The sequence below is a fragment of the Canis lupus genome, chromosome 11 (genome assembly GCF_048164855.1).
Source record: "Canis lupus baileyi chromosome 11, mCanLup2.hap1, whole genome shotgun sequence".
NCBI lineage: Eukaryota > Metazoa > Chordata > Mammalia > Carnivora > Canidae > Canis > Canis lupus.
This window is the reverse complement of record NC_132848.1, coordinates 21,086,833-21,158,016: the sequence shown is the minus strand read 5'-3', so window position 1 is coordinate 21,158,016 and position 71,184 is coordinate 21,086,833. Positions and strand designations below refer to the sequence as shown.

General features: G+C 53.9%; 1 long non-coding RNA gene and 1 pseudogene across 1 annotated transcript; both read right to left on the bottom strand.

Annotated features, from left to right (window-relative positions):
• Nucleotides 1-21,860: 21,860 nt before the first annotated feature.
• Nucleotides 21,861-23,344, bottom strand: LOC140642178 (5'-AMP-activated protein kinase subunit gamma-1-like; annotated as a pseudogene).
• Nucleotides 23,345-35,239: 11,895 nt separating this feature from the next.
• On the bottom strand, nt 35,240-39,041 carry LOC140642639 (uncharacterized). Its single transcript, XR_012039060.1, has 3 exons — nt 38,926-39,041; nt 38,305-38,550; nt 35,240-35,756 (listed from the first exon to the last, which is right to left on the bottom strand). It is a non-coding gene; the product is annotated as an uncharacterized lncRNA (long non-coding RNA).
• Nucleotides 39,042-71,184: the final 32,143 nt, after the last annotated feature.

Sequence of the window (71,184 nt, the reverse complement as noted above, 5' to 3'; positions counted from 1 at the left end):
GAGAGAGAGAGAGAGGGGGAGAGAGAGAGAATGGGTGGGGGAGGAGCGGAAAGAGGGAGAGGCAGGCTCCCTGCTGAGCAAGGAGCCTGATGCAAGACTGGATCTCAGGACCCTGAGGTCATGCCCTGAGCCGAAGCCAGATGCTCAACCACTGGGCCACCCAGGCATCCCAGCTTCCTGCCTTTTAAGTAATATAGAAAATGACTCCCTAATTCAACCTCAAAATGAACAAATCCATGCAAGCTAAAACAAAAGATGTTTTAATATATTGCAAGCCCAGAACAACTGCACCACTGTTAACACTAAAAAGGAAGGTGGGGAATTGGCTACTCTTCATTTTTTGGTGGAAACATAAACTGGGAAATGTTTTTGAAAAGGCGTTTTTTTCATGACCACAGGCTAACACATAAGCGACGGGAGCCCAGCTGGGCCAAGTCCATCCTACAGAAACATGGTGCTCCGAGGTGAGCGTGTCTGCACACTCATGGCAACACTGGTTTTTTGTTTTGTTTTTTTATTTTTTTTAACACTAGTTTTAATACAAACAATTAAAAATGGGGGGCAGCCCTGGTGGCTCAGCGGTTTAGCGCTGCCTTCGGCCCAGGGTGTGATCCTGGGGTCCCGGGATCGAGTGCCGCATCGGGCACCCTGCATGGAGCCTGCTTCTCCCTCTGCCCATCTCTTTGTCTCTCTCTCTCTCTCTCTCTCTCTGTGTGTCTCTCATGAACAAATAAATAACATCTTTAAAAAAAAATGAAAACGCAAGGGTCGCAGCCAGAGGCAGGTGCATCTGCACCCGTGACCCATGGGCGTGTCTGCCTTCTGCACACAACGGAGCCAGAAAGCACAACAGGTTTGTTTTGATGCCACTTTGCTTAAAAAAAAAGAAAAAAAGAAAGAAAAAAGGTGTGTGTGTTAATATGTGACTAGGAAAAAGAATCCACACCTCCTTGTTAACAATGATCACTTGCAGGAATATGTTTAGGGCGGGGTGTGAAGTTCTGTGTTTTCTGGATGTTTTTAAATCAACTGTTACTACGTTAAACATTCAAAAAAAGAAAAAACAACAACAGTAGGAAAAAAAACCCTTCCCTGCTGAGGTAAACCCGCCTGCCGGTTCTCTGACAGAGAAGCCTCACTTGCTTTGGGGCCCAGCCGGCACTGCCCACGGAGTCTGCACCCACCGCGTCCCCGGGGAAGCTCTGCGGGGCGGGCGCTGTCCCGATCCCTGCCCCCCGAGTGGGATAACCGTGGGGCAGGTGACAGAGAAGCTCGCAGGTCCCCGGGGTGGCAAGAGGCACGGCCGAGATCTGAACCCCCAGCTCCGATGCCCTGCCCCTGGGGGCATTCCAGGCCCCAGCGTCCCCCGGCCGGGGCGCCCCTCCTCCAGGACCTTGTCCCTGCCTGTCCTCGGCCAGTCTGCAGGGACGTCTCAACGAGCTCTCCCTCCTCGGAGCTGCAAGACTCCCTCCAACATTCCCAGAGAAAAATTAAAATCCACATTGAAGTTTTCTTTCCCTTGTGAATAAAACCGAAAGAAAGGAAAACCCGCGGCTCTCTCCTCCCAGGGTCCGACTCCGCCGGCCGCACCTGAGCGCGCTCGCTGGGACAGAGGCCTGCACAGCTGCAGCCGCGGCCCACACTCCCGTGGCACCGAGGCGTCAGTCCGCCCCCGTCGTGGGGTGGGGACACGGCGGCGAGCGTGCCCAGCCCCTGGACACCCAGGCCCGCACCCACCCTGCCATCTGCCGCCCAGACCTCCTCCAGGGGCAGCGTCACTCAGGGGCACAGGGGCTCTGCTGCAGGTGCTCTGTCCCTCACCTGCGCTCCCTGCCCCCAGCAGCCGAGTGTCCCCCTGCAGTCACCGTCCCTCCCCATCACCTCCTCCCTCAGCTGACCCATCACGGGCTTGAAGATAACTACTCCTCCTTAGGTTGGGCTCCACCTGCCTTGACTACAAATGCTGACTCTCCGTCCTCCTCCTCTTCCTCCCCCTCCTCCTCCAATCCTGGCGTGTCCTGGGCCCCCCCCCCCCAGTCTGCACACACACGCACGGTGGAGCCCCTGAGGACACGCCTGTGTGGGACCAGTGGAGAGACTTGGGTCCATCCCTACGTATAGAGCTGGGACGCTCATCCCCCAGAGACACAGGCAGGAGCCCTCCCGCCCTCCTCCCTCCTCCCCCCGCTCCTCAGAAAGCCAGACTTGGCCAAGCCACAGCGGGGATGCCCAGGGCCCGGGCCTTCAGCTCTCCCCACTGGCCGTATGGCGGGTGGACACGGGTGACCCTCCGTGCCAAGCCCAGCGCAGCTCGCCCCTGGAGAGGACGCCCGTTTTCCAGGTGTCCCTGTCACTTGAGGAAAAGTAGCGCCTGGCCCCCGACGTCCTTCCAAACCTCACGCTCTAGACCTGACCTGGGGAGGAGGCTGGCGCTGTCATCCGACGACATGCATCTCCCGTTTGGACCCCGGCTCAGAGAGAGGACAGACGTGCTCAGTCCATCTTTCACACCCCAAACCCCGAGACGCGCCGCACTCATTCCCCTTTTACACGTCCTAAGTAAGCCTCATCTCGGCCCCAAGGGAAGACTTCCAGGAGCTGATCCCCAAGTTCTCAGAGAACCTGGATCCAGGGCACAGGTGTGCCATTCCTGCCTCTGCCATCCCGTCTGTGAAATGGGGGTGGACGAGCCCTCCCTGCTAGTCCGTCTGCTAAGAGGAAGCGCTCTGGGGCACCCGACAGATGGCCGGCCAGCCTCGGCCCCCCCACTGCAGCTCGGCTGCCACCCCGGGAGGCAGCCTGCGCCACGGTTACCAGCTCTTGTCAGAACGCCTGTCCTTACATTCAGCCAAGAATCTGCCTCCCTGTCACCTCCGCCAAGCAGTTCTCCTGCCGCCTGCCGGGTGCTGGGGCCCTGGGGAGCCCTTCCTCAACAGGCTGACCTCTTCCATCCGACTTGCAGGCTGCCCTTCCCACACGCACAGGGCCCCGGCCGCTATGCCCCGCACACCCCCCTCCGGCCAGCACCCCCTGGAAAGAGGTGTGACACCCGGATGCTGCTGGACCCTGTGGGCAGTGCACGTCCCCCCCTTGCCCGGCGCGGCCCTGCCATGGGGCTGGGGTCCCAGCCCGGGGAACAAGCCGCAGGCTGCATCTTCAGCCCGGCCTGCCCTCCCCTCCTGTGTCTGCTCCCACATGTGGGGCCGTGGTTGCTTTTTTTTTTTTTAACGGCGAGGAGGACTTTGCGCTGAACTTTGCTGACTTCCCTTCCGTCCACCTCAGTCTGTGTTCATCGTTGCAGCTTGTCAAGGAGCGTTTTGTACCCGGAGTATTTCTTGCATCACATTAGCCGGCCCTCCGAGCTTTGATCTGCAGATTTGACCAGCAGGCCTGTTACGCCTCCATCCGAGCCACTGATGGACACGGGCCAGGGCTGGGCGAGCGCGGGCGCCCCGGACGCCTCCCTCTCACTTCACATTGATCTACTCATCATGCGCGGGCACCGCCTTCTGGCAACTCCGCCGCTACCTGACCGCGAGGCCCCTCCGCCGGCCCGGGCGACAGGGCAGGGACGGCGCCAAGCGTCCCCTGCGGCCCGTGTGGCCCGGCGCCCGGCACTGAGTGGAGCCTCACAGCCTAGCAGATGGACGCGTCTTCCTACGACAACCCACGCTCCCTGACACCCCCGCGGGCCGCCGTCCCTGCAGCCTCTCCTCCAGGCTTTGTCCCCGTTGCTCCCTCAGCGGGTGATCGTCCCCATCCCCGTGTCTGTTCAGAGCCTCCAGGTGGTGGCTGGCCTGCTGCCCTCCGAGGAGCTGCCCTCGTGCGTCCAGCCTCCCAGGAGCCCCTTGCTGCAGGCGGGCTGCACGGGGTGCAGCGTGGACAGCCCATGGGGGGCTTCCGTGCTTGTCCCGGGCTCACCCCCGGGGTCCGGAGGGGGACATGCGAGTCATGCAGCCAGTACCAAGGGAGCGGCCGACCAAAGTGGTTGTTTTCACGTGGGGCACGGCCCGCGGACTGTGGCTCCAGCGGCCAAAGCAGGTCTGTGCCTGTTTTTGTGTGGTCTGTGAGTTAAGAATTCTGCTTCTTTTTTTTAATGTCTTTAAATGGTTGCAAAAAAACACTGACAATGATACGAAACTCAAGTTTTAGCATCCCCCCGTGAAGTTTCACTGGAGCGGTGCGGCCACGTCTCCTCTGCGCTTCCCTCCCACGGGGGCAGCGGCGGCAGTGGAGGTAGACGCCCCGCGGCCTGGGAGTAGAAACCGGGCTGTCGCCCAGCGGCCCCGGGAAAGGCTTGCGGCCGCCCCTGCGGGGAGGGGCCCAGAGCAGCAGGACGAATCCACAGGCCAAATCCACCCACGTCTGCAGAGAACAGGCCCCTAGAGCCGGTCAGGCTGTGCAGGGTGCGACGGTCGGCAGCCCGGGCAATCCCGTCTAGCTGGGGAGACGCAGACACACAGGGACGCAGGCAGCAAGGCCATCTTGTGAAAAAGTGGCATAAAATCAAAGGGAGGCGAGTACCACGGAGCACAGGGCCGGGGCGGCGTGTGAGGCATGGCCAGAGGGGCAGCTGAAAGGGGAGCCAGCCGTGCAGCAGCAGACGGAGGCCTGGAGGAGGCAAGTGGACAGAGGGGGCTGGTGGCTGGAGGTCCTCCAGGGGCCAAGGCAGTGGCAGGTGCAGCAGGAGCTGCTCCAGATGCTGGAGATAGGGCAGGGCGGCCTGGGGGGTAGCGCGCTGGACTCTGCTCCAGCGTACTAAGTCGTGGGGAAGCTGCATGACCCGTGTGTATTCTGGGAAGGGGGGAGACATGCAGGAAAGGGTGAGCATGAGACAGAGGAGAGGCCGGTTCCGTGTGAGATGAATGCTGGGGGCTTGGACCCCAGGACTTGGACCCATCGTCTCCCACAGGGACAGCAGCGCCAGCTCCTGGATCCCTCAGGCCCCCCCCCTACACACACACACACACACACACACACACTGGTCCTGCTCCTGCCTCTCTCCCTTGCGGTCAGGCTGCCGGGTGCCCACCCGTGCCAGGGCCTCCGGGCTGCACAGGGGGACCTGGGGCCCGTCTACGGAGGAGGGAGCTCACCGCAGGGCCGGGTCACCTGTGCCCACACACACACCTGTGGGGTCAAGGGGGTTCCCCGCCAAGCCCGCAGCTCCTAGGAGGCCTGGGTGACCTCCTGACCCCACACCACGTGCAGCTCCACCAGCAACAGAAGCCGCCGTCCTGGCTGCTCCCAGACTTGGTGGCACTGAGGGCAGCAGGAAGCCTCAGGGGAACCGAGGTGGCGGGCATCGCACTCTGGTCCCTCAGACAGGCAGTGGCCCCCTTGCTGGATCCTGGCAGGTCCGTTGCCCACTGCCAGCGCCCCCCCCCTCCAAGGGCTCAGCTCGGCTGGGAAGCTGAGGTGACACCTGTACCCTCAGTGTGACCACGGGGGTTAGTGCTGGTCACCCCACTAGCTGAATGCTGGGGTGGGGCCAGAGCCAGGTGCCTCCTCTCCCCGAGCACCCTGAGAAACAGGCATGGGTCCGTCATGTGGTCGAGTCCCATCTCCCACTGTGAAGGAGGTGGAGGGACAAAGCAAGAATGTAGGTTCCTAGGGGGCAGGAAGGACCCTCCGCAAAGTGACCCATGGCCCCTGAGGGGTTGAGGTCGGCTCTTCAGCTGCCACAGGCAGCCTGACAACCAGCTTCATCTCCCTGCAAGGCCCTGGCGACCCGCTTGCTCCTGCCATCCCCTCTCCACGTCCCGCCATGTCCCGTCGCATCCTGCCACCAGCTCCGACAGCTCCCGCTCGGCTCTGCTAACGGAACGGATGCTCACAGCCCCTACACTGCAATACCAGACCCTCAGCTTAGAAAAAATGCACCTGTTGTCCCGCTGTCCACCTCTCCCGTCCGTTCACACAGCAGCCACACTGAGCCCCGTGAAGTGCAGAGCCCATCACGTCCCCGCTCGGCTCCAGAGGCCACTGCAGGTAGAAGCCAGAGTCATCCTGCATTCCCATGCCCACCTCCGCTCTGGCCCTGGTGCCTGCCTCTGCCGCCCCCCGCACCTGCCCACACTGGACGCTGCGGGCTCCGGGGCCCGTGCTCACCCCCGCACTTGCCTTTGCTCTGGTGCTTTCTGCTCCGGTGCTTTCTGCTCCGGCTGCCCTGCTCCCCAGCACTGCCCCAGGCCTCTGCTCTCTGGTCTCTGAACAAAGTGTCACCCAGCACAGGCTTCCCCCGCCCCCCTCAACGCTCGTTGCCACGCAATTTACCGACTGCTCTGTGTTTTCCCGTCTGTCCGTCCCCACAGTCCCCACATTTCAGCCTTCCTCGGGGCTCTGTCTCCAGCACCAAGGGTGCAGGCAGGCCCTCTGGAAAGGCTACGGGAAGACGAGCTTGATCTCACCCTTGAGAACAGGAATAACTGTAAGGAACTCAGAGTCACGCCTGCAGTGTCTGCTGAAACGGCAAACACCATGTGTCCGTTTACGATCTGACCTACTTCGGGAGACTCACAACGGACACTACACATCCTGCTTTCAAATCACATCATCGGAGATTCTGGCACTTGAGGCCTGTGTCCTCCGTGCGTCTCATGGTCTGTTGTGCCTCTCTCTCCACCGTGTCTTTGCTTGTCAAGAGGCTGCTTGATGTCTAGTTCATCGCTGTGAACACAGCACCTCGTCCAGTTCTAGAACTCTCTGCCTTGCCAGACCCGTCTCGGAGGGTGACTGCGTCCCCACGGGGTCAGCTTTCAGTGCGGCTCCCAGACCTGACCAGTGACCTGCCCCGCCCCCACGGAGCTCAGGTCCTACACCACCAGCTGCATTAGCTCACCCCCCTCGAACAGCCCTCGTCGCTCCAGGGTATTCAGTACACCATGACCGTGCAGCTTCCCTTTCCAACAGTAGGGAATTGTTCCCCGATGTAGCATTCAAAACTGTAGGCATCGGTGGCCTTATTCTCCTAACCGGGGATGCAAAACCGTTCACTGATTGGTCTTCCTGTTTTTCCACACACTCACCCAGCCCGGGGCTAATCATATCATTGCCAGATCATCCAAGTCCCTTGGATCTATTTTCCATCTATTTTCCATCTATTTTCCATCTTGCATATGGGTTCTGTGTTAATCCACTCAAGGCAACACTTGCACTCTTCACTCCCACTGAGGAGAAGTAGGACAATAACAGGAAAGGTAGCACAGAAGCTCTTCTGGGGTGAGGAGGGACCGATCTCTGAAAATCTACTCCCTCACGAAAGCACTAAGACCACAGGAAAAATTAGTCAAAATCAACCTTTCCAGACTGTGTCTTGAACAAAGCCTTGCAACAGCTCATGAAGCACCTGCTCAGGAAAAATGGCTGAGTCTCAGTTATAATAAGTGAACCTCGTGGCCTATTGACTTATACTCATGCTGCCTCCCCCTCTCCACCTCCGTGGAAGCTTTAAAACCGACAGCGCAGCAATCATGTTATATTAGTCAGAGTTCTCCAGAGAAGCAGCACCAACAGTGCCAATGGGACATGCACATACACACCCTATTATAGATGTTTCTATATATAAAATATACAGAAATATATTTACTATAAGAAATTGGCTCTCCTGATTATGAAGGCTGAGAAGTCCCAGGATCTGCTGTCTACAAACTGGGGCCCAGGAGTGCTGGTGGTGGTGCCTAAGAACAAGGAGAGCTAATGCTGTACATTCTAGTCTGCAGACCGGCGTGCTTGTGACCCAAAAATAGCTAATGTTTCAGTTCAAGTCTGAAAGCAGGAAATGCCTGGTGTCTAACTCAAGCTGTTAAGCAGGAGTTCCTCTTACTCAGTCTTTTTTGTTCTATCCAGGTCTTCAACTGACTGGATGGGGCTCACTCACATAAGAGAGAGAAGTATGCTTGACTCAGTCTACCCATTCACCCCCGCACTTGCCTTTGGTTCTTGTCTCACCCAGAAACACTCTTACAGATACACCAGAACAGTGTCTGACCAAATGCTTAGGTACCCCATGGCCCAGTCAAGTTGACACATAGAATTAATCATCACACATGGTAAAAGTCAGTAGCTGCAGATCCATGGTGGATGTGAAAACTAGCCTGGCAGCCATTCGGGGACCAAATGAGTTTGGAGTTTCCCATAAGGCTCCAAAGCTATAGGATGATCACTATTTGAACTGTCTGACAGTTAACTGGAAACTATCAACCTAAAGGGCTTGTCTTTATTTGACCTGACTCAGAACTCATTCTGTGCAAACAAGCTATATACCCAGGGTGTTTGTCAAAAACAATCAGCAGCAATTGCTTAACATTGAGCTGCCTGAGGCAGTGATACCAGTTGGCGAAAACAGAAACTGGCTAAGAATCTTAAAAGGAAAACTGGAGGAATGAGATGTCCAAAGTAGTGGTTTGGAAAACTTTGAAACATTCCCAGGGATCCAGACGACCATTGACACGTGCAGGGCTGTGCACATGCCCGGAAAAGATCCAAGGAGGTCCCATCTCTCACCTTAATTGACCTTTGGGAGACAAAGGCTGAGGCAGGATTGTCAGCTGCCTGCAGTCATCTGGTGACAACTGAACTAATCAGTGGCCGCACACAACAGAAAGAGTTCAGGAAAGCCACTAAACAAGCAGCAGAAACAATGACAAATATGGCAGGTGAAGAGCAATCTGATTTCCAGAATTGTTACATTATATTATTTAAAATGTACAGTTTTCACCAAAAAGAGAGAGAGACAGAGAGAGAGACATAAAGAAACAGAAACATATGGCTGATCCATGGGGCAGGGGGGTAGGAAGCATGTAGCACTTGACAGGAAGTCTCCCTAGGGAGCCCAGAAGCTGCGTTTCATAGGCAGAGACTTTAAACCAGCTGTCATAAATAAAACAGATGTGGACATTGTAAGAAAAGAAAAGCTACAGATCAATATCCCTTATGAATATAACAGCAAACACCCTGAATAAAATCCTCACAAACTGAATCCAGTGACATATAAAAAGGATTATATGCCGTGACCATTTGGGATTTCAATGTTAGTTAAACATCACCAAATCAATCAATGTAATACATCATATCAATAAAATAAAGGACAAAACAACATGACATTTCAGTACATGAGGAAAAAGCATTTGACAAATTCCAACACACTTACATGATAAAATACAAGTGAGAAACGAAGGATAAAAAGAAACTTCCTCATCTTGATAAAGGACATATACAAAAATTTCACTGCTAACATCATATTTAAGGGCAACATATGGCTTTCTCCTTAAGATCAGGAGCAAGACACGGATGTCCGCTCTTACCACTCCTCTTCAACATTTTACTGGAGGTAGTCTAGTCAGGGCAGTTAAGAAAAAGCAACAAAAAGCACTCAAATTGGAATGGAAGAAGTAAAACTATCTCTATTCACAGATAACATGATAGTGCCTATAGAAAATCCTAAGAAACTCACACACACACACACACACACACACACACACCTACTAAAACCAATGAACAGAGGCACCTGGCTGGCTCAGTATGTAGAGCATGTGACTTTTGATCTTGGGACCGTGAGTTTGACCCCCATGTTGGGTGTAGAGATCACTAAAAATAATAATAATAATAATAATAAACTTAAACCAATAGACAAAAATGAATAAACAAGCTCAGCAAAGTTACAGGGTACCTGATAAACATATAAGAATAAATTGTGTTTCTATACACTTGCAACAAACAATCCAAGACAGAATTTAAAAAGCGCATCCATTTCCAGTAGCAAATGTATGATGTATTCTACAAAGAAAGTTCAAGTTTTGTGCATAGAAAGTCACAAAACATAAAAGGAATGAAGAAAGCCCCAAATAAGTGGGAAAATAGTTCATATTCATGGATCAGAGGCCTAATATGGTGAAGATGGCAACATTCTCCAAATCGATCTAGAGATTTTTTTTTACATTTTTTAATTTAAATTCAATTTGCCGACATATAGTATAACAACCCAGTGCTCATCACAACAAGTGCCTTCCTCATTTCCTGTCCTGAGATTTAACATAAACTCTATCAAAATCCCAAATGTCTTTTTCTTTTTCTTTTTTTTCCCCAGAAACTTACAAGCCAATCCTAAAATTCATAAGGACATGCAAGGAAGCTAGAATATCCAATACAATCTTGAAAAGAAGAACCAAGTTGATAGAGTTACATACATTTCTCCAATTCAAAATTTACCACGAAGCCACAGTACTCAGAATGGTGCGGTATGAGCATGAAGATAGAAATATAGATCGATGTAACAGGATTAAGAGTCCAGACACAAACTACTGAAATTATGGGCAGCTGATTTTTGACAAAGATGTCAAGATCATTCACTAGGGAGAAAATGGTCCTTTTGATAAGTAGCGTAATAATAAGTAGCATCCACATGCAAAGGAATGATGTTGGGCTCCTCACTTCACACAGTGTACCCCAAATAACCCCATGCAGACCCAGGGTTATGACTTTCCAAGACTTTCAAAGATGGCAAGCCCTTCCTGAGCTAGAGCGATAATTCTCTTAGAAGAAAGCAAGAGAAAACGTTTGTGTTCTTGGTGTAAGCAATTGCATCTTAGATACTGTCCCAGATGGGCTTCATCAAAACTCAAAACTTCTGTGGTTCAAAAGAATACCATCAATCTAAGGAACGGGGGGTAGGGTGGGAAATGTTTGCAAATCACATATCTGATAAGATACTTGCATTCAGAACATGCAAACAGCTCTTACAACTGAACAATAAAGAAATAAATAGATGAGTTTAAAAGTAGGCAAGGGATTTGAACAGATACTTCCACCCAGAAGAGACACCAATGGCGGATGAGCACGAGAAGAGATGCTCCATGTTGCTGGCCATGAGGGAAATGCAAATGCAAGCTACTGCACACCTCCTAGGTTGGCCAAAATGACAACAGGTGGACGACAGCAAGTGCTAATGAGCATGTAGGGAAATCCGAATCCTCCTACATTGCTGGTGGGATTTCAAAATGGTAGCATCCCCCTCGGAAAAGGGTTTAGCTAGTGCAAACTGTTAAGCATATGGTTACCATACAACTTAGCAATTCCACTCCTTGGTAAATACCCCACTACCCAAAATGAAAATGTGTTCACACAAAAACGTGTGTATGAACGTTCACGGCAGCATGATTCCCAACAGCCAAAAAGTGGAAACAACCAAACGTCCATTAGCTGGATTCTGGATAAATACAACAAGGAATATATAGATTTTTCAGCCCTATTTTTCACCCATAAGAAAGGAATGAAGTACTGACAAGTTTCCACGTGCTATGCTAATTGAATAAAACCATTCACCAAAGATCACGTGGTACAATGTCCAGAGTATGGCAAATCCATAGGGATAGAACATGGAAGAGTGGTCTCCGGGAGCTGAGAGAAGGCAGGCAACTGCTAACGGGAACAGCCTTTCTTTTCAGGGTGATGAAAATGTTCTCTAATTGCATAATGGCGATTGTACACAGCCTTGTGAATCTACTAAAACCCACTGAACTGTACACATCAGAAGAGTGATTTTTATGATATGTGAATTATAACTAAATTACATTATAAAAATGAAATTAGATCTTCAGCATGCTATAAACTATGCAAATAAAGTTTGCGTGTATGGATGATGGGAAACGTGAAAGAAAATGTCACTTTATCATCGAGGTGGTCCAAGATCATCCCACCTTCTTTGTCTTGGTAGAGCCCACCCTGTGTGACATACCGCACAGAGCACAAATGAATCGCGTGTGAGACCCCAAAACCCAGTGTGAATTGCAGGATCGCGGTTCTGTGAAGCTGATTGCAGGTGCGTCTACGCAGTCTACAATTGTGGTGCCTGGGAGTCCAACCGTACAACTTGCATCCCAAGCAGACCCTGCCAGTCTGGCATCAACTGAGGGAACCTGTCCATGGTGGTGTAGACATCAGTGGGGATGATTCTGGACCTTATGATGTGTCAGTCAGGGTTCCCCAGAGAAAAGGAACCAGCAGGAGGATGTGTATATTACGAAGAGATTTTTATAAGGAATCGGATCCCATGAGTATGGAGGTAGGAGACCCTAAGACCTGCAGTCATTTAGTAAAGTGAAGAGTCGGGACTGCAGATGGTGTGTTTCCAGTTTGAGTACGAATTCCTGAGAACCAGGAGAGCTGATGGTGTAGTCTCCATCTTAAATTAGGAAAAAAATGAAAAGTCAATGTCCATGTTCAAAGGCAGGCAGGCAGGCAGAAGAATTCTGACCCCGGGGAGAGGGTCAGCCTTTTTGTTCTATTTGGGCCTTCAATGGATTGGATGAGGCCCACCCGCAAGGATTGCAATGCTAATCTTGTCCAAAACACCTCACGGAAACCTCCAGAATAATGTTTGACTAAATATCTGGGCACGCCATGCTTCAGTCAAGTTGACGCAGAAAATCAACCATCATCATACGGGTCCCTGGCAGCAGCGGCAGCAGCAGCAGCAGGGATCTGTGGATGTGCTGGTTACTTGGCGTGTGTTCCAGTAGCTCAAACCAGGGAGATCAGACCCAGAGGATCCCCCCTCCGCCCCACTGCTGGATGGGGTTCCCACCTGGCTTGTCCATTTCTCCCAGTGGAGAAGCTCAGCCCATTTCCACCTTAGAGTGGAAGCTGGGTAGGACATGGGAGCCATCCCAATCCCATGACATTGGTCCTGTGCCATTATTGGATTTGCTATTGTGGGGTTTTACATATTTGCTTGCACATTTGTCAACATCATTCCTCCCAGCAGCTAAGTTCTATGAGTGACGTGCTTTTCGTTTTTCATTCTTGTGTTTCATCTCCCAGCAGTAGTGCATGACCTAAGTTGGTGTTTAAAAAATATTTCGGAGTAAATACAATAAACCAAATTATATATGGCTAATTTAACTATAAATAAAATAAACCAATTAGTTATGGTTGAGTTTATGTTCTCCGCTGTGATCCATGTATTAGCTATATACCCTCCCAGCTACTCTCCGTCAAAGCCCGAGTCCACGAGCTCCAAGAAACTCAAGGCTTCCCGCATCATCTGTCAACCCCAGGGCTCGTTCACTCGTGAATCCCAGAGCGTGACCTGCGTGGGCCCTTCCAACACTGTTTTCAATGAGCCCCAATCACCCAGCACATCAAGAACCTGGCAGCCGCGGAGAGAAACTGAGGACCCACAGCAGGTCAGACCGGGTCTCGCAGTGCTGCTCCCCCTGCGGGTTCATGCACTCCTTGGCCGTCCTCCTTCTGCTGTGAACCCCCTGGAATGTTCTGACCCTCCTCGTGCTGCGCCCAGCACCACACAGCCCTGCCACCAGCCACCAGCCACCCCCACCCCGACCTGGCTCCGTCTTGGCAGAGAAAGACCCCTTCCTGTGACATCATGCACCTTCTGTGGGTGGTATCCCATTATGATGAGTACTTTTTCCCCCTGTCCACCTCCTTTTGGTCCATTTCCATATTTCCTAATGGGTTCACAATGGACGCACGTGACTTTGCATTTAGCAAATGGTAAGTGCTATTTTCAAAATCCGGAAAAAGCTGCACAAGTAATTCCTCCACTTGTGGCAACACTGTGGAGCAGGGGGTGGGCTCCCCAGCCTGTGGCCTTGGCCTCGACGGGGCTGACCGCCTCCAGTGCTGAGCTCCTCTCCCGCCTGACCTTTCCCACCTGGCACCTGGCTCCTTCATGGGGTCCCTGCCCTCCGGGCCGGCCCAGTTCTGGGGCACACAGCATGCTGCTCCCCTCCCGCCTGCCTCCACCACCACTGTCACCCGAGCCTGTGTCCCAGCTCTCTCACTTCCCATCCAGGTGACGCCTCCTAGCTTGGAGCTTTCTTCTCCCGTCGACCCTGCCCATTGCTGCCCTACCTTCCTTCAAAGCCTGGGACCTGTCCTTCTGGTCCTTATACCCTTGAGATGACCCCGACAGCCCCACCCAGCCCCTCTGCCTTCCCATCTCCCTCTCCCGATGCTTCCCCCCAAATCCATGGACTGTCCGTCAAAGTCTGTCAAGCTCTCGTGCCCAGAAGCACCTCCGCATGGTGGTGTCTCCACCGGCAATGCTCCTATTGTATTTTTCCTCCTTCGAAAACATTAAAGGCTTTTAAGACCAAGCTGATACGTCAGATCTTCCACGAGTGCTGTTCAGCCCTCACACCAGAAGGAACCCACTCTCCCTCTGTGATTTCTGTCCAGCCCTGGCGTAGCTGTACCCGGGCCCGTCACGCTGGCTGTCCTGAGAGCGCCGTCCCCTCCCTCCCAGCCTGGTCCAGGGCCTGGCACGCACACCAGTGCGGGTGGCTCAGGGTAGGGTTGTTGGGGCTGCCCGCTGGGTAGGTTCGCAGACGTTCTGGCCCCACCGCCCTGCATTTCTCCCTCCCTCCCTCGGACCGAAGAGCAGGACACGGTGCCGTGGCTTCCACGCACGCAGCCCGCGGCCCATGTTCCCGCCAAGGCCTGCCCTCCTGCTGAGGCACGTCCGTGTCTGTGACTTCACCCGGCATCCCGACCCTACCCGTCCCTCATCTCTGGCTCTCAGCACACTGCTGAGAACTGCGCAGGCGTCTCGTAAATGCTTCCACATAAGAAGGATTCCATAATTTATGACCAAAGATAAGAATAATTGCCAATGAGAATTACATCCTAATAACGCAAATAGCTCTGACTTCGTCGTGAAGTGTCCCCCTTGACCTGATTCTCAACAAGGGAGACACAAAACCAAAGGTCGGCCCGAGTTAGCGGGATGGCGGCGAGGTGTGAAACCTCAACTGGCAGCCAGGGAAGGCTGATTATACAGATTAGAAATGCGTTTCCAGAGGGTTCTTTCTTCGGTTGAGTGAGAAAGTAGAAAACGGAGCCTGTGAGTCCTTTGCCATTTTCCGTCTTTCCCTCCGGGTCTCCCGGGTGTCCCCACGCTCCTGTGGCGTGGCTGGAGTCGTGCACTGGCTTCCCTCCTGTTCAGTGTCGGTATCCGGATGTGAGGCCTTCCCCCTTCGGGTGGAGAAGCCAGACCCTCCTGTTGACCGGTGGTCCTGGGACCCTCCGGGTGAGGGGCCTGATGGCTGGTGTCGCGTCCTACATGGAGAATAATTGCACCCCCACCCCCATCCCTGCCTGCTGAGCTCCTCAAAGCCGCCAGCCTGGCGTAGAGGCCACCACCTCCTGGGACTCGCTCCCCCCAGTAGGTGACGGCTGGCCACATGCACCTGCAGTGCCTGCAACTCACGAGCTCACGACCCAACACCGGTGTGCTGGGGGTCCATCACCATCCCCTGCGGACGGGGAGCAGGGCCGCTGGGGTCCATGCCAGCATCCTGAGTGCTTTGTGTGGTGCCTGGCTTGCTCCGTCACCAGGGGAAGTGTGCTTGCAGGGGGAGAAGGAGAGGAGAGAGGAGGGAAGAAGACAAGGGTGAGGAAGGGAGGGTGAGAAACCCGAGAGAGGGGAAGGAAGGCGGCGCTTTCTTAGGTGTCTCTCCCTGTAACTGGAAACTGGATGATGCTCCAGGCTGCCGAGAAGGGGCCGGACCTTGGCTTCCCGAAACACATGGCGATTAATGAGGATCGTGCAGGTGCAACTGCATAAAAATGATGGAAAATAATTACATGTTCTTAGTAATATGTATATAATGTACCAGTTATACGTGCCCTCAGCCCTCAAACACATACACACACGTGTCTGCACTGCGGGCACACAGCTGTCATCACTTACAGGTGCGCAGGTACATAATTTCTCTAAAATCACAGCGACTCCTTTAAAAACTAACTCCACCCCTTCATGAGGGAAGAGTCATAAGAGGTCTGCGCTATTTTGACTGAGACGAGCAGAAACGAGCCCAGTGTTTGCCTTCAGATGTCGTTCGGAGCATGGAGCCCTCCCCTGAACCCCGGAGCATCTTGGGGTGCATGTCACCAACACCTGGATCTCAGAATGGCCCGGGAAGTTCTGGTTCTTGGATTCGCGTCTGCAGGTGCGTGTGCACGTCCTCCTGGGCCTCCTGGGAAGGCTCTGCCCCTTCACACCTGAAGCTTCATTCCGTCTGCAGGGACGTGCCCAGGACGCACACCCGCCTGGGTGGAAGATGGGAAACCATTCCAGGATGAACAAGCAGCTCTGCCTCAGAGACTCCGCTGTCTTGGAAACCAGGTGCAGAACCTTCCGTGCGGGAGGCGTGGTCCTACGCAGCACACACACTAACCCACGCATCGAGCAAACCAGACCGTGAGGTCATCACCCCCCAGCCTACAGGGAGGCTCCCCGTGGCCAGGCTCACTGAGTTCCAGATCCCGGTACTCGGGCCCCTGATCCTGCTCCTACTTGGGCTGCTCGCCCCTTCTGAGCCTCGGTGGCCCCACCTGTATGGCGGGCCTGTGTCTAAGGACTGCTTCTCAACACTGGGGGAGGGAAGACGAACTGAAGCAACACATCCAAGATGCCTCGCGGATGGACCCAGGCAGCATCCGAGGCGGCGTGCCGTCGAGACACACGGCAGCAGCTCAAGGTTGCTTTTTTTACCCTGCCTTTCCACACACGGACCGTGAGCCCCAAGGTCACTGTGGAGGGCTCTGACGCATGGTAGGTGCTCTGTGAAAGCTGGCTGCCTGAACGTGCTCACTCGCCCCAGACCTGCAGGCCCTTGCTCTTCGACGGCACACCAGCCCCTGAACATCCAGGCCCTTGTCTGGTGTGCCTGCCACCAGCGGCCAGATTGTGACTCGCTGTATTATTATTTTTTATGGTGCATTGGATCTCCAAATAAGATGTGCTTTTTGTGGGGCGCCTGGGTAGCTTGGCGGTTGATCATCTGCCTTCAGCTCAGGGCATGACCTCGGGGCTCCTGGGATCGAGTCCCGCATCAGGATCCTCTCAAGGAGCCTGCTTCTCCCTCTGCCTGTGTCTCTGCCTCTGTCTCTCTGTGTCTCTCACGAATAAATAAAATCTTTTTTAAAAATGTGCATTTTGTGACAACTGAACCTATTCCGTTTACTACCGTGCCCCTGACGCTGCCTGCCACATAGTAGGAGCACAACAAATATTTGTGAAGTGACTATACGCATGAATAAAAGGTGAGAATGCCAGAAGTCAGATCCACGCAGGCAGAGGCTACATCCTCACGGTCGAGAGCCTGGTACACAGAAGGCGCTCAACTTTGTTGAACAAACCAACACCGAAGGGATGAACCAACTCTCTCCGTGGACGTTTCTTTAACTGCCATAATTTCTAGATATTTCTTGGCTTTTCTACCTTCCAAGTGTCTTGGGCTTAGTGGCCTCACCTGACTGTTCTGTGATTTACCCCATTTGCTCACGTGGTTCCCCCAGCCCCCGCACCCTCGGGGAGGGGCACGTGCCAGAGAGCAGCCCCCAGGGAGCCTCGCGGGGGCAGGGGGAGATTAACCGGCTCCCCCTTTCACTTGGGAGCAAAGACCTGGCCCTTTATTACAGAGAATCAATATTTGTACAGTTGGTACATTGTAAAATTTTATAGTTGAGAAGTGACACATTTTCCTAACCGGTCCCCAAAGGGACATAAAACACCACGGCAAAAGTTACACGATGATTCGAGGCAATAGAAACAATTATCGGGTGCTGAGGACATGCACGGTGTGACACCGTCAGCCCAGCCGTCCCACACGGCCACCACCCCTTTCCCAGGGAGGAGACTGAGGCTGGGGCGTGAGACTTCTCCCCGGATCCACTGCTGGTACGGAAGCAGAGACGGCCCGGATGGCCCAGGTGGCCTGGGCCTGAGCTCTTGGGTGCCACGCACCCAGCAGCTGCAACTGTGCTTATGGGGTCTAAGTATATCCCAGACAGGTGTGTTCCAGAAGCCAAAGCCTTCTTCCTTTCTTCCACCCACCCCATGTTTGTGTGTACAGTGGGCAAAATACAGAATGTCACCTTTTCCTGTTTTTTAAATTCTTACAATATTTTTAAAATTTATTTTTATTGATGTTCGATTTGCCAACATACAGTACAACACCCAGTGCTCATCCCGTCAAGTGCCCTCCTCAGTGCCCATCACCCAGTCACCCCACCCCCCTGCCCACCTCTCCTTCTGCAGCCCTTTGTTCGTTTCCTGGAGTTAGGGGTCTCATGGTTTGTCTCCCTCTCTAATTTTTCCCACTCAATTTCCCTCCTCTCCCTTATATGTCACCTTTTCTTTTTTTTCTTTTTTTTTTAAGATTGTATTTATTTATTCATGAGAGACACAGAGAGAGGCAGAGACACAAGCAGAAGGAGAAGCAGGCTCCATGCAGGGAGCCTGATGCGGGACTCGATCCCGGGACTCTGGAATCACACTTAACCGCTGAGGTGCCCCCACTTCTGGTTTTAAAAGAGCATATTTTATACTGATTTTTATAGTGATATTCTTCCAAAATAATAGAGAGTAACCAAAACATACGATGAAGCAGACATACGTAGCCCCAAGTCCGGCTCGAGCCAAGCCAGCCGAATACAGTGGAAGCCAGAGGAGGGGGGAGCTCCCAGGAGAGGATGCCAATGACCACGGAGTGCAGGTGATGGCACAGGAATACCCAGCTCTAAGGTGGCAGGTGCAGAGAGGGCCCAGGTGTGAGTCAGTGCCCACCTGACCCCAGGACGCAGCATCAGCCAGCAGGAGTCCCACTAGCCTCCCCGCTGGTTCACTTGCAGGGTCTCCCCCAAAGCAGGGTTTCCCTGGGTGGTGGGAAACACCCGGGATGGGGGACATTGTGAGGTGGCCAATGAGTGGCTAAGCCTGCCTGGGCGTCAGCTGACCTGGACCCAAGCTGGTGGAGTCTACGCCTGCGCTTCTCATGCGGGCTTGGGACAGACAACAAGGACTCTGAAAGCTCATGCCCAATGGCTAGGGAGGGGACTCTCTTCTCTCAGAGGCCACGTGTGGGGGGCGCCCTCCCCTGGGGCTCACTCACCACCCTATCCTCTGTGCTTCCTGAGAGGACAGGGATGGAGCCCGGCCCTTCCCAGAAACAGTGAGCTGAAGCAAGAGCCGGGAGGAGCCCGGCAATGTCAGAGGAACTGCAGCCACACGTTCACAGGCGACATTAGAAATAGAAACACGGGGATGGATCAAAAAAAAAAAGTCAAAAATTCATCTCCTAAATGTGTTTCCTGCATTCAGAGTTACCATTGAAAAATCTATCAATTTTATTCCCGGTTCTTTGTCGGTGATCTGTTTCTCTGCCTCCACAAGCTTTGAAATTCCCTTTGCTCTTTTATGCGTTAATTTTACTATAACATGTTGAACGTGTGAGGCGACGATGGGGCAGCGTGTTCAAAGCATCAAAGGGAAGAACTTCAGATTTGGGAAATAGGACTTTTATCCCTGGACTGTCGTTCAGCGAGGAGGGCGTGATGAGCATCCCTGGGAACGCAGGTGTTCGGAAGCATGGCCATACAAAAAAAAAACCTATAAAAACAGTTTGGGACAAAGCGTTTAAGTCAAAAGATTATAAAAAGAAAAGAGACATTGAAAGAGGCATCGGAGATTAAGATAAGCAAATATCGTGGGGAACTGGGGCGTTCGGAAAACTTGGGGGGGGGCAGGGAGAAGAAGCCAGACGGAGCGAGAGGAGAAAGTGCACGCAAGGACGGGTCGGGGCCGGGGCTGGTGGCCATCCACCGGGCTGCCCTCCGTCTGGCCCAACCCCAGGTCCGCACGGACGCACCGTCGGCCCCAGCTGTGGCCCTCTGTCTCTCTGCTGTCTCTCCTGAGCGTCCCCTGGACTGTCCCTGTCATCACGCCTTGACCATGACAGCGGCAGCCTCTGGCGGTCAGGCCAGGCCTTGGCTCCCTGTGGGGCCGGAATCCGATTGCCGTCGTGCAGCCCGCCCTCCCCGTGTCCTGCTCCGGCCTGCAGGCCATCGGAGCACGCCCGTCCCCCGTCCCGTCCCCCATGCTCTCCTTCCGCACCTTTCCTGCTCCTGCTCGTGCTCCTGCTGCTTTCCGGGGTCGGCCCGTCTCTGCGTCCTGTCTCCGGGGAGCTCTCAGCGGGTCCTGCAATAGAACCCGAGCTTCCGTGACCCACCCCTTCCTCCTCCAGTAGCTCCCGCCCCCTCTGCCCTGCTGGTCTAACCGGCCTTATGAACTCCGCGCCCTTGGGGCGCCTGGGGGCTCCGTCGGCTGAGCGTCTGACTCTTGATTCCGGCTCAGGTCACGGTCTCGGGGTCCCGAGATCCAGTTCTGCATCGGGCTCTGCGCTGAGCGTGGAGTCTGCTTGAGATTCTCTTTTCTTTGGCCCCTCAACGCCCTCCTCTCTCTCTAAAAAATAAACAAACAAATAAATAAATACAAATTCCACACCCGCAAGCCCAAACTCTGCAGGTACCTCTTCGAATCTTCCCCTGTCCTTTCGTCCTCACTGCAAGAGTCCCTGAATTGCTGCAGCAAACCCCTCAGAACCACCTTCTCTCCACCTCCTCATTTACCTGCACAAATGGTTCTTATCCAGTTTCCACCCAGAGGGCGACCCACAGGTGTGCTGACTCCGAGCACGTCCCATCGTTTTGCGCTGCATTCCAGGCCTGCCTCCCTTCCTGCATCCCACCGGCAGCCCGTTCCCTACACGGTGCATCGATGTCATCGTTCCTTCCACTTGAAACCCCCGCAAGCCCTAGCAAAGCCCCACACCCTCCCCTGGCCTTGGGCCCCACGTGAGCTCTTTCCTCCTCACTGGCCTCTCTGGGGGGCCCAGAGCTCCACTGTGCATTTTGGAGGGGCTGGATACCAATGCTTCCATCTTAACCATGACAAAAGTATCATTTCAGTTGAATAATTTATATCTTGAGATCAAGATCAATGATTTAGTCATCCAGCATCGGCACCGAGAGGAAACAAATGCACGGCCCGCAGGTTCAGGCGGAGTGAGTCTGTCTGTGTCAAGAGCAGCGTCGCAACGCTTCTGTTTGCACAAAGCCTCCTCCGGACGTTCAAAGACATCTCAGAGAAATGGGATAGAGACATGACCGAATTGGAATCAATACGGTGATGATGGAGAATCTTCATCTTTCCGGGACAGAAACCAAGATAGACACAGACTAGAAATATCATGCCATCAATAAAAAAGAAACCAGCCCTTGCAAAAAAAAAAAAAAAAAAAAAAAAGAACAAAAAAACAGTTTGTCAAAACCACCTCAAAATTACCAAATGAAGAAAGGGGTATTTGAACGCAAAGATTCCCTTTGCTGTTATCCTGAGTCAGAAAGGGGTTTTCAACAGATGGAAAGATTCGCACCAAAAAAATTTGTATATGTTGACCTCGTGAAATCAATGACAAATACTGTTTTCGGTGATTGTATTTTATTATTTTTTAACAGGTCCCCGTCATTTTAATGAAGTTTGCCATGAAAAGCAGTAACCTCGGCTAATCACTCTGCCCTCCTCCTCCAGCAAGCCCCACCTCCTTTTGTCCCTCCTCCCTGCAATCCTCCTCCCTCCCAGGATGGGAAGAAGTGTCACGACATGTGCACAGCCTCCTGCCAACAGCATGAAACAGGATGAGTAAAAATACCATTAGGAAGAGTTTTGTTGTGCCGTCATCTCAGGAGTCGTGGATGGAGACAGAGGCAACGGCTGGGTGAAGTCTGGGGGTCTCTTGGCGATGAGAATTTGCCTGAGGGGCACTCTGCCCGTCATTCACCCAGTAAGGAGGCTACTATACCCAAGAGGGCCGGGCGGGCTGTACGGTGAGGATAGGAGAGCCAAAATCCCCTTCTCCTTTCTCCCCTAACGGGCTCTCCGGCTCCCAACTGGGGAACAGACTCACGGTTCCCTCAAGGTTTCCTCTGTGGTTCCTTGGGCAGGCAGCAGCGGGTGGGGGTCATGTCCCCCAGTGCTGCCCAATGCCACCCCCAGCTCAGGGCTTCTCTCCTCCCGTGAGCACCAGGGCCCGCAGGATGTCAGGCGGCTCTACAATCCCCTTGACCCCATCACCCCCATCTACCACTACGAGTCGGTGACCTCGGTGCCCCCCAGCCTGTACATGGATGGTCGTCTCTCTCCAGAGTCTCACACAGGTAGCCCTCGAGGACACCCTCAAAGTGATGCGAGCGTTTAAATTAAATACACAGAATGTGATCAATGATGCAGGGCTTGGGCCACAGACACGTCTAGGTTGACGTAGGTCTTTTCGACTGCCAGACCGACGGCATCAAACTTAGAGCGGACGTCCACCACACGGCCTTTCCAGTCTACTCGGTGTTGTACAAAGATGCCCAGAGCCACACAGACAGGGGTGGTGGTGCAGGCCGTAGCAACATGGGCAGAGGTGCCAATCTGTAGCTCTTCCAGAGGCTTGGACATGAACTCTGGTTTGGGGAACTCCATTATAAACTTGGGGAACTTGGGGAGGCCCTTGAGGGTGAGGATGTACAAAGTGTTGCCTGACTCTGGGTCAACAACTGGCAGCCTGTGGATCTTGTTCTGAGCTGATGAAGAGACAGCATCAGACGAGGTGGCATTAGGAAAAATGCAGACAAGAGGTTTGAAGGAGACTTGTTGGTACACCTTCCTCTGAGTTTCTGACTTGTGTTCTTTGAGCTCATAGATGTTTTTCTAATTTTTTAAAATTTAAATTCAATTTGCCAACATACAGTAGAACACCCAGTGCTCATCCCATCACATGCCCTCCTCAGTGCCTGCCACCCAGTCACCCCCTTCCCTCCACCAACCTCCCCTTCCGTAACGCTTTGTTTCCCAGAGTTAGGGGTCGCTCACGGTTTGTCTTCTGCTCTAATTTTTTCCCACTTGGTTCCCCTCCTTATAATCCCTTTCACTATTTCTTATATTCCACATATGAGTGAGACCATATGATGATCATCCTTCTCCGATGGACTTACTTCACTCAGCATCATACCCTCCAGGTCCATCCACGTTGAAGCAAATGGTGGGTATTTGTCCTTCCTGATGGCTGAGGAATGTTCCATTGTATATGTAGACCATGTGTCTTTATCCATTCATCTGTTGAAGGACATCGTGGCTCCTCCCACAGCTTGGCTCTTGTAGACATTGCAGCTATAGACACAGCTGGTAGATCTGTACCAAGGCTGATTTACGGCAGCGGTGCAGGGTATTGATGATGGTCAGCATGCCCACAAAACTTCGCATCTTACAATCCCTCTAAGGGGCAGCTTGGACACCACTAGTCACTGAAGCAAAGGAAGCTTCCTCCACCTGCAGGGACATATCCAATACCACTGATTTGGAGCTGGTGGGGATCAGGCCACAGCAGCAATGAAACCTCCTGAAGAAAGGATACACACTACTGTTGGATTCTGGGGTCTCTTGAAGATGCTCATTTTCTGGAGCTGAGGAGCTACCCGAAGAAGCGACCGTCTCCATTTCAAGAGGCTCTGACTGGTTTCGCTTGCCTTAGGAAGCTCTCTGGGAGCAGCACGGGCTGGGATTGCATTTTCAAGAACTAGATACATGTTCATTTTTATGATTAATTTTATTACCTGTAATGTTTCTCTCAAATAATTTAATCGTGTTCATTTTTCTCCTAATAATTTACAGAAGGGCAGAGGTAGAAGACGAGGGACAAGCAGGCCCCATGCCCAACGCAGAGCCTGACACGGGCTCCATCTCACGACCTTGAGATCATACCCTGAGCTGAAATCAAGAGGTGGATGTATCACCGACTGAGCTACCCAGGGGCCCCTTCACATGTATATTTTTAAATTTTGCATTCACCTGAAGTTTTTTAATGTTTTATCATTTCTGGTGTTTAAGTATATTATTTAGTTTCCATTTTTTAATGATTTTTGAATACTTCAAATAGGATATCTGCATTTTGGACTCATGTAAAATAAATACTCGGTGCTGGTATTGTGTCCTCACAGCGGCCTTAGCATCAGTGCCCTCACATCACGTCCCCCAGCCACACCAGCAGCCTGGCTTGGTTCCACATGCAGCCCAGGCCCCCGGTGCATGTTCCTTGTCCAATACCCAACATCTTCTCAGTTCCTGGGGTTTTGCTACCTGTTAGCATCTCAGAGACGCTTTGCCCGACCATCCTTCCAAAGAGATTCCCCATCACCCTCCAAGTCCTCCCTCTTTCATTTGTCTGAATGGAATTAATCGACCTGAATTTGCATAATGCATTTGTTGCTTATTGTCTGCCTCCCTTGTTAAGATTAATCACCATAAAAGCAGGAATATTGGCAGGGCTGCTTGCTGCCCTACCTTTGCTGATAGAACGCCCCTTGACACAGAGTAAAATTCAATAAGCATTCGTTAAATAAATAAATGAATGAGAATGGCTAAAAATAGTTTAGGGAAGGAGGAGGACAAAAAAATGAAAACCAAAAAGTTCAGAAACAGAGAGAAAACTCACAGGTGTGGGAGGCAGAAAAGACTCGTCCCAACATACAGATAAGTGGTGACTCCAAAAAAAGAATCTAAATAATGTCTTTGAGAACATTTAGGGAGGTGATTCAAAACATTATTTTAGACATTAAAGGAGTCTTTAATCTACATTTTAAAAGGGCACCTCATATTTCAGGGGAAAAATGGAAAAACTGATGAAGAGTTAGTTCTGAAACACACTGTAATAAGATTCACTGAATTTTAAAATAAACAATTTTGAAAACACACACTAAACGAGTAAGTCTTGTAAAAGGGGAAAGAAATCTCCTGGCATAAGACTTTTCAACAGTAGCACACACCACGATGAAAGCAAATTCCTCCCAAAGAAAGAACAGGAGACTAGAATTTAATGTCCAGCCAGGTACACGATACAGGTGCCCATTGTCAGCGCACGGGGCCTGCGGCCACCTGACATGCAAGAGCAGACTTTGCAGATGAGCACAGAGAATTGCTGCTTAGTGAGCTGCACCAGCTCAACCAGTGACCATTGGAAACCGTAAGATAACCAGGTCTCTGCGTCGATCCGCGTGCACAGGTGCTCTAGACATGTGGACGTGAAGGACACCCTTCAAACGCTTAGGAAAAGCTATCAGAGAATACTTGTAAGAGTGTTCTTAAGTGAGTAACTGCAAACAGGCACCTGGGGCTTACACAGCCTTATATGTCAGCGACGCCTCAACCAGAAACTAAAAATAATGACAGTACAAACGGGAAAAAGAAAATAACTTTTCATCACAGTCCGCAAAGGAGGGGGCCAACTCAACCCACAAAACATATTTGCAATTCCTGTGGCTGTCGACATTCAAAATATGAAACCAAAGAAGTCTTTTTGAATCTCAACAGTTTGAAAACAACCCCAAGAAGCAGAACGTATCAATAAGCATTTCACGCAACAGCAGCCTGTGAGTCGACACGACACCCGATTAATAACCAGGAAAAGGAGAATTTAGGTTGAATATACATTTGAAGCAAAGGTAATTACGTTTTTTTTTAAGAAGTTGACATTTGTAGACAAATATAGGAAACCGTAGATTCACCTCAGCTCTGCTTGTGTCAAACACGTCAGTAGTGAACAAATGATTACGCTTCATTTTGTAAAACCAATGATCAAACACATTCATAACCTACAACCCTGTGAAAACACTCTAATGATATGCCCCTGGACAAAACAAACAAACAAACAACAAACAAACAAAAACAACCAAAAAACTGTAATCGTGTAAAATTTGGAAGCTGCCCAAGTGTCATTGAGGGGATGAAGGAATCCACCGTTTACTGAAAGATTCTGTGCCATGTGGAGCAAGAACCCCGGGCAATGGCAGTCATGTCCCTCCCAGGGGACAGAGCAAATCACAGAAGATCTCGGAAGGACACCGCTGCTGTGTCACCTGCACACAACCCATCACTTAGGAACGTGTACTGATTCGGCAAAGTGATGAAGGTAATTGAGAGGATGGTAAAAACAAAATCAGACTAGTTGACACCTTGGCGGGGCTAGAGCTGGGACGGGGAAGAAGCACATGGAGAATGTTCTCTCTCACGCTCCGTGTCCTGAGAAGGGTGGCGAGTGCAGGTGCTGGCTTCATTATGAACCTTTATGACATTTGTTTTTAAATACATATGCTTGGGACGCCTGGCGGGCTCAGCAGTGGAGCGTCTACCTTCAGCCCAGGGCGTGACCCCAGGGTCCCAGGATCGAGTCCCACATCAGGCTCCCCTCAGAGAGCCTGTTTCTCCCTCTGCCTGTGTCTCTGCCTCTCTTTCTGTGTCTCTCAGGAATAAATAAAATCTTACAAAAAAATAAGACTAAATAAATAAATACATATGCTTGGCCCCCAGAACACTGCTCATTTCCTACTACAGTTTCGATAAATATTTGCTGGATGACAGAGCGACTCCTTATTTTTCCCAGGAGGAGCTCCAAGAGAACAAGGGGGTAATCCACAGGAGAATAGAGACGAGCATAAGAGCAAGTCAGAGAAGCCTCAGGTGACACTGGGCCTCCCGGGAGGGGTGCATGGGGAGGGGCCCAGAATGAATCCTAGCGATGCGCTGGTGCATCTGCTGTGACATCGTGGCGCTTGTCTTCCCCGTTATCTGAGGGGTCTGCTGGGGGTTCGAGGTCATATGTGAAGCAACAAAAGGAGACATCCACTCCGAGGCAGACAAGCCACCGCCAACAGGCGAGGCGAGCACGGCGCCCTGCAGTAGCTTCGTGATGGTAGTGAAGTATGCAGAGCGCCAACTGGCCCCACGCCGCCGTGTGGCCAGGATCACGGGATGGAGGAAGACGGACGTGTGCACGTGCTGGGGTGAGGGCGCGCGGGGATGCTCTGTTGTCACCCATGGACCAAAACACCGAGCTAGAGCCGCATGGCAATATGACTCAGAAATTCAGACAGAGAGAAACAAAGTGAGAGCCCGGAGGGGGGACACGAGCTGCCCTGGGGTAAACTTGGGGTGGGTGGGGGGGAGTAGAGGTGGAGGGGCAGGGCAGGCTCGCCGTCTGAGTCACGCACCCCACAGCCCCATGCTATGACAACAGACCCACATTCTCTACGAAAGGGACAATTAAGTTTAAAGTCATTCTGTAGGGGACCCCAGGGTTGCTCAGTGGTTGAGCATCTGCCTTCAGCTCAGGTTGTGACCCCGGGGTCCCAGGATCGAGTCCCACATCGGGGTCCCCGCAGGGAGCCTGCTTCTCTCTCTGCCTGCATCTCTGCCTCTTTCTCTAGGTCTCTCATGAATAAATAAATATGATTTTTTAAATAAATTAAAATTTTTAAAAATCGTTCTGCACCTTGAGAAAACGGAAACAAAAGGAGACAAACAGGATTTTCAGGACATCAGTGTAGGGAGGATGCCGTCATGTCCGCGACCCAGAAAGGTGCTTCACTGCTGTGAAAGCTTCATCCCTCCCGGGCACACAGGCTGTCAGGCCCTCTATCCTGACCACGCGAGGACGCCACTCTTCCTGAAACTGCGACTGCGGCCACGATGGCCTTTCTGTCCTCACCACCCTCAGGAGCGGCAGGTCACAGGACCGAGATCAGAGGCAGGGACGCCGGGGACGGACAGAGCCCGCTGAGCAATCACAGATGTGCCTCCTGACCCCGCCAGTGGTGCCTTGCGGTTCACAAAACCCTTCAAACATGGTTTCGTCTGCCCTCGGATGTTGCTTTTCGAGTTATTTTTGTAGGACACACATCTGGACGTCTCCCTGCACCAAGCAGGTCTCCCACGTCCTCAGGTGAGACTGTGCTGGGCACACAAAGCCCTGCTGTTCCGTCCAGTCTGCCTTCGCTTTTCCCTCTTCTAGAGCCTGTCCCCGAACCTTGAGTAGTGAGTCCTCAGCGTTACTCTTCTGGAAGCTTTCCTTGCGAGGCCACGGTCCCTGCCTTGTTCTGCACATTTCTCTGTGCGCGCTTCAGAGATGCGGGCACCTGCGGTCCACGCGCGGCCTGGCGCGGGCCTCCCCGTGCTGTCTCCAAAACCCTGTGCGGCGGCCGCAGCTTTCCCTCCGACAGTCCTGCTCTGAATTCCCCGTTTTCTCCCTCTCCTGCACCCTCTGTGTCACCTCCGCCTTCCAGCTTGAGCCGAGGCCGTCGGGAGCTGGCTTCCCAGTTGTTCTTTTTCTTTTTTATTTTTTTTTAAAGATTTTATTTATTTATTAATGAGACACAGAGACAGAGAGGCAGAGCCCAGGCAGAGGGAGAAGCAGGCTCCATGCAGGGAGCCTGATGTGGGACTCGATCCTGGGACCCTGGGGTCAAGCCCCAGGCCCAAGGCAGGTGCCAAACTGCTGAGCCACCCAGGGGTCCCCTGTTCTGTCTTTTTCAAGACGAAGTCCGGGGGAAGCAAGTGGCTCACCGCTGATGGGGTGCGCCTGCTTCTCAGAGCCGGTGGGAGGATGGCCCGCACACTGGGGACAGGCTAGTCCGCAGGGGTGGGGGGTGACACGGACATCCCCGGAGCCACCGCTCACACCCACCCCACTCCCTGCGGCTCCTGTGATGATGTCCTTGCTCTTCGATGTGCCTCTGCCGCCAGGAATTCTGGTCTCTCCGTCCCTGCAGACGGAGTCTCCCCCACTGACGTCCCCACCAGCCCGCCTTCTATTTCTGTCTTTCCATAATTTTATGTCTGCTCTCTCGTTCCTGTAATTTCACTCATGACTTTCCAAAGTCTTTCCTATGTCTACGTGGGTGTGCTAAGACGGATCATTTTGACATGTCAAAAATTCGTATCTCAAAAGTATAGACAGATACAATTAAAGAAAATATTCTATTTATATTGGGAACATAAAATCATAAAAGTGTGTGCGAATAAACCAAAATAGAAATGTACAATATTATGTAAAGAAGAGGGAGCATTAAGCAGTTCTAAGGAATCCACCCCAAATCTTGGAACAAATGGAAAGTCATATATGGCCTTAGAGAGGCAGCGTAGACACATCCAGGCTTCGCACGTCGCGACCCAGCACACCTGTGAGCTGAGGGGACCTCGCTGGTGCACACACGGCTTCTGGTACATTTGCGTATTTGTACCTCCCGCGTGCGCGTGCATGCAGGTGTGCATGCGTGTGCACAGGTGTGCGCGTGATCTCCAGTGGAACTATCCTCATAAACCAGCAAGAAAGAGGGCAGAGCCGGAATCTGCGTTACTTAGGGGCTGCGGCACCTGAAGGTGAGGCACCGTGGGGAGCCGCCCGAGCACACGCGGGCACTTAACGTGCGAGGGAAGCATCATTTCAAAATTGGGGAGAAAAAACACGGGGGAGGCGGTCAGCGCCCACACGACGCTGCGGCTTCATTGAAACGTGATGAGGACCTCGGTTTGCCCCTCGCTCAAGGCTCAGCGCGTGGGGGCTCGGCGGGTGGCGGGTGGTGGGGCGAGGTCACAGCCACACTCCGAGGAGGCGCCGCAGGCAAGGGGGCTCCAGCCCGGGTCACAGGGCTCGCCCCGGCCTCCCTGGGGACCCCAGCCTGGCCGCGGGGGGACGGGGCTGCGGGAATCGCCCCGCCCCTCCTGTCTCTCTGCTCCCTGCTCCCCGCTCCTCCCCTCTCTTCCCCTCCCGACTCCTCCCCTCTCCTCCCTGCTCCTCCCTCAGGCCCTGAGTCACCCATGGTTCCCTCAGGCAGTGTCTGGCCCAGGGGCCTCCACATCAACACTTCTATGTAATCTGATCTACCACAAGTATTTTAAGGCGAACCGGAAGTTTTTTGAAATAATTTTAGAGTAAGGAAGTCTTTTCTAAAACCAAAAACTAAAAGAGAAAAAATGAATTCTAGTAAATTTTTTGATATTTTAAATAGCATGGAAAAAAGCACAATTTGAAGAAAGCCAGTAGACGGAGGGTGTAAACTATGGATCCCTGTGTTAGGTCTCTGCAGAAACATAGGCGTAGGTAGGACTCTTATTACGAAGGGGCGATTTTCATAAAATGTAATGATAGTCATCAAATCACCAAGAAAACTACTAACCATTCAATAGAAGGGTAATTAAAAGACACGAATACAGATTTGGCCAAAAAAGGATGTCAGTTAAGCAAATGGAAAGCCTCCCGATTATCCACTAATCAATTAGGGCCTTACTATTTTGAACTAGAAAAATAGAAACAAATGAAAACCCAGACCCACAGGCACCGCTGGCGTGTGAGCCCGCGGGCACCTCACAGGAGGGGGTCCCGCGTCACGGAGGGGGGTCACAGCCAGGCCCCCCAACACTTGCGAGTGCTGAGGTCTGACCTGCGACTCAGCAGTTCTGTGTGGGCATCGATCCTGCAACGGCCCCACCTCCGCGCGGGAGCCCACGACCACGGGGAGCGCAGGGAGAAGCCTGGGTCCCTGGGGAGGCCCGCTAGCCGGGGCTGTCCGCCATCCTACGCTGCAACGCCACATCATTAATTAAAAAGAAAAAAAAAAGATTTAAAAAGAGCATCGTAAAATAAATAAATAAATAAATAAATAAATAAATAAATAAATAAATAAAAAGAGCATCGTATTTATTGAAAAGGAAAATCTCTCCAATAAACCCTGAGTGGGGCGGGGAACGATGGGCAGAGCACACCGGTGTCGGTTCAAATGAAGAGGATACGTGTGATGGCGCGTCGTGGGCCCCGAGCACGCGTGGAAGGGAGCAGGTGGGGATGGCGCGTAGTGGGTGCCACACATGCGTGGAAGGCAGCGGGCGGGGCACCAGGATGTCTCCTTGGAGAGGAGGTGGAGGCCGGACGGGGTTGAGGGGTGAGCCCCTGCCCTGGGGACCCCTCCCCCGTGTGTCTGTCCCGAGAGGCAGGTCCTGCTGTCCTCCTGGAGGGAGAGCCACCAGAGCTCTGCTGCCCCACAGCCTCTGGGGGACCCACCTCCCCTCCCCACTGCTAGCTGTGTCCCGCCCGCTCCCTGCTGCTCACCGGGCGAGGACAGCTCACAGTCCGCAGCCTCCTCAGCCTGCCCGGGCCTCCCGGACCGACCCCCCACCCCCCACCCCACGCGTTCACGTGAAATCACCCTGAAGAGGTGAACCGACTGAGCTACATCGTGAAAATCTAAGTGTCCTGCAGCAGGAGGCATCCTGGCCATGGGGGCGGATGCAGGAAATGGTCCTGCTGGCCCCTCGGCGGGGAGCTCCCCACAGATGACCAGCCTCCTGGGAGCTCACAGGGACGAGCCCCGGGCTGGGGGACCCTCCAGGGCTGGCCTGCTGAGGACACGCGGTCCTGCAGCACGGGTGAGGGCCAGCCACGGGGAAAAGAGCAAAGGCTGAACCACGCGGAGCAGAGTGGGTCCCTTGCCTGAGGGCAGGGGCAGAGACGGAAATGGGGGAGAGCCAAGGGTGGGGACGTGGGACCTGGGCCAGAACCGGCTCCCCCCGGACCCGGGCTGGCGGGAAGTCAAGGGCCAGGGCTGGCGGAGCAGAGTGGACGGGGCAGGGAGGCCTGCAGTCCCGGCCCCCAGGCCCCCAGCAACCGGCTTGGCACTCCAGGACTTTCCATGGTGAGCCGGGGCCAGGGAAGATGGGGTGCAGGGTGGCCGGAGCGCAGGAGACGGCAGGCCAGGGTCGGTGCTGCATGGGGAGTGTGACACCCGAGTGTGTCAGGCATACATGTGCACACCATGCACGCTGCACCCAGATTCCAGGCTGGGAGGTCTGTACTGGGGCGGGGAGGAGAGCAAGAGTGCACAGTCCCTGGGGAACCCCGTGCCGTGTCAGCCTCGTGCCCCAGGAGACGCGGCTCCTCAGGAGGCCAGAGGTGGGCTGCGTGGGAGGGGAGGGCGGCACTGAAGGGGCGCCCGGCCCGGGTCTGCTGCTCGGCCACCGGAGGACCTTGGGAAGGGAAGGTAGGGGCAGGTCACCTGCCTGGGTGTTCGTCCCCATGGAGGCTCCGTCCACCCGCCTGAGCTGAAGCTGACGGCCCTGTCCCTGCGGCACAGCACCAACCCCTCACCCCCCCCCACCCCCCGAGACCAGGTGGCAGGAGGAGAGCCGGGCACCGGGGCCGCACCCAGGCCAGGCTGGCTACCCTGCGCGAGTATCTGAGGGCCCGGCCCTCCTCTCCGATGGCAGCGCCCATCTGTAAAGGCCACAGTCCGCACTCCTGGCACCGGGTCTTTCCGACAGCCCCGACACCCTGCCACGTCCAAGCCGAAGCATGTCCACTCAGGACAGGGTCCCACATCCACGGACAGCACCTGGGACGAGGATGTTTGTGCTGGAGCCGGTGCCAGGGTGCTCCCGGCTTCCCCAGGGCGGCCCCTGTGCCAGGCTGAGCCTCAGCCCCCTCAGCAAAGCCCCTCCCTCCACCTCTCCAGCCTGCAGGCCCCTGCGGGGGTGACCCCAGCTCTTTGGAGCAGTGGCTGGTGCTGGTGGGGCACTGCCGGGAGGCCCGCCAGGCTGGGGGGCACGTTCCCCTGGAAACCACCCACAGGCCCGCGCCGCCGTGGCATCGGGGTCTCCACAGAAAGCCCACCCCTGCCAGGCACCCGCAGGAGCTGCAGCGGGGCGTGGGCACAGGGCCCCCCAAACAGGCGCCTCGGACCGCAAGTACTGCCGAGTTCCCAGCTCTGGGCCTCACCCTCGCTGGCAAAGGCGGTGGCCACCGCTTCCCCACCTGCCACCCACCGAGGGAGATGCACTTTCTCATGTGTGTCCTGTGGGTTCTCAGACCTGCGCACAGCAGGGTGGGAGCGCACGTCCACAGGGAGTGCACTCCGCCTCCGGGAGCCTCCTTCCTTCCACGAGTACCTGGAAATCCTGCTCTGGGTGGAGGGACACAGCTCATGCCAAGAGTCCAGGTACCTGCTAACGGAGGTTCATTGCCTCATTCCAATCAAAGAGCAAATTCAAAAGCAAACAGGTAAAAACCCTGGTAAGGGAGGTTGTTTTATCCGCACAGCTGGATGAACACGTGGCATCGGCAGGAACGCATAACCCCCAAAACTGATGCAGCCTGGAAGTCAGGATAGGGACAGGGGTCCAGGCGGGGATGGTCAGGGATTCTGGGGGAGCCTCATGCCATCTACATACAGGGGTAGGGAAGGTCCCCCCGTGGCCCTGTGTGCAGCGCACTGAGCACCCCGGGCCTGAGACCCTTTGGTGGTGGCACCAGAGGGAGGGAGCACCCCATTCTCGCAGGCGTGGAGCAGGGGCTCCAGGGGGCTCAGCAGATGGCCGAGGACTCCCAGGGTAAGAGGAGCCTCCAGTCCACCCCGTCTCCAGATCAAGAGCTGAGTGGGAAGGAACGACTGTGTGACGTGTGTCCTCTCCCATGACTGTGGCCGCTCACCTCTCAGGCTGTGGACACCAGTTCTGGAAGGGTGGATGTGCACAAGGGTTGGGTGTGTACCTTTGTGCAATGTTGGGGCTACAGCCCCGTCACGATGGGCCCCCAGTGGGTCAGTTCGGGAACGTCCCCCCAGCAGCACCGCCCTCTTCCCCGGATGCTCCCCCTGGGTGGGAGTAGGGAGCTCGCCCAGACCCCGGTCCTCCTGGCTCAGCAGAGTCAGGCCCAGCCTCATGCCCCTAACACCTCGTGTCTAGACGGCCGCTGTCCTGGGGGAGCTCCGCAGGTGGGGCTTCACTTTCTGGGCCTGCCGACCTTTGATGCTGGTCCTCTGCTCTTCTGAGGACCCCTCCTCCCACCGCACCTCCATCAGCTACGCGAGCCCCCGGGTCCTCACCCTGCTGCCCCCAGGGTCAAGGGGCCATCGCAGACCTCTGCTACACCTTGGGGGTCCTCAGATCACCCCCCTTGCCAGTACAGGGACCCCTCAGTACTGCTGCCCCCCCCACCTGCCTACACCTGTCTGTGTCTGCAGTCCTGGTCCCCGTGATGCTTCTTGTGATGCCGGGGATCCCATAACCTCATAAAGCGCCCTACACACACACACACACACACACACACACACACACACACACACACGGTGCTGCAGCTCCTGCCTGGCACCTCCCCCAGGACCCTGGCCAGCCTTGGACACAGGTGGGGGCCTGGTCGCAGGCCTCATGCTCCTTGTGGAGCAGGTTGTTTCCTCGTGGTGTCACTACCGGGGAGCGCGGGCTTCACTCCCGCAAGCCATCTCCGGGATTGCAGGAATGCAAAGTCTGCTTTTACCTTATTCGGTGACTTCTATTTTCAGCCTGCACTCAAAAAGGCACCACGGCGCTGTCAGGCGTGGGTTGTCCCTGACGAGGAGGAGCCCGTGGGGACCATGAACCTCCACAGAGCTCAGCCTCACCTGGTGCCCACGCGGTTGCCCCCAATCAGCCTGGGGATCCCTCCTGCCCCCCTCCTGTGTCCTCTCAGCAGCCCCGGGTCCTGGGCTGATCTCCTGCACCCCACCAGCCTGCTGGACCCCCCGGGCCTCCACCATTCCACCCAGGGGTCCTGGGAGCCACAGGGAGTCTGCTCCTGAGGCCAGAGGCCCAGCTTTGAGGCTGCGCTTGGAGGCACCTCCGGTGAGATTCTGGGAGAGCCGGGTCTGGACCCCATGATCCAGTTCAGGATCCATGACCCCAAACCCAGGAAAACTGAGAGAGTCCGACCCCTCCCCCCACCCTCGAGGCCCCAGCCTGCAGGTGGAGTCAGTGGACGTGGGCAGGGAGGACGCGGACCATGTGGTGCCGAGTCACTAGTGAGAACCGCACCTGCTCCCTCAGCGGCAGGCGCATCTACGGGGCGCAGCCCTCCGGAAGGGCCTGGGAGGCCGCGTGAGGCTGTCGTAGCGCAGACTCTGAGTGCCCCGACTTGGACATGCATTCCTGCTGTTCCGGGGCCGCACCGAGCAGGGCCCACGGTGCAGCGTCCCCCGGGGCCTGCCTCCTTCTCACTTAGGAGCACCTCCTGGTGTTCTGGGCTGTCCGAGCTCAGGCCCGGAGCCTCTCTGGGGCCACTAGAGGAGCGAGCCTCACGGGGGCTGCTGCTGCTGCTGGCACGCTGGCCCCCGCAAGTGTGTGCACGTGCATGTCCTCCTCCAGTGATGCTCTAAGGGAGGGACGCCTGTGTCCCGTGTCACGTGTTGGCCCGTGATGAGGAAGATAGGAGTGGACGATGTACGTAGAGGCTCATGACATTATCCACACGTGGGAAACACAAGAAATGCTTCCCTTGGCCCAGCCGCCATCGTCACCTTCGTCACCTTCGTCGGCCTAGAGCCCTGTGGCTCCCCAGTGTCTGGAGGAGCTTCCAAAACCACATCTCAGATGGTAAAATGGGGAACCCATTCCTCTAGGGATGCAGCGCTTCTTCTGGAAGGCCGCAGACTCCATGCGCCATCCCAGGGCCACCCTGCTCGGTGCTGGGTGCTGTCCTGAGGCCGTGCTGTCTCTTCAGTGCATTTTTTTTTTTTTTTACCCCTAAGGAAAGCTCACACCTTTGCTGAGAACTACATTTATTTTTATCTGTTATTTATTCTCCTGACTCATGAAATTGCACCCTTCAGGATGCCAGTACAAAATGTTATAAAAAAAAAATTAGTAAAAATGCATAAAGTGGATGAAAGATGTTTGGCTTCTTTTATCTCCTGAAAGATGAATTTAAATGCTTTCACTGTATGATCCCAAGAGGAAAAAAGAAAAACTAAATAATAAGTAAGCACAAAATATACACATATCAAACTCTCCTTCAAACTTAAATTAAAAAAAAAACAAAAATATAATAAACCCTAGGCCCGGAACAATGGTATAGCTGTCCTCTGAACGGCGATGAGGAGTCCGTACTGAGCTGTCGCTCCTCCACCTTGAGCGCCGGCTCAGGGGCCTGCAGCCTGATGGGCTCCTGTCCCCATCCCTGGGGCCGGCCCCGTCCTGGACCGCAGCACCTGGGTCTCCTGTGGGCTTGTCCACTGATGAGCCCTGGACTGGCCAGGGATGCACAAGACGGAGTTTCCTTCTGTGAGTCAAGGGAAGGAAGTAGGCTGAGTGGGCACCTGCCCCCAGCAAAGGGGTCACAAAGGACGCAGTGAGGGTCGAGCCAGGGCCCTTCCAGGACAGAGGCAACCATAGAAGACTTACTGGGCAGTGGTGGCCTGGAGGATGGGTGGCAAGGGGAGAAGTGAGAGGCGGGAGGAGATGGGAAACCCTGAGTGAGGCACAGTCGAGGCGGGGGTGGCAGCCTGACCAGAGTGCTGGTCGGTGGGCTCCTCCTTCCCTGTGTAGACCCAGGCACTGAGGAGGGAATCTCCTGGAGCCTTCCCCTCAGGCCACATGGTAGAGGCAGCCCAGGGGTCTGAGGAGACAACCCCCACCCTGGGGTGCTCTCCGTGCAGGTGGAGGGTCACAAGAAGCCAGCTAGACAGAGACTGAGAAGTCCTCACCCAACCAGCCTCCTTGGGGAACCTCAGGGCCACAGAGCTTAGTGGACGTGTCCAAGGTCAACGAGCAGCAGGGCAAAGCTGGGGAGGGGGGGACACCCGGCCTCACGTGCGGTCACCATGGCCCTGCCAGGGTCAGGGTGTCATGTCTCCACGGAGCGATCCAGGAAGCGCATTCTAGTTTGGCAGTGACCCAGAGGAGAGGCTCTGGGGGGAGAGTGAGTGTGGGTGTGTGTGAGTGTGTGATAGGAGGAGTGTGAGTGGCTGTGTGAGGATGACTGCACGGGTGTGTATGTGTGTGAATACGTGCATCTGGGAGTGTATGTGAGTGTGTAAGTGCAAGGGTATGTGCACGTGCAAGTGAGTGGGTGTGAGTGAGCATGTGTGAGAGTAGGTGTGAGAGTGAATGTGTCTGTATGTTCATGTGAGTATGAGTGTGTGTGTATGAGAGTGTGTGTGTGCATGTGTGTGACTGTGACTTGTGAGTGTGCATGTATGTCAGTATGCAAATGCATGGGTGTGAGTGTGTATGTGTATGTGAGTGGGTTTGTATGTACGAATATGTGCGCATGTGACTGTGTATATAAATGTGTAAGTGCATGGGTTTGTGTATGTGAGAGTGCCTGTGTGAGTGTGCCTGCATGCACGGGTAAGTATAAGTGTGCATGAATGTGTGTGTGCATGGGTAGGCGTGAGTGTGTATGAATGTGAGTATGCATGCGTGGGTAGGTGTGTGTATGAATGTGTGAGTGTGCATGCATGGGTAGGTGCGTGTGTGAATGTGTGCCAGTGTGTGAGGGTGTGTGCATGGGTAGATGTGAGTGTTTATGAATGTGAGTGTGCATGCAGGGGTAGGTGTGAGTGTGTATGAATGTGTGGGTGCGTGTGCACAGGTAGGTGTATGTGTGAATGTGTGCCAGTGGGTTGGGTGTGTGCACGCACGCACACTCCTGTTGGCGGTGGGGCCGTGCCGTCGTTCCCTCTGGAGCCCGCCGGGAGCTGCAGGCTGTGCACACCGATCCCTTGGCAGCCTCTGAAGGCCCCTGGGGGGCCGGTCCCTCCCCGCAGCCCCGGTCGTCAGCCCCCAGGTCCCAGCGCCCCCGCGGGGAGCCACATGAGGAGGACACGGGGTCCTGGCTGACCCCGCGGGTGGTTTTCCTCTGGGGACCGTGCACCCCCTGGGCCAGGTCCCGGGAGAAGGTGACCCCGCAGCTGGACGGAGAGGTTCGGAGGCAGCGGGACTCGTCCTGACATGATCCAAGGCTTCCTGCTCTGAGCGCAGGACAGCCTGGAGTCCCCTGGGGACCTGGCCTTAAGCTAGGGTGGGGACGCTGCCTTGCTGACCCCGAGCACCCGTGCACTTCCTTATCTGTGCTCCCAGGGGACCCCTGGCTGTCCTGCGAGTCCCAAACCAACCCTGACTTCCATCTCAGCTGCGGGAAGAGACGCGGGCGTCCTCCCGGCCCGTGGATGCCAGACCCCGTCCTAGAGGGAGAGGTCGGGGGGCTGTATGGCCCGGGAGGGGACAGGCGGTGCCTGCGGGGAGCACAGCTGCGGTGCTGAGGGTGGGGGTGCAGGGGGACAGATTTTTAGCAAAAATCAGCAAAATCTGCTGCCCAGTTGGGTCAGGATACTGCAGGGAACGTCTATGTCGATCACCCGTGGACTGGAGGCAAATCTGTCAGCTTGTCCCGCTCCAGCACCGGGGTCTGGGATGGGGATTTGGTGCTGAGGGTGGGGAGGAGGCGTGGGGCCCCCAGCCACAGCCCCTGGGTCTCCAGGCACATCGGAGGCCAGGGGTGGAGCACCTTGGACGCACAGACGGGGCGGGAGGATGAGGATGCTCTGGTGCCTCCCTGCTCCGTCCCAGCCCCACACGCTGATTAAGACAGAAAAGCCTGGAAAGGGTGAGCTCCTCCATCACCCTCGGCCCCCTCAGCCGGCCTTCCCGGTGAAGCAGTCGAGGACCGAGGAGGACCCTGCACTGAGGCCATCCCCCATCCTGGCCTTCGCGGGTGACATCGGGCTGTGTCATGGATGTCCGTGCCTGCCCCACGCATGACAGGCCCTGAGCCGCACAGGACGGAGGCCACCCACAAGGACAGACGGGGTTTTTCGAGGACCTACCACGGCCGGCATCTCATTTCAGACGCGTAGGGAGCAGGTGGAGAAGAGGCTCTCTGGTGTTCCTGGAACTCACGGCAGCTCCCTCCCTGCGTCCACCTGAGCCCCGGGCAGGACATGGAGGCTGCTCAGCAGGTGTCACGGTCAACGGCGTGAGTGAGGCCCGTGTTATACAGAGTGCACGCTCCTGCCTGGCGCCATTCGGAAGACTTTAAGGCAGAGCAATGCCCTTTGTGTCTCTTCCTTGGTCTGGAAAAACCAGAGCTACTTATTTTAGATTGACTTAGGGGTTCTCTCTAAAGGGACACGTCACTCGGGGGCCACCCCCCCCCCCACAGATGTCACCCAGGGGACAGAAAGCAGCCTAAGACAGAGCCACCCTGGATGGCCTTAAAGGGAGGAAGGGCCCCTGAGCCCCCTGCTGGTGTTTCAGGCAGTGTGGACACCAGCTCAGCCCTGGGGCATCTGGTGACGGGAACGGGAGTCTCCGCTCCAGATAGCGCTCATCCTGATTTAACATCACTCAGCCCGCTCATGCGTGTTTGAAAGGTCAACCCTCCCTCCCTGCTAAGACTTCCTAAATTTTACATGAAAGGAGATCTATCTCGGCAAAGCCAACCTCACCGACGGAGGCGTCCAGGGTGGAGGATGGAGCCGTGCGAGGGTGGGCATACCCCATGCTGCGTGGGGCAGGGACAGAGATGAAGGGACTGCTGAGGGCCGGGGGTGGTGTGGGGACTGCTTCCCATCACAGAAGCTCTGTGACACGCCAGCCGCACACTTCAGCCCCGCCACATGGCATCAGCAGCCAAGGCAGCGGGGTCTGAGGCTGGGGACCCAGACGGAACTGGCTCCGCCCACGGCAGCCACCACCACACCCTGGAGCCCCAGCATCTGCACGTGTGAAGTGGAATGTTAGGGTCTCGTCCGGGAGCTGTGATGAGGATGGAGTGGGACACCAGCCAAGCTCGCAGTGCTGTGGACACATCCTGAGCGTATGGCTCCCCTCTACCACCTCCTAACCAGCTGCAGAGTCTACACCCAGGAGCTTTCCTGGACCAAGCGTCAGTGTCCTTTGGATGATGCAGCTGTCACCTGGAGTGGATGGGACAATGCGTATGTGCTAGCGAGGCCCACAAGTCACCCCTGGTGTGTGGCCCCTCCTCCCACGTGCATGCCCTCTGATGACTAGAGGACCATCTTCCCAAGACGCAGACCTGCCTGGTTCACATGGGCCCTGCCCCATCCTACACCTGGGATTGTTTTCACCTGGACCCTAAGGGAGCCAGTCAGCTGTCTGGTTGGGGACGCAAACACAGGCCACCGTCCTTTCTCACCTACGGCTCGTAAAGCCCTGGAGATAAGCAATGGGTGCACAACGACCGCAACGTGAGGGTTTGGTTGTGGAAACAGGGGTCAGATCTTTACGGGCACCAGCAAAGGGGGTGAAGCCCTGGAGGAGTCACCAGGAAGGCCATGCGAGGAACGGAACCAGGGAGGGGAGGCGTTTGGGACAGAGACCACACAACCCAGACCCACAAGACTCCCAGAACAGGGATGCTCATCCACGGGGTGCTGTGCCCCTGATGTGACGGCGTGGGAGGTGATCAGGTCATGAGAGGGGGCCCCATGCCCAGGATCGGGGCTCCTACCAGGAGACTCCGGGAGAGGCGATCTCTCTCCATCGGGCGAGGACGCGGCAAGCAGGTGGCCTTCACTTGGAGCCGTTCTGCAAAGCGAGACTCTGCGATGAAGTGCTTGGGCACACGATGGCAGGAAGTGGCAATTTCTGGGCCAGAATCCCGGTTCTTTGATGATGATCCCCACTCCCCTGCCTCCACCATGGGGGAAATCGTTTGGACGCTGCTATTTCCATCCCAGACGGGAGCCTATTTGAAAAACGACAAATTACAGTAAATGACATGTATGTGTGTTCTCACAGGGCTGCTTGTCCTGACCAAGTGAGCTTCCTTAGAGGCCTCCCTGAACACGGATCAATATTTCTCAGGGATGAGGAGGTGGGTGTGACCCCCTCCCGCCCCCCTGTCTCCTCCGCTGCACCCCTAGCCCCCTCTGGAGCAGGGGTGATGATGACTGGATTTATTGTGGTCTTAATCATCTCTGCCCACACTAATGGACTCACCCCAAGTGGAGTTGGGGCTGACGGATGACACTCTCATAAGGGAACAGGTGCTTCCAGTTCAGCGGGGCCGTAGCAGCCACCTGCAGAGCCTGGGGCTGCACAACACCGTTAGCGAGAAGAAGAGTCGCCCAACTTTGAACTTGAAACTCATTACTGAACTTGGGTTTCAAACACCTCCCCAGAGATGAGGTCTTCTTGGCTAGTCTCCTAATATGGAACATTCTTCCAAGCGAGTGTTTGTATCTTAAAAATATATATATATATCCTTAAAAATCTTAGAACGTGCATGCCGGTACTTCTCCGCAAGGTGAAAAATACGCTGTTAACTGTGCAATTATGCGCAATCCACGGAGAAGTCGACACGGGGACACACACTTAATGATATTTACAAGAAGCCCTGATGCGGGTTAGGTGCCAAATCGGCAAAGGGCACGTTCCTCCAAACCAGCAAAAGGTTCAATCAGCCCGGCCCTAATGAACAAACCCATTTAGAGCCATTAAACATCAAATGAAGGGTCACTGCTTTGAACGTGGGCCAAGAGGGAAGAAAGGCTTTCCTCGGAGGTGTTGGGCGGGAGTAGGATCTTCTCAAATTCACACATTACAAAGAATTTTCCAGGCCAAAACCATGAAAGCTGGACTTCCTGGTGGTGGGCATGTCCTGAGATGTCATCCTACAAACCGTCCCCGGGAGCCCCCACGTCCACTAGGCATCCAGCGACTCTGAGTCCCCCCACCCCCGTTCTCTTACTCACCGAGCACGAGGACGCGTGGACCATGGCGAGCCAGTGGATGAGTCCAGCTCGGGAACTCCTCCCACTCACCTCAAGCCAGCGTGGGTTTGATGAATGGCTTCAAAAACCTGCAGAATTTCCTGCACGTGTCTGGAAGGCTCAGGCTTGAACTATTGCTTTTTATCTTATTTGAAAATAATTATTCAGATAAATATTAATCTTGGATGACAAAGGAGCCAAGAAGCACGAAGAACTCCAATTAAGAAGCGAGATCCCTTTTTCAGCACGTGGGGAGCTTTGTAACGTAAGGGGAAACGTGAGCACGGTTACGTGTTCCAATTGTCGACCCCAGGCCCGCTCCCGGGTACTTCGGCCCGATTGCTGTCCTCCCTACAGCAAACGAACCTTTCATTTGTTCGTTCATGTGTTCCGCCTGATGCCCATGATACAAAGCTGGCCGTCAAGTCACTTGCAGGGCATGAGGACGTCAGAGCAAGTAGACAGCCCAGAGGGAGAAGGGACAGCGTGGGCGTGGGAGGCTTTGCAGAGCGTGATGGGCTTTCCAGGGCACGAGGCCACGCACAGAGACACAGGTCGTGGACAGGAGATCAGGGATGGAGGCTCCAGGACCATCACCCTGTGCGTGGGTGGGCGTGCGGGTGCACACATGCGGGAAAGGAGCTGCACGTGGGAGCCTAGCAGGAGCTGGGAGTCGAGGCTGGGAAGACCAGGGCGTCGCAGGGAGAGCCACGGGTTCCGGACGAAGGACGGGGGGTGGTCTTGCAGCCAAGGTGCTCCCTCCGAGTGATTTCCACGAGAAGCAACTCAAAGGGTGTGATTGGGGAAGGTGCTCTGCGGCCTGTGGAGCTTGGAGAAGCGGGCGAGGCTGAAGGCCCCTCAGCGCTCCCACGGGAACCGTCGTGGGGTCGGGGGAAGCAGCCGCATCGCCCACAGGGAGGCTGAGGAGATCCCAAAGCTGATGAAGGTGAGCATCAGCGTTGCCACAATCACCTCCTTGCAGGCTCTCCCCCAGGAAGGCACTTTGCATCCTCGGGGGAGGGGTGGGGGAGGTGGGGGGGAGCCCGTGGGGCATTTGCATCTTGTCGGGTCCTGTGTCATGGGTCCTGCGTCAGGCTCCCTCGCAGCATCTGGGAAGAGGAGCCTTACATCCTGCAGGTGAGCGGCGCCTTTGCCCACGAGCAGGTGCCTTTCGGGCCTGTTTACGTGATGCGCCAACAGCACCCCAATCTTGCTGCTCCCAAAGTCACACACGTTCCCCACAATCCGTGTTTGTGGGGATCCCCGCAGCCTCGGCTGCCTCACCACCCCGTCCTTCTCCCTGAAGGAACACGCTAGAGAGTCTTCCGCGGGACACTCTTTCTCAGGTGGAATTACCTGGAAGCGTGTCTCATCCTCACTGTTGACCGAGCTCCGCGGGTGAACACGCGGTGGCTCCTGGCAGCTGGGACCCCGCTGCGTGTTGGTCCGTCACCCGTGGGCCCCGAGCTGCTCTCGGGCACCTGCCTGCAGGTAGTCTGGGCGATCCCACACCTCCCGCGCCGTCGGACTTCGTGGCTCTCCACTGACGGGGCTCCAGGCCCATTTACTGTGTTATCTGGACTGGGGTTTCTCAGGCTCTCAGTATAGGATGATTCATGGCTTTAATTAATTCTGGAAAATTCTTCATCATTATGTTCAACATCTTTTTTCCACTTGCTTCCCTCTCTTCCTCCTTCCTCATTCCTTCCTTCTCTCCCTTCCTTCTTCCCTCCCTCCTTCCCCTTCCCCCTTTTTCCTTCCTTCCTCCTTCCTCCTTCCTTCCTCCTCCCTCCCTCCTTCTCTCCCTCCTTCCTTTTCTAGAAGTCCTGTTTAGATGCAGATAGACAGGATCCCTGGGTGGCGCAGCGGTTTGGCGCCTGCCTTTGGCCCAGGGCGCGATCCTGGAGACCCGGGATCGAATCCCACATCGGGCTCCCGGTGCATGGAGCCTGCTTCTCCCTCTGCCTGTGTCTCTGCCTCTCTCTCTCTCTCTGTGACTATCATAAAAAAAAAAAAAAAAAAAAGATGGTAGATGCAGATAGACTTGCTCACGTGATCCCCTCTTCCTCCTAATCTTCATACTCCTCATACCCGAATTTCTCTGTGTTGAATTTCAAACAATCTATGGAGATTTACCTTCCATTTCACCTGCCTTCTGTTCAGGTTTCTTCAAAACTTCAATTTAACCCATCCACCGAGAATTAAATCTAATTGATGAGGTGTTTCATTTTGCAAGTTCTATTTGTTTTTCATAGATGCCTGATCTGTCTGTCTCTTATCTTTTAATACTTTTACTCAAAAATGTATTCCTTGATATTAAACACACCTATTTTACATTCTTCCGAAATATGAAGTCTTTGGGAATATAATTCTTGTATGTTTGTGTGTGTGTGTGTTTTTTTCCCCTCTATTATCTCATTCTTGCTGTGTTTTATTTGGTTTCCCTATTTCTTGTCTTAAACTGAGTGTGTGTCTTTGAAAGCTTGTGGAACTCGCGGTTAGGAGGTGGGGGGCACCAGAGGTGTGTGCGCCTCCACCGTGTCCCTGGAGGGATACCAGCTGGCACCAGTGTTAACAAATGCGTTCCTTGGCAAATATCCCCTCATTCTCAGTGGGAGCCCCTGCTGTAGCCCCAGGATCCAGGGAATAAGCTGTTGGTCTCCATCACAAGGGCATTTTCTCTCTGCAAGAGCCTCAACCCAGCTCCTACTCAGGTCCTGGGACGCGAGATGCCTTTGAGACAGGACACCCATCAGCACAGCACGGATTGTGCTGTGACAGCCTCCTGGCTTTCGTATAAGGTTGACGACACTTAAAACATTATTTTAAAATGTACATCCTAATGTTTAACCTTATGGAGCAGGAGGTTCTCCAGGGTAACAGCCCACCGTGTGCCCCAAATGGAAGCCTCCACTCTTTCCGTGTCTGCTGACACTTTTTCCTCTGAGGATCGAGCACAGGGACCATAACTTTGCAGCTGGGTTCCCCATGCCCAGCACTGCCCACTCCCATAAGGGGACAATTTCACACCATGTGCACTTCCCCATTCATCATTTTTGTGCACCTCACAGCTCCTCCGAGCTCCAGGCATGACAGATGTTGTTCCTCTTCCTGATGCTGGGAACCTGAGATCCAGAGATTTTTATGTGACTTGCTTATGGCCACACAGCTCATAACCTGGCTTGCTGGCAACTTGAGTTGTCTCCATGAGACCATCACCTTCCACACACTCTGCCTTCACCACAGAGCTTTGTCTGTGTCCATGCGACATGGCGTGTTTATTTTACCACCTGCGATGGGCACACAGCAAATCACAGACCTTGGGTTTACAGCCAGAGGGTTAAACCCTCACTCCAGAGCATTCACTCCTCAATGCTTGTAAAGCAGAGGTGCTACTGCATGTTCCTTCCAGGGAGAAAGTTCTCTGAAACTTCCTGAGAAGTTTTTACAGATTCCGACTGAGGATAAAACTTGATGAGTTACTGCAGGAGATTTAAAAGGCACCATCTCATGCAGGGACTCTGCCCAGAGGAAGAGAATTGCTTCCTATTTCCTCCAGGCTCTGCTCAGTCCCACACTATCAGTGAGACCTTCCCCGATGGTCTGTTTCAAGCAGCTGTGTGGCCTCCGCCCTGGCACTCCCCAACCGCTGGCCAGGCTTTATTTCCTGCATCACGTGTGCCCTTGCCTGACATGCTGGGAGACTCACCTGTGTCCTCCACTGGGATGTCGGCGCCATGACATCCGGGACAGTCACCAGATGATCCATTGATGTGTTTTCAGTGCTGAGACCAATGCCTGGAATAGGGTACGTCTTTAATAAATGGTTTAATGAGTGGATGACACTAAATCATTGACAAGTACATGGTCCCTTCCTTTGTTGTTTTGGGTTGCAATTTGCATCAATTTTTTTGGGTGGAGCCAAGGAGGAGCAAGTGATGGGCGTGCACCTCACCTGGAAGGGCAGAGCCGGCTGCTCAGTTCCCTCGGGGGCTGCTCTGATCCTCAGGGACTCAGGGACGGGATGACAGAGTGCTCGCGGCAGCTGGTAGTCTCTAGGGTCTTTGATCTTGTGATCACATGTTGTTGCTTAGTCTGGAGGCTGTCTCAGCTCTTAGGGAATCCAGATAAGGCACGGCTACCACGCAAGCCTTCGTGTGCCCAGTGTATCAGATTCACAAGCAAGGTGCATCCCAGTTTGGCAGCAACAACTGGCCAATCTGAGGCACCTACTGCCGAAGCACCAGGAAGCCAATTCCTCTGGACGACGTACCGAGTCTTTCCTTACCTGCGTGTTCCCATCTGTAACCACTCGGGAGGCTTCCAGATCTGACTCATTGTGAATGTTTAGGGGAGCCTCTTGTCTCATACATGTTTTTACCAACTCCTGAACACAGTTATCCCACCCGACCGACCTCCTATGCATGCACGGCGTCTCACCATCTGCCTCCCTGTCCTTCCTCGCTCCACACTCTACACCCCACCATGGGACCCACACACACAGCGCTCCCCTGCAGCTACCTTGTGAAAGCCCGAGCTCTGCACTACACATCTGATGTGTCACCTGTCAAGGGCTGAGTGGGGCCAGACAGCGCAATGAGCACCTGACTTAGGGAATCTGGTTGTAGCTTCACAAGATCGGACAGGGATCATTGTTACTTTCATACCCATTCACAGGATGAGAAAACCCAATCTTTTCTGAATGTCACAGAAGACCCATCACCAGGACCCTCCCTGCTGTCCAGAGTTTCAGCTAATATTCCCCAAATCAAGCCTGGCAACTAATGTCAGCCACGCGTGACAGGTTCTGGGCGGCTGTCAGGGGCCCAAGGACCCCAGCTGAGTCCTGAACAACACACAACACACACAGCTCCCCAGCTTCACGTTCCTTCTGGTCAACTGAACAGATAAACACTTTCACGAGATCTGGTTTTAAGAGAACTGTGGGAATTCAAAACTGTCAAAATAATAAACCGAAATGTATCAGTGTTCGTTACTCATTCTCACCCTCCAAAATCCACATGTTCAACCTCACAGGTTTTCCCACAACACAAGACATTTAAAATTCCCAGCTGGAGAATTCCCAGCTGCAAGGAGTGACATGTCTAAAAAGGAGTTGCAAACACGTTCGCACTCTCGCACACGCGCACGCGCACACACACACACACACACACATGCCTGACGGGCGTCAGTTCGAAGCCGCGTGGGTTTGAGCCGTCGGGACTGATGGGTTTCCACCTGTGAGGGGGCAGTCTGTAGCTCTGCGGGCTCCAGGGTGGGTGACAAGGATGGCGGGACGGAGCGTGCCCAGCGCACCCGGCTGGGCCCCACACTCGCAATATTTAAATATCATTCACGACTTTAAGGGACTGTGTGTAAATGCTTATCATCCTGTTGGCTCTGAAGAGCTATCCTTTCTGGGACTTTCATCTATGTAGCTAAATAGTGGAACTGAGTTTCAGTATTTCACTGTATTGAGCACAGGGGAATCTGTTAAACACGTTGACGGTTTCCACGGAGACCTGCATTGTGTGGCAGCATGGGGCTCTGCCGGGAGATTCCAGAGCCAGTGGTTGTCAACAATCTCCCCACCCCGGTGGGGCTCTGCTGTCCTCTCCTTCTTATTAATCCACATTCTAAAGTAAAGTGGTTCTGGACAGAGTCTAAACTTACAGAACGCTATCTAACAAGCTCCTGGAATTCTCTTGGCCAAAGCTGTGAACTTCTGGGCTGGGCCTTATTCCCGTGTTCTTTCTTTTTTTTTTTTTTTAAGATTTATTTATTTATTTATTTATTCATGATAGACATAAAGAGAGAGAGAGAGAGAGGCAGAGACACAGGAGGAGGGAGAAGCAGGCTCCATGCAGGGAGCCCAACGCAGGACTCGATCCCGGGACTCCAGGATCACACCCTGGGCCAAAGGCAGGCGCTAAACTGCTGAGCCACGCAGGGGTCCCCTTATTCCCATGTTCTGGATGCTCCTTTCTTCTCTAGACTGACTCCTTTAATGCTCCCTGAGATGTGTTCACTCTGGTCTGGCTTTCCCAGGACCTGCTAGTGCACTACCTGGCTCCTCTGTATCCTCAGAGATACCCTTGAGCTAAAGTCCAGCCCCTCACTGAACCTAACACCATGTGCGGTTGCTGGGGTGGTGTCTGGAGGTGCCAACTTCAGCGGCAGCGAGCGGCGTGCATGGCAGGCTTACAGACGCTAGTATGTCTTGAGGGGATACATGGTTGCTCTTGGACACCCTAAAACACCTTCCCCCTTCCTCCTGTACACCTGACATGCCAGAGAGAACCCAGTTTGGAAGCACACGTCCAGGAGCTGAGGCCTTCAGAGGACTCAACCACTCTCTCCCCATCACCTCCCTTCCGTTCCACCCACAGAGCCCTGCCAGGTGGGAAAACACACCTTTCATTCTTTGCAGATGCTGCTCTGAAATAGCCCCAATACTGCGCTCTCATTGATTGGCATGCAGGAATGGAATATAATATGGGGTGTGTGGGCACGCATATGCACACCCGCTTATGCGTCTGCGTGCCTGGAAGTCCGCATTGCTATTCCCAGGCACACACACATACACCCAAAGTGAAGCTCGTCCGGGTCAAATGATTTGTGTTGTTTACGATCATGTTTACAATGTCCGGGATTTGTGCCGACGGCCTGTTTGCTCTCTGCAGACTTAGCCCGTGGGGTTGCGAAAGGAAGAAGCTCCTTGGGAAGGAGACAGGGAGGAAGGGGCAGGGTGCACGGAGGGAGGGAGGGGGGCTCGGGGAGGCTGTGTGGACGCACGCCGCGCAGCGCCGTCCCCCGTGGTTGCATCCCCCCTCTGGGGCCCTGCAGCTGGATGTCCTCCCGGGGTCCAGGGCGCTGTTGTCTCCCAGGAAGTGCTGCAGGGTCTCCCTTCTGCTGAGCTGCTTAGATGAACGGGGACCCATCTGGGAGGTAAACTTCTGAGCGGTCGAGCTGCCCACCATCCTCTCTGCCTGCGGCCTTGTCTTTCCTCGTCTTGTCCCAAAGCCTGACTCATCAAGGAGCGGCGGTCAGTCAGCAGAGCAGCCCGTAGGGTGTGGGAGCCACACAGCGGGAGAGAAGAGGTCGGCTTGTGAAGGGCGTCATGAACTCACCCACTCACTCACTCACTCACTCACTCAGTCAACACGCTTGTTGAGCATCTACTGTTTACCCAGATGTGGTTACTTGTTAGGGTTACAGAAGTAGATGAAACAATGCCCCCAAACTACGTCTTCCGGGGGAGCTGGGGAAAGTCTGTGTCAGGAGCAAAGTGTTTCCCTGCAGGCAGTGGGGTGCCCGTGTCTCTGCTCTCTTGTTGTCCTAAAATTCATTCTGGACACGAATTCACCTTAGAGGTTGGTCCGAGTGAGGGGATGTTCATTTATTCCTTTATCAAAGGGACAGTGAGAGGGGATTCCTGGGTGGCTCAGCGGTTTGGCGCCTGCCTTTGGCCCAGGGCGGGATCCTGGAGACCCGGGATCGAGTCCCGCGTCGGGCTCCCTGCATGGAGCCTGCTTCTCCCTCCTCCTGTGTCTCTGCCTCTCTCTCTCTCTCTCTCTCTCTCTCTGTGTGTGTGACTATCATAAATAAATATTTAAAAAAAAAAAAAAAACAAAGGGACAGTGAGGACTAATGGGCCTTAGAAGTCTCTTCCACATCTGAGATGGTGACTTCACAGCCTTGCAATCTGTCCTTGGGGCCACAGGCTCCGTCACTGCCTTCATCAGATGGTGCCAAATGGGGGCAGCAGGCTCCGCTGGCTCATTCATCCTTCCATCTGCCCATCTGTCTGCACCTGTCCATCAGTTGATCCCCATTCACCCATTAACCCATGCATCCTCCCATCCATCCTTCTGTCTCTCCACCCCCACCTGCCCTTCCGTCCCTCCATCCTTCTATCCTTCCAGCCACATTCATCCCTCCATCCCCCTCAATCCATCATACCTCCATCCACCCACCATCTATCCTTCCATCCCCCCTCCATTCCTCCATCTACCATCCCTCTATCCACCCACCCATCCCTCCATTCCTCCATCATTCCTCCATCCCTCCATCCTCCCATCCATTCTTCCATCCCCTCATCCATGCCCCCATCCATCCATCATACTTCCATCCACCCACCATCTATCCTTCCATCCCTCCATCCATCATCCATCCCTTCATCCTCTCTCTTTCTCTCCTTTCCTTTCTTTACCACTAACCCAAGCATACCAACCAAGCTCACTGGCACCTCCACTTGGGTAGGTATGGGTTGAGGGTGAGATGCAGAAAAGCATGTGTCCCTTTCTCCTTTATAGATCAGCAGTTCATTTGGAAGACAAGTGTGATTAAGGCCAGTATCAGATCAGGCCTGATGCACACTGCTTCCCAGCCGGGTACACAAGACAGGAGTGCAGGGGTCTGAGATGGTGCTGTGCATGAAGGCCCTGGAACAGGGTTAACTTGGGTGACCAGTAAAGATGACTGCAGTTGTCCAACATTGTCCCCAAATCCTGGAGGTCTTATTGCTTCTGCAGGATGCCTGCTGGTAGGAACTGGCCAGTGTCACCTTCATGCCAAGCAGACATCCTGCATTCTCTAGCCTTGTAGAGGGACAGCCCAGCACGGGGCCCTGGTGGCTCTGCACGATTCCACATGGGCCATGCAAGCCAAGGTTTAACCACAGTTAACCTCAGTGTTGTCTGAACATCTAGTGATTCTCCTGGAGTGTGAGAGGATGCAGGTTTGTGAGGGGCTCACCTCCCACCTCCCCAGGAAGCTGATGAGATGCTATCTCTTCATCGGCTCTGGTGGGCCTGGGGCTTCCTGCCCTGCCCTCCCCAGAGCAGAGCCACCCCCGTAGCCCGGCTGAGCTGCTGCCCAGGTTCTGCTCCTTGACAACACGAGGTCCCCAGGACAGACTGACTCCAGCCCCTGTGGTTGCCATGCAGCCCCTGGCATGTAGGGACAGGGCTCCTGGGACCTGGGACCTGGGGATGCTCTCCTGTGTCTGCATGTGCCAGGAGCTAAGCCCCTGAACTGGAAGGACTCCCTGTGACTCCACTGGCAGAGTCCACTGGCTTGCCATGTCTTGTGTGCTTGACAGAAATTCTAGAATTTTCCTGTTCATTAACAGTCTTCGTCCCCTTGAGTCTGCAAAGCCTCTTCCCTGACCACTGCAACCTTCAATTAATTCCACTCATTCTAATTACTCCAAACTAAATCAATACTCAATAAGGGAGTCGATTATTACATCTTTCTGGGCTTTAGGGACCGTTTGGAGCCGATCCCCTGCCTTCCCAGTGAGGAGCTAATGCTCTCTCTCCTCTCTGAGCTTCTCTAATAACTCTCATTATTTCATATATAAACGTCTTATCCAAATATCAATCTCCATTAGGCTGTGAATAATATCTCTACTTTGTTCTTTATCCCCCCACAAACCCAGCTCAGCTCTGGGAAAACAGTAGGGGCTAAATTTTTGGCTTAATTAGAGTCCCGGATCCCTGACCTAGTGTCTGCCGCGGCCCCACCCACACACCTCGTTTGGAGGCCCGCGCTTCCCGCTCTTACCGGGCGTGGTCTTGTGCCTTGAGCAGCTCTAACCTGATCCCCATCCCATCAGAACACAAGCAGGACCTTACCAGAGCTTCAGCACACACAGCCGAGGGCACCAGCCCTGTATCTCTATGCTTCCTCTCCTCCAGCCTTCAAAACCCTCTGGCCCACCCCACAATCATCAACCCCCCTTTGACTCAATACAATATGTAAAACCCTATGTTCTCTAACTTTTACTCTCTGATTGAGGACACAGTCCCTCTATGAAGTGGCAAAAGCAAAGGCAGGACCGTTCAGGTGGGGCACACAGTTTGTAAACCTCAGATACTCGGAGAAGCAGGGTCAGGATGGAGCAACAGGACAGGTCACATGGTGGGTGTGTGAGCCTGGGGGTGCTGGGACGGGCGGGGGGGCAGCCAGGGGCCAAGCTCAGCGTCTGCAGGTGGCACCTGCCAATGGAAGGGAGGCTGCGAGGGACCCTGGGAGCTCAGCTCCCACCCAGCCTTCAGCATTAATATGGGGCCTGGAGCATCTGTGATCCTCTGGGCTGTAAATCATGTTCCCTGTGTATGAGTCCCAAACCCCTTATGCTAAAAAACAAACAGACGAAGCAGACAAAAATCAATAGTGCCACAGGGCGAGTCAGAAAGCAGACGCCCGAGATGCCCTGCCAGCGTGCTCCCCGGAACATGTGAGGTCCGGCTGCCCCCGGCACCGAGCTGAGAACTGCAGAAAGTGGTGACCGCGCCCCCCAGGGAAGAGAGGTGTGCCCTTGGGGTCACAGACACTCCAGAGGGTGGGTGTCGGGTCCCAGGGTGTGTGTGGGGGTAACTCAGTGCCCAGATTTCCAGAGGCTGATGGCCAAGCTCATGCGGTGACCTTGGATTCTGGGACCCTGGGTATTTTCGTGGGTCGGATCCATCTGAAAACCCAGCCGTGCTGAGCGTCTGCGGAGAGCCCCTCCGTCCGCGGGGCTGGGGTTTCTCGGATTCTCACCTTCTGCAGAAGATCTTTTTGTTTTGTTTGGAAGCCGGCCTCTGCTCACAACGCGACGTCACTCGATCATTTTAAATTAAATTGCTCCTGTTGTGTTTCATCCCCGCATGTGCTTTAATTCATGTGAATCCAATTGCACTTCCCTCAGGAGGTTGCTTAATGCAGTGTCAAAGTTGAATAAATAATAAATAGGGCACATCAGGGCTCCCACATCCTCAGCTTGTGGGACGGCCTCGGTGGTGTCTTTTCCAGGAGCGTGTGCAGGCCCGAGCCAGGTTGGGTCGAGGCGTTGAGTGGGGCACCTGTCCCAACGGGTCCCCAGCCCAGGGCGACAGTGGGGAAGGGGCGGCCCCGCCAGCTCAGCCTTCTGACTGCACGTCTGGCCTCACTCAGGAGCCAGACCCCTCCGTGGGCACCGTGGGTCCGCGGGCACCGTGGGTCTGGGCGGTCAGCTGGTGGAGACCCCGGGGCGGATGAGCCTTCCAGCCAGGACCTGGATTGGCGTTCATCACAGGAGGCACGGCCTGCATGGGGCGGTGAGAGCAGCAGGAAGAGTGGGGCCTCCTGCTGGTGGAGGACATGGGGTGAGGGCCCTGGAAGCTGGCACGGAGCCGAATGGGAACATGGGAGGAGGCCCGATTACCTTGTCTGTCAAACCAACGGGCAAGGCCCTCGGGCAGCAGGTACTTTGTCGGCAGAGGGGGAGCCCAGGCCTTGCAAACCGTGAGCTCCCCACTCTTGGTGCGGCAAGAGCTTGGGGTGGAGGGGCATAGGGAGGCGCGAGAGTGGACAGGACACCATCGTGGCTGAGTTTGCTGGATGCAGGATGGCAGGAGGCCCCCAGGTCAGGACCCAGAGTGACAACAAAGCCTCCAAATCTGCTCCTACTTCGGCCTGGATTTGAGCATCCGTTTCCCTTTCTAATAATACAGATGAAAAACAGCGGAGAGACGGAGCCACCTTCCCAAAGCCACACACACACACACACACACACACCCCCGCTGGGCACAGCAGGGGGCGTTCCGGGTGCCCACGGGCCTTCTTCCGACAGACTCAAATCCAGGGGCTGAGCCGCAAACCGTCGTCAACCCTGAACAGTAGCAAAGACCCCTGAAGAGGTGTCCTGGGGCTTTGTTCTGTGTCTTGTGCCACAGGAGGAAATCTCCCCGCCGGGTCTGTACCTGAGCCTCGGGGAGGGGGCGCAGTGGCCCGGATGTCGTGCAGCCTGGAGGAGTCTGCACGCGGAGTTCCCGGGAGGACCCGGGGGTTATGGTCCCCCAGGGCGGGTCAGGGTGTGCACAGCGGCAGGCGCGCTGCCCCCCAGGGAGGAGCATTGCCCTGGAGGAGCCGCACTTTGTGGGGAGCACCCCTCCATACCACCCCGTTCCCCTTGGCTCTTCCCCGAGGAAGGGTGGCACCTTGACCACGTGAGTCTCCGACTCCTCCAAGTGGGACGAGGCAGCTGCTAAACCCAAAGACGGGAAGCAGTGGCAATAAAAGAGACATTAAAAGAAAATTAAACCACAGAGCATGGCTAGGCCTTCCACGAGAGGCCCCCGCCTCCTGGACCGGCTCTGCGGGAAGCAGGGCCGCACACAATCCACCCGCGCTGGCTGGGGTCACGGCGCCCCACGGGCTGCAGGCCAAGGGCAGCGCAGGCCCCTGAGGCGACCACTCCGGTGGTCTCTGGGAAGGTGAGACCTGTCCCCTGCCCTGTCTTCATCCCCCATCCGCACCGCGGAGTCCTGGACTGAGAGAGGAGCCCCAAATCCCAGAGGAGAACCCGGCCTGGGTGGGGGGGTGCGGACAGGGTCAGAACAACATGGAAAAGAAAGCAGATAAAACAGTAAAAATGCAAATGTACATTTTCAAAGACTGACGGCAAAATGATACAATTTGGAGGGCCAGGAGAGAGGACGTCTGCACTTTGGAAAGGCCGGGGAGATGCGAGAGGAGCAGTCGGGGAAGAATGAAACAGGCAGCTTCGCAGGAAATACCCTCTTTTTTTATTTTTTATTTCTTTCTTAGAGAGAGACAGAGAGAGAGAGAGAGAGAGAGAGAGCATGCACTGGAGCAGGGGAAGGAGAGGCTGAGGGGGAGGGACGAGAACCTGAAGCAGACTCTCCACTGAGCGTGGAGCCCAACACAGGACTCGATCTCACCACCCGGAGACCATGACCTGAGCCAAAACCAAGGGCCAGCTGCTTAACCAGCTGAGCCCCCCAGGCACCCCCAGAAAATGCCCCAGAGCAGATCACCTCTTCCCTGGACCCTGGACATTCCTCTGGGTTGTCCCAAGGGATGCCCCAGGCCCTCCCTTCCCTGGTTGGTCTGGAGCCAGCCTCCCCAGGCCCTCCTGCCCCCTCCGCCCTCCCGGCCCCTGTTCTCTTACCCTCCTCACTAACCCTGCAGGTGCGGGCACCAGCTGGCTCCACGGAGGCCCCTCCCTGGCCGCCCCGCCCCCACTCAGTGCGTCCTTGGGGTCTCCTCTTGGGGGCCTGGGCTCTGCGTGAGGTATACGCTCAGCTGCGTAGCTAGTGCTCTGGCCTCAGGCCCCGGACTAGGCTCTGCGTTCCTGCTCTTCCTCTCCTTCGTCTGTTTGGGACTCGCCAGGTGGCAGAGGCCTGGCAAAGCTCCGTGGGCTGGGGGAGCCCGGTGGGTGGAGCTTCTGGACCCTCTGCGGGGCCGAGCCCACCTGGGTCCGTCCCCCCATTCTGCACACCTGTGCCGCACGCTGTCTCTCGATGGGCCAGCTCCTCTCCCACACACGATCCACTGTTTCCACACCCAACCTGTGCGTGTGCAAAAAAAAAAAAAAGAAAGGAAAGAAAAAGAACGTTCTGCTGATACTCTCATCCCGTATCCTGAGCCCTCGTAGGTGCCATCTCACGGTGCAGCGTATGATCTGAGACGTCATTAGGCCCCCGGCACCGTGCAGGGTGGGGGGCAAGCGGGGTTTCGGCGTGCTCCTGCCAGGAGCCACCCCGTCCTCCCCGAGGAGCTGGGACCGTGCTGGTCACCAGGGGAGTGACCCGGGGTCAGCAGATCCCGGATCCTCCTCCGACCCAGCGACCTGGGGCGAGCCGCAGACGTGCTCTGTGCCGGTTTGCTCAGCAATAACAGTGGCGCTGTGGGTGAGAGGTGCCCCCTTCCTGGGTGTTGCAAAGAGCCGGGCGCTCAGGGCACTCAGCCCGGCACCCAGCGCAGCCCCCTTGCTCAACAAATGTTGGATCCAGCTCCTCGCCACGGTTGGGCGGCTCTGATCATTCCTCCTTCCTGAATCTGCATCTGTTAGCCTGTAGCTGCCTTCCATCTGTCTTGTTCCAATCCCTCCGGCCACACAGAACAGGCCTGCTCTCCTTCCCACATGACAGCCCATCAGAGACATTTTAAGACAGGAATCATCTTCCTCCGAGTCCCCACTTTCCTCCTGCACGGCGCCGTCCCCATGTCAGCTGCACCCTGTCAGATGCTGCGGCAGGTGCCTGGTGCCACTACGTGGCTCCCGACAAGGCCGGGACCCCTGGTTACCAGCATCCCAACTGCCTCGGAGCATACCCCCTGCTCCCATCTTCCTTGGAACATATTACCCTAGGAAATGTCTTTGCATCCCTAAAAGGGAATACTTTTTTTTCTATATCATTTACAGCCTCAGATTTTCTAGTGAGCTGCAGAATTTCCAAAGCCTCCTTCCTGGGATGACCTTTTCACTCAAGATATCGGAAGAGGATCCATCCGAGGAGACCGTGGTGCTGGGTGGGGGGAGGGAAATATCGTCTAAGGTTCTCCTTGGGGACGGTGAGCCCCATGGCCAGGCGCTGAAGGGAGCATCTCTCATCAGACCCCTGGCCAAAGGGGTTGGAGCCGGCTACGGGGCTCTGGGCATGTGCCTACAAGATCTCGAGGCCTCCTTAAAGGATCTAGGGTTTCGTCTCACTACAGCACCTGCTGTGTTGTTGAACCTTCCTGGGATGGATTGTTCCACCTTCTAAAGTAGGTTCCTGGGGATCCCTGGGTGGCTCAGCGATTTAGTGCCTGCCTTTGGCCCAGGGCATGATCCTAGAGACCCAGGATGGAGTCCCGCATCGGGCTCCCTGCAGGGAGCCTGCTTCTCCCTCTGCCTGTGTCCCTGCCTCTCTCTCTCTCTGTGTCTCTCATGAATAAATAAATAAAATCTTAAAAAAAAAAATAAAGTAGGTTCCCCATTGTCCTAGGAGTTTGCCCACACGTGGCATCTGCCCTGCGTCGTGTGCTACACACACAGTTATCTTCCCTCTTTCCAGATGAGAATTTGGGGGAGTCTGGGGGAGTTTGCAGACGTGCCTAATGTCACACGTCGAGTTCACGGCAGGATCGGAGCACGAACCGTTGCCCCCGTGCCAGCAGGTGAGGCCACGTGAATGCTGGAACCCCGGGGCTCTCCAATGTTCAGGGCCGACATCACCTGCCTCCTCTACTGTCCATGAGATCCAGCAGGCGCACAGGTGGGAGGGCATGATCCTCAGACAGTGAGGGATGAAGAAGTCTAACCTGGTGGGTTCCAGAGTCCAGATCGGATCAGGCAAGGGCCCGCAGGCCACAGCCCCCTGCGTCAGACGTGCCTTCCTGGCCCAACCCATCAGCACACACACCTGGCTCAGCACCAGGCTCCCCACGGGGCAGAGATGGGGCAGGGATCCCCCCACCCAGGGAGGGCGGCGTGTTGCCGCAGGGCTAACGACCAGGGAGGAGGGGTGAGGAAAACCTGGCACCTTGCACAGGATCCCCAGCAGGCTGGATCTGTCCTTAGCACACGCACAGCACCCACTGTCTTCCCAACATTTGTGACAATCGCGTAACAAAATTAACACGTGAGCCCGCAGAGGGGGCAAGAGAGATGTCGCTCTTCCCTCCGCTCTGCCCTTGAGGTATCTGGGGCCCCGGAGGCTTTAGTCCAGGGCCGGGCCGCCAGCCGCCTCCGTCCCACCCAGGTGTCTGCCACACCCGGTGTCTTGGGGCAAGCAGGTGAGCCGGGACGCACGTGCCCAGACCCCCTCACTGCCCGAACTCGCTTCCACCCCAACCACCAGACCCTGGGCTGGGACCCCGACCACGCTGCAGCGTTTTCACCGCCCCGAGGGGACAGGAAACGATGCCCAGCACCCCAGGCGCAGGATCAGGGGAGCCTGGCCTGGTCCCCCAAGGCTGGAGGCGCCCCGGGCTCAGGACGGAGGGCGAAGGACATCGGGCGCCTCCTCCCTCGGGCTGCGAGCGGCCGTGTAGGTGCCACGCTCAGGCCGTCACCCCGGGGCTCTGGCAGGACTGGGGCTCACAGCCCCACGTGGGAGTATTTGTAAGGCAGCGCTCCCGGCACCCGGAGACGGAGGAAACGACGAGCCCAGGAGCTCGGTGCTGGGGGAGGTCCTGCCGGGAGGTCAGGGCAGCTGCACGCGGACGCTGCGGCCTCGGGGCCAGAGCTGCCCAGGCCTGTCCCGGCCAGGAAGCCAGCCGCCGCCCTGCGCTGCAGCCCAGGGTGGGGACGGGGGACGCCCTGGGCGCCCAGGTCAGCCCGGTCAGCCCGGCACCCTCAGGGGGCTCCCAGAGCACGCTGCCTCGGTGTCCCCTGCCCCCGGGGTCTCAGCCTCCGACCTGGGTGCCAGGCTTGCTTCTGGGTCTCTCAGAGGGTCTGCCGAGCAGCCGAGTCCGGAGACTGCAGGGGTCGGGCCTTGGGGTGAGCGCCTTCCTCCAGGGCCGGCTTCCGGCTTGGAATGGCCCGTTCTCCCCCATGGGGCGGGGCTCCCCATGCCAGGCCCACACGGCTTGGCCATGGCTTTCCAGGCCGAAGCGCCACGGGAGGGGTGAGTCGGTGGCCGGAGGGGTCTCTGGGTGCCCCACGGGATGGGACGGAGGTGGCCCCCAGGGAGTGGGAGGCGGCGCGCCCCAGGGGCCAGGCCCACAAAAGTTTGAGCTGATGCAGGAGGTCAGGCCCCCCCCTCCCCGCCCCTGCACCTCCCTCGGCCTCTCATCAGAGCCGGCCTGCGGCTGATGGTGGGTCCGCTTCCTCCCTGCCCCCCACCCCCCACCCTACGCAGGCAGCTCTGGGCACCGTCCTGCCTCAGAGAAGGAAGGAGCCTCACGGGGATGAGGAGCCTGCTCTCCTGTGAGCGAGGAGCCTGTGGAGAGAGAGGCCACGACCAAAACACAGGGAGGGAAGCGGGTGGGGGAAGTGGGAGGGAGCGCCACTCCCAGCCACCCTCCTCCCTCCAGCCTCCTCCCTCAAGCTTCCTCCCTCCAGCCTCCTTCCCCCAGCCTCCTCTCTGCAGCCTCCTCTCTCCAACCTTCTCTCTCCAGCCTCCATCCCAGCCTCCATCCAGCCTCCAGACCCCCACCTCCCAACCATCCCACCTCCTGTCCCTTCCTCCCAGCTTGTTGCCCCAAGCCCCCCCCCCAAGCATTTCTGGAACATCAGTTGTGGCCTTCCCTTCTGCAAATCCCTCCATGGATTTTCCAAGACCCTCTGCAGATCTCTCACACGCGTGGCCCCTCACTGGAGCCCACGCCGACGTCCCGGGCTCCCCGCGTTCCAGGGCCGCAGAACCCACTGCACGGCCCCAGCTCCTTCCTGGCTGGTCCCCGAGGCCACATCTCTAGGGCTGCGGGTCCAAGGCCAGCCCTTGCCGCTTACCAGTGGCTGGTCCCCAAGGACTGGAGCCTGCGGGGTCCTGGCATGGAAACTGGAGACAGGACAGTCGGGGACGTGGGAAAAAGGGACCTGGTAGGGAGGAGACCTCAGAGGGATGCGGGGCCACCAGCCAAGGACCACGCACGGTGACCTGGACGGTGGAAATCACAAGGAAATGGACCCCCAGGGCCTCCCGAGGGGTCCAGCTCTGCCCACACCTCACTGTGTCCAGGGAGGCCTACGTGGGACCCTGCACTTCCAGAACCAAAAGGGCGTGAATTTGTGTCGTGTTCTAAGCCACTGCGTTGGCGGGGATTTGCTGCAGCAGCCACAGGCCACTGGTGATCTTGTTTCACAGCAAAACCGTCAGCCCCTCTTCCAGGGCTCACGCCCCTGGACGGAGCAGGGGCTGCTCTGAAAGCCGAGTCTCTGTGCCGGGATCCACCATCGGGCCCCTCCTCCTGTCCCACCAGGCCTGCTGCGGGGTCCTCTCCTGTGCAGGACCCCACTCCACACACGGGTCCTTGGGGCTGCTCAGCGAAGGAGTGGAGGCAGCATATGGAGACACATATCGCCTCCCAAAAACCTAAAGGTCAGCTCCCCGTAGGCATAGGGGTGACCCGGTGCAACCGTTTGTCAATCGCCTGGGACATGCCATGGAATCCCTGAAGCCTTCCTGTAGGAGGCAGCTTCCTGCAGTTCAGGAGGTGCTCAGCAGGGTGGAGAGAGGCGGGATGGGGAGGGGGGGTTGGAGAGGGAGGGACATGGTGAGCTTCCCACAGGGGGTCCAGCGGCCTCTGGGCAGACCCACGGGGGAGGGGTGACTCCTTGCTGAGAAAGGAGGGGACACAGCGACCTCAGGGCAGAGGACAGGCAGCCCAAGCGAGAAGCCGAGAAGCCGGCTGACCCGCCTCCGGCCACAGCAGCAGGTGTGGGGCTGAGACAGCAGGCGACAGGTGCTTTCAAGTTCCAGAAGGAGGCGGACCTGCCACCAAAGATCAATTCGGGGACTGGAGAGTCTGTCCCAGTTTTTGACTTGAGAATGTTTGAAACCTCCTCCCCTGCTTTGAAGCCTCCCGGAGCAGGGGAGACCGGCACCCTCTGCCCGTGGGGCCCCGCCATGTCCTTCCCCTTTCAACTCCTCGCTAACAAGGAGTCTGGCTCCCCCCGCCACGTTTTCCATTTTGCACAAGTAAACATCCCTAATTGAAACTCCTGGGCATTCAACATTATTTATAACTTCGCAAATTAAAAGCCTCACGGAACCCTGGTTCCATCACATAACCGGTGATTCCCGGACCGCTCCCTAATTATTTGGGAGATGTTGTGTAGCATCACTAATTATAGGGCTGATTGAAAACGGAGAGATCGGAGCTGCCAGCTTGAAGGGAGAGGAACTGACGTGCGTATTTGGACATCAAAGTGCCCTCTCAGGAGGAGGACCGGCCCGGAAGCCTGGCCAGCCCGGCCGCGGAGCTTCCTGGAGCAGCCACTGTGGAGGCATCTGCCCTCCCCTGCCTCGTGAGCGGGTCAGCACGGTCTCAACTTACCCTTCGACGCCCCTGCCTCCACCCGCGATGATGAAGGTGACAGCCCAGCAGCTTTCCAACGGAACCACATTGAAGGGTCCCCAAAATCTATTCCCTGAGCGAGAACTTTTTAATCAGCAGGCCGCTGACTGGGGTCCAGGGCAGCACCCAGGTAAAGGTGACGAGACCCCCCCCCCCCCCGCCAACCAGGGCCTGGATCCCCTACTAAGAAACGTTGGCCTAAGGGACACTGGGGTGGCTCAGTCCGTCAAGCATCCAACTCTTGATTTCTTCTCAGGTCGTGATCTCAGGGTCATGAGATCGAGCCCCGGGTCAGGGTCCACGCTCAGTGGGGAGTTTGCTTCTCTCTCTCTCTCTCTCAAATAAATAAATAAATCTTTAAGAAAAAAAAGAAACTGGGATGCGTGAGTGGCTCAGTCGGTTAAGTGTCTGCCTTCGGTCAAGCCGTGATCCCGGGGTCCTGGGATCGAGCCTCACGTCGGGCTCCCTGGTCAGCAGAGGGCCTGCTTCTCCCTCCTCTGCCCCTCCTCTTTGCTCATTCCCACCCTCCCTCCCTCTCTCTCTCTCTCTCTCTCTCTGAAATAAATAATCTTAAAAACAAAATATTGGCTTCAAACAACCCCTGGTGTGCGTGGCCGCGCCCTTCCGAGGTGGGCCCAGCGGCCGTGCTGGGGCAAGGCCACCCCGGGGCCCGAGAGGAGCCGGAAGGTAGGGAGATGTGAGCCTGGGGACAGGCCTGACCCGCAGCCTGCTCTCCCGTCCAGGCTCCGTGTCCTGGAGCCGCGTTCTGTGCCCCGACTGCTGGTCCCCCTGCCAGAGCAGTTCCGACCCCCGTGCTCGTACAGACAGGCCAGCACGAGAGCCTAGGGGTGCCTGCCCCGGCCCACGGGAACCCTCCTGGGGGCTCACTCCAGGGGTCCCCTTTCGGACTGAGGCCTCCTCTGCCTGCCCCAGGGACGCCCACTGCCCTCTGCTCTGTGCAGCCCGTCAGGGGGTGGCCGGCCACAGCGCTCGCTCACCCGGGGCAGGAGTGTGGCGCTCACTCTGAGCTTGGCCCACAGAAGCACAGGTGAGAAACATCCCCCAGGACTTGGGGAGCCGCCATGGCACCAGGCCTGAGCCCCATACCGGGTGACCAAGAAGTGCCCACCTCGCTCGACCGGCTCAAAGCACAGAAGCTAAAATGATAAAACTTGTAGAAAACCTCATGAGGGAACATCTGCAGAAGCTTGCACCAGGCCAAGGATTGACGTGAGAAGCACAAGTTATAAAAGGAAAACAGATTCCTCGGACCTCCTTTAATTTAGAAACTCTCGTCCTGGGACGCCTGGGTGGCTCAGCAGGTGAGCATCTTCCTTGGGCCCAGGGCGTGACCCTGGGGTCTTGGGATCGAGTCCTGCCTCGGGCTCCCCGCAGGGAGCCTGCTTCTCCCTCTGCCTGTGTCTCTGTCTCTGTCACTGTGTGTCTCATGAATAAATAAATAAAATCTTAAAAAAAAAAAAAAGAAAGAAGGAAACTTTCATCCTGTGGACAGACCTGTCAGAGGATGAAAACACAGGAAAGCCTGAAAATATTTGCAAACCACACCGCTGGCACATAGAATAGCTTTTAGCGGGAAGGTGCCTTGTAGGGATGTGGTGCAAGAACCAGGGGCTGGGCCCCTGACACTCTCCCAGCACCCCTGGGCCCTGGCCCTGCTTCCTCACTGCACAGGGCACCGCGCAGGGGGCTAGCCCCACACCCCACCACCAACTTCCCAGAGAAGGTGCGGGGCCACCTGCCATTATGTCACTGCCATGGGCATGGACCACGTGGGCTCCTTGCCACCAGGGTGGAGCAGCTGAGGGCAGACTCGCGCCGTTTTGCCAGGATTGGGCTTTGCCCCCAGCGGTGGTAGGAAATGGGAGCGCTTCCTAGCAGGGCTCACCCACTCACTGAGGCAGGCCGGGGGGTCCCAGCTGCGCCCCTGACACCGTCCCCGCACGGGCAACAGGGGCTGGGGATCCACCAGTGATGCGTGTGCATCCGCGTCATCTTCCCCTGCTGACAGCTCTTACATTAAACTCGGTCCGATGCTCCTTTGCTCCAAGTGATAGAATCAATTATTTTTCTTCATCAGACTGATAATACGGTGTATTACATCAATTGATTTTCTACTAAGCACCTCTGCATTCCCAGGTAAACTCCACTTGGTTGCGGTGGGTATTATTCCTTATTCTGTATTCCTGGGTTTACGCAGTTGGCATGCTGTTGAAGATGCCGTGTTCCTGAAGGACTTGCTCTGTCGAGTTGCTGTTGTCATTTTTTGGTTTTTGTTTTTTTTCTTCTTCTTACACGGTTTGGTCCAGTTTGGGGGGGGGGGCACGGAAATGCTGAGTGCATAAAACGAATTAAGTGCTTTCTTTCTTCTTCTCTAGAAGAGAATCTTCTTTAAATGTCTTGGGGAATTCACCACTAAAACTATTTCACGTGGAGAATTATCTTCTAAAGGAATTTAATTGGGAATTTAATTACTTTAGCGCTTACAACATGTGTTTGGTTATCTATTCATATTGAGTGTGCTCCGGTCGTTGGTGGTTTTCAAGGAAGTGCTATATTTCCTCTAAGTTGTCAAATGTGAAGTAGTTCGCAGTGTCGCCTTGTTAGCCTGGTCACGTCTCTGGGGTCTGTCATGGTTTCCCCTTCATTCCGGATGCTGGTAATTTGCATTTTATTCCTATTTTCTTTCCCTTTGTTGTGATGGGTTTATCAATTTTATTTGTTCTTTTCAAATTAAAAAAAAATACCTTCACAGATTTTATCTATTACATGTTTTCAATATCGTCAACTTCTGATCCTCCTCATATTCCCCTCCTTCTATTTACTTTGCATTTATTTTGTATTTCTTCTTCTAGTTAATTAATATGAAAATCTGCATTATTGACTTTAGACTTTTCTTCTTTCCTCATATAAGTTTTTAATGCCATGAATTTCCCTCTAAGCACTACTTTTGTTGTTTCCTGCCACTTTTGATATGTTGCATTTTCCTTTCTGTTCCATAGAGAATATTTTTGAATCTCTGTTGAGTGTTTCTTTGTGACCCAATCAATAGTGTGTGGTTTACGTTTCAAGTGTTGGCACCTTTCTTGATACTTTTCTGTTATTCATTTCTACTCTGATTCCAATACAATTGTAGGACATACTTTGTGAGGTCTCAATCATTGTAAACTTGGATTCTCTTATGACCCAAGATAAGGCTTATTTTGTGCCATGCGTCCTGGTAAAGAATGTGTATTCTGCTACTGGTGCTGAAATGTTCTGGAAATGTCAGTGAGATGCAGTCAGGTGGTGGTGCTCTTCCATTCTCCTAGACCCCTTCTTTCTTTCTTTCTTTCTTTCTTTCTTTCTTTCTTTCTTTCTTTCTTTCTTTCTTTCTTTCTTTCGATTCATTCATTTATCTATCTATCTATCTATCTATCTATCTATCTATCTATCTATCTATTTATTGGAGTTCAATTTGCCAACATATAACATAACACTTCCTTTCTGTTCCCTGGTTCCATCCACTGAGAAAGGAGTTGCAGTCTCACACTGTCGGTTGGTCTATCGGTTTTTCTTTCTATCTGCCAGTTTTTGCTTCATGCATTTTTAAGCACAGTTATTAGGTGTGTATACATATTTATGATTATTGCGTCTTTTTGGTGAGTTGATCCTTCATTATCATGTGATGTTCCTCTTTATCCCTGATAATTTTCCTTGTTGTAAAGTCAAGCTTATCTGATGTGGAATGAGCCACTTAATAGGGAATGTTGGCACCTACTAGTACATGGGTGCCTTCACCCTCATCCCTCTATGTCATAGGCATCTTATTATTGTGTCCACATACATAGAAAATCCTATCAAAGAATGGTACTATTTTACGTTCAACAGCCAAACATATTTTAAAGAACTCAATAGAAAAAAATAGTCTATTATATCTTCCCAATTATTTACCCTTTCTATTGCTATGTTTCCATTCCTGATCCTTCAAGTCTCCTTCTGGTATTATTTCCCTTCTGTCTGAAGGAATTCCTACATAAATGCTTTTAGAGCAGGTCTATTGAAAATGAATTTTCAGTTGTCCTTCATCCAAGAATGATTTTACTTGACCTCAATCTTGAAGAATATTCTCACTGTAGTTAAAATTTTGGGTTGACATCCTTTTCTTCCAGCACTTGACAAATGTTCACTTCCCTCTGGCCTCCATATTTTATGAGAAATCTGCAGTGAGACACATTGTTGTTACCCTATAAGTAACATATGCATTTTCTCTGGATGCTATTGATAGCTTGTTCTTGTCCTTACATTTCCACAGTTTCATTATAACGAGTTTGGTTATAGATTTCACTTTTAAAATCTTTTCTCTCTCTCTTTTTCACACTGAATAATTTCCATTGACTCTCTTCTCGGTCATCTCTAGGGTGCTACTGAGACAATTTAGTGAGTATTTAATTTGAGTTATTGTGTTTCTCATTTGAAAAATTATTACTTGATCTTTCTTGATGTCTCCTATTTCTTTGCTGAAATTGTCTATCTTCGTCTAACTTCTCTTTTGTTTCATGATGTTTACCTTTATTTGTTGGAGCATACTTGTAGTAGGTGCTCTACTGTCTTTGTTAGATATTTCCAACATCCATTTCAACATTGGTGTCACTGCCTGTTATTTATTATTCCCAAGTAATTTGGGTTGTGTCCTGGAAGTTGTACATATTTCATTATGATAGCCTGAGTCTCATTTAAATCCTACAAAGAATGTATTTGTGTTTTAGGAAAAGCCATTGACCCAGTTGAGGTCAGGTCTCCCACTTCAGCTTCCAACAAGTGCTTAGCGGGTGCTACATCCAGAATCAGATAAGTTACAAAAAAAATTTGTAGATAGGCAGCCCTGGTGGCACAGTGGTTTGGTGCCGCCTGCAACCTGGGGTGTGATCCTGGAGACCCGGGATCAAGTCCCACGTTGGGCTCCCTGCATGGAGCCTGCTTCTACCTCTGCCTGTGTCTCTGCCTCTCTCTCTCTCTCTCTCTGTGTGTGTGTGTGTGTGTCTATGAATAAATAAATAAATAAAATCTATAAAAAAAATTTGTAGAGCTATTTGGTCTAGTCTATGTGCATGATACCCAGAGGCAAGTGTGGCATTTTAGGAGAAGTCTGTGTTCAGTCAGTTCTCAATATCTATGCTGTTTATAAACAGATGCACACATGCACGTCTCAGGGATGAGCCCAGGGGTTCATAGGCTGCTCTACGAGGTCACTTGCCCTAGCTCCTCTCTCTCCACACCTCCTTGGGGCTCTCCAATTCCTGTCTTGCTCCTCTGGTCAGTTATCTGACTCTGCCACACACCCCTGCAAATGTATCTGCATAGTAAGCCTATCAGGAGAATGGAGAAAGAGAAAAGGATAGGGCTTTCGCCCCACCCTCTTGACACCACAGACTCTTTGGTGGAACAACAAAGTTCTCTCCTTTGGAGTTCCGGCTCCTGTGGGTTCCCACTGCAGCTGCTGTCCTGCCACCACGAGATTGCTGGGGACCAGGACATGAGTGACCAAAAAAGAGAAAAGTAAATGAGCAGTTCTCCTCACCCTCTCTGAGCCTTAACTATTTCTTGCCTATTTCTCAAGCTAAGACTGGAGAGTGTCTGGGCCCCTCTGGGTGTGAGCAGGTGCTCGGTTCTAGGTCCTGGGCTGTCCTCAATTCAGGCTGCAGGAATCTAACATGTGGTGGGGGCTCTCACTGCCTGCAGTTGGTACCTAGAATTCTGATCTTCCTCTCTCCAATCTTCTCACTGCTACTAACTCTTCAGAAGCCTTAAATGGCTATTCCATGCCTCGGGTCCAAGTCTGTCGTCTTCCTCCCCTGGAGGACAGGCTAAGTGTGCTTACTAGACCTCACCTGGGACCAGAGAGCTACAATTTGGTTTTGTTATATTTTTTATGATACTCTATAGTAATGTGATTAGAGTGTGTATACAAGCACACGCCTTCAAAGTTTCAATGAAGTCTGTTAAAAATATTAATATCTGGTAGAAACAATATGAAGATGAATCAAGCTAAGAGTCTATATTGCTTTGGACAGCTCGTGTGAAACATTGAGACATCCAATAACTAAGTCTTTTAATCGCCAGAGTTAAATTTTAAATGTAGAGGTCCCTGGTTATGAAGTCTGTGGCTCAACCCAGGCACACTAGAACATACAGGATGGTGATGAATTAACCAGAAAGTTGTTTCTGCAGGTAGAACTTATTAGATCCACATCCCTGGGTCTTATTTCCTTTCTTTACCAACTCAGTTCACCAAAATACCCCTTGAATCAGATGCTGTTGGCCAGCTAACTTTGAAGTGCCAACTTACTGCATGTCAAGGCACATCGGGGTTGAGAGGTGCCACCCAAACATTCAGTGTTTAACTGTGAGGACGGAGGGAAAAGAAGGGAATGGGGCATCATCTCTGCAGAGCACTCTTTGAAGCCGCGTCCAATCAAAGCCTCCTTTGCTTCTCTCAGGCACCCGCGCTTCGTTTCCAGGACACCGCTTCTACCTTGGTGTCACACAGCAAGTTAAAAGCACCTGTCAAGTGAAATCTGGATTTTCTTCAAATCAGCTTACATCATGTTCAGGTGACATGACAAGTTTTATAATTAAATTTCAATGACTCCTACCAGGTCAGGTGTGCCCTCCACTCTTTTCACGGATGTGTTCTCACACACAGAGAAGCAATGCGGTTGTAATGCTAACACCTCCTCGGATGAATGGGTGGTGTTTACAAACAGAAGAACCTGATGCTCTAATTTGTCAGTAGAGGCTAAATAGGAAGAAGAAGATGAATAATGAGTGAGGATCTGCTTGTTCACTTGTCTCTCACATATTAACTGAGCACTTAAGGGGCCCAAAACCTCCGCTAGGCTCTAGGGTCTGCATGGAACAGGTAGGGTTTTCGTAGACCACAGCTTAGCTGGGCCAAAGTGGAGCTCCTTTTATGTTTACTCAAATCAGCTTAATTTCCACGTTGAGTCCCCACCGCACCACTTAGTCTTGCCTCTTTAAAGTGTACTCACTCCTGTTAAGATTATCTTTACTACCAGTTGGAAAAAAGTCCTAATCAATGTCATGGCCGTGCCCACCTCCCCCATGGTGGCAAAGGTAGGGAGGGACTTCCTGGTGTGGCGAGTTAGGGGTGAAGAGGGATATCAAATCTCCAGCTTTTTGTCGTCTTTGGCTGCTGGCATTCCATGAGCAATAAGTCAAATTGCTAATGTTAAAAAAAAAATTGCTAATGTCTGATAAACAGCCTCTCTTCCTTCTGCTTGGGCGAACGGTGACAGAAGTTCTCCAGGGTCTGCACCTGAACCTGCCAGCTGCCCCCTGGTCCATGACCAGCATGCTTCTTCCACTCTTCCCACATTTTATCGTGAGAGTGGTGCTTAAGTGTTACCAGTTCCAGCTGGCTTGGCAGGAGGCAAGGGGCTCTCTGCCTCAACCCTCTGGCCATCACTTACCTGTGGCAGCTTCCTAAGCACCTTTTATAAGGGCTCCTTTGTGGAAGGCACGACGGACACAAGGGGAGGCCTCTCTGCCTCAGCTCTCCCCAGCGGAGTGTCCATCAGTACCCTGTCCCTCTTGGCCCCTCAGAGACCCACATCGGTGACTCACTCTCTTGCTCGATACTTCCACCTGGAGAGTGGCCCTATACCCAGAACCATGTGCCAGCTGTAGCTCACGATACACACTTTTGTGTAGAAGCTCTTAGACCTGGGAGACCCCAGACACCCTTCCTTAATTCTAAAACTAATTTCTTCCTTGTTTCTGGAGCTGGCTATCAAGATTGACATATCTCTTTTGTAATAAGAACACTTAGCATAAGATTGACCCTTTCATCCAATTTTTAAGTATGCAGTGCAGTATCATGAACTGTAGGCCCTATGTTGTAAATAGATCTACAGAACTTCCTCATCTTGCATAACTTAAACTTTGTACTCTTCGGTCAACAGAAATATTTTTTTAAAAGTAAAAAAAAAATTGAGGTGCCTGTGTGGTTCAGCAGTTAAGCATCTGCCTTCAGCCCAGAGTGTGATCCTGGGGACCTGGGATCGAGTCCCACATGGGGCTCCCTGCATGGAGCCTGCTTCTCCCTCTGCCTGTGTCTCTGCCTCTCTCTGTGTGTCTCTCATGAATAAATAAAACAAAATCTTAAAAAATAAATAAATAAAAATAAAAAGTAAGAAAATTAAGAGGGAGGAGAACATTTTTGGAGGTGATAAATGATTTAATGGCCTTGATGGTGTTGATAAGTTAATGGGTGTGTATTTACCTGTGATCTCATAAAGTTGTATAATTAAATACATACAGCTTTTGCATATCAATCATACCCTAATGAAGTGGCTTTTTAAAAAGGACTGCTAGGTACTTCAGAAGCTTACTGGGAGGAAAAAATCCAATATTAGACTCTGTTTCCACATACAATCAACTTCTGAAGCAATAGCTTTAGAGGTGGAAGGGTCATTCTTTTTTTTTTTTTTTTTTTTTTTTTAAAAGGAAATTCTAAGAATGAAACCACATTGACAAGTATTTCAAGATAAGTCAGGGGCAACACCTCTGAGAACACTGGAGTCCATTAGAGAAGCACAGTGATTAGGGTAAGCTGAATTGCGGGAACAACAGACCCCCCCCCCAGATTTCAGGGACTTCAAGTGGAACATAGAGAGTCCTATGTTCAGATCATAGGAGGCTCTCCTCCGGGATCGGCTGACAGCTGCTCCATGGCAAGTGCAAGACATCCAAGTTTGTCCTGACAACACCCTTAGCCAGCAAGGGGACTGAGCATGGTGAGCATGTGTGGGAGGGTTTCTGGCCAGAACTGGAAACACCACACACAGCCTTGTTCACATCCCACTGACTATACCTTGGCCACAGCACCCCTCCCAGCTGCAGAGGAACCTGGATACGTGGGGCTGCTGAATGTCTAGGAAGGGAGCTAGTGGGTATTGCTGGACATCACTGTGGTGGTTTGACTTCTGGTCACTAAATATCTATGTGTCACTATCACTGCATTCAGAACATGTGCATCTCCCCACAAGGGAGACACCCAAACTCTCAGTTACTTTATCACTCAAAGCCCTCGGTTTCTAGAGGATGCTTAGTCCTCTCCTTTGGGTCTAGATGTGGCCCTTCTTGCTTCCATGACCTCAAAAGAGGGGGCACTTGATGGGATGAGCACTGGGTGTTATTCTATATGTTGGCAAATTAAACAACAATAAAAAATAAATTTACAAAATAAAAAAAATAACAAAATACAATAAAGAAAGAAATAGAGGAGACCAAAGGGTGCCTAAGTTGATCAGTCAGTTAGACCTCTGACTCCTGATTTTGACTTGGGTTGTGGTCCAGGGGTGGTGGGATGAAGCCCCAGGTCATGGGATCAAGCCCTGTGTCAGGCTCCACACTTAGCAGGGAGTCGGCTTGAGATCCTCTCCCTCTCCTGCTACCCCTCCCCCCTTCACTCTCCCTCTCCAAAATAATAAATAAATCTTAAAAAGGAGAAAGAAGAAAGAAAGAAAGAAAGAAAGAAAGAAAGAAAGAAAGAAAGAAAGAAAAGAAAAGAAAGAAAGAAGAAAGAAAGAAAGAAAGAAAGAAAGAAAGAAAGAAAGAAAGAAAGAAAGAAAGAAAGAAAGAAAGAAAGAACTGCCTTCCCTCTAATACCCACACCCAACATAAAATGGTGGAGCAGACAGGGGAAGTCCTTATTCAGTTGACCCTGATTCATGGCAATGACAGACTCCCAGGATGGACAGGCTGAGGTCCCCCATCCCCAATGAGAAATCACATGGTTAGATGCTGGGTCTACCCCTTGGGAAGGTCCTCTGTCCATTGTGTCCCATGGCCTCCATCATGCCTGCCCCCTGGAAAGCACATATAATCACCACCTTCCGTGGCCACTTCAGGGCTGGGCACGGGAAGCGTGTCTCCCTTGGGGACTACTCAGCCTTTCTGGTCCCTTTCTGGTGGTCTAAGATCAGGGCTCTAGAACTATTTTAATGCTCATGCAGTAAAAGCCTTTTGTAGCTCAGACATGTGGCTTCTCCAACAATGACACTGAGTAGGCTTAGTGGAATTGAAAAACATCATTTCCTTGTGCCAGGAATCACACCAAAAGTGGGATTTTTCCTAGACATTGTGTATAAATCTCCATTATATCTTAGTTTCTCTGTCCCCAAACCTTTCTCTCTCTATCAATTTAATGGTTCCTTCCTTGAGGCTACTGGGGGAAGGGTGGGGGCGGAGGAAAGAGGGTCTGGTAAATAGACGGTATCCTTAATCTGCTCTTTGCTGCCTGGTTAAATTCCTCTATTTAATTGAGAAGTCTTAATGGGATTTTGAAGCTCAATGCCTTTCAATCTTATTTCCTACTGTTTGGGATCCAGGAGCACTTCTCCATCCTGAACTTCTGATTCTTCCTATTCTTTATAATTTCCATCTGCAGACTAAATAATCCTTGCCTGAGTTCATCTCTTTCTTATAAATCCTTGAAGTAAGTGACACACACTGGCACATGGCTGCTCCCCCCGCAGGTACAGGCCTCCTCACCTTCCCAGCGCACGAAAGCCCTGGGAAGCCTCCTTGCTCCTGGCAGCCCTGATGCTAAGGAAATAACGTGATTTTTTTAAAGATTTTATTTATTTATTCATGAGACACACACACACACAGAGAGAGAGAGAGAGAGAGGCAGAGACACAGGAGGAGGGAGAAGCAAGCTCCATGCCAGGAGCCCGACGCGGGACTTGATCCCGGGACTCCAGGATCATGCCCCAGGCCAAAGGCAGGCACTAAACCACTGAGCCACTCAGGGATCCCCATCGACATATGATTTTTGATGTTACCACACTCCATTCAACATAACCAAATTCTGTAATAATTAGGGGATGTTGGGAAGACATAATGAATAGACCCCCCCCCCATTTTAATGCTGTTAAAAAAGCAGGGTAATTATTTACTTCTAAATTAATATACTGACTGGTGACCAGGATACAATTCATCCCTCCTCCAAGTCACCCCACAGGGATCCAAGCAGACCCCAGCACTCCTGTTTTATCATGTGACCTTCAAGCTTGCCCTGCCTTTGCTGGGGGAGAGAAGACCAGGAAAGGGCACAGGTGGGTGTTTTAATGGATCAAGTGAAGCAGTGGCACCCATCATCTG